This window comes from Homalodisca vitripennis, unplaced genomic scaffold (genome assembly GCF_021130785.1).
Source record: "Homalodisca vitripennis isolate AUS2020 unplaced genomic scaffold, UT_GWSS_2.1 ScUCBcl_3377;HRSCAF=8879, whole genome shotgun sequence".
Lineage (NCBI taxonomy): Eukaryota > Metazoa > Arthropoda > Insecta > Hemiptera > Cicadellidae > Homalodisca > Homalodisca vitripennis.
Window position 1 is genome coordinate 1 of NW_025779482.1, and position 56,649 is coordinate 56,649.

The 56,649-nt window shown below is 33.4% G+C and overlaps 1 protein-coding gene across 1 annotated transcript; it reads left to right on the forward strand.

The window, feature by feature from the left end:
• The first annotated feature begins 25,786 nt into the window (after window positions 1-25,786).
• LOC124372495 (protein tramtrack, beta isoform-like) lies at window positions 25,787-48,686 on the forward strand. Its single transcript, XM_046830895.1, has 7 exons — window positions 25,787-25,937; window positions 34,817-35,002; window positions 36,946-37,128; window positions 37,901-38,155; window positions 42,334-42,535; window positions 47,208-47,282; window positions 48,436-48,686. Exons 2-7 carry the CDS (start codon window positions 34,820-34,822, stop codon window positions 48,684-48,686), a joined length of 1,149 nt encoding a protein of 382 aa, XP_046686851.1. The 5' UTR covers window positions 25,787-25,937; window positions 34,817-34,819.
• Window positions 48,687-56,649: the final 7,963 nt, after the last annotated feature.

A 56,649-nucleotide genomic window follows, 5' to 3' on the forward strand; every position in this document is an offset into this window, starting at 1 on the left:
TTTTCGTGTTCATGAAACAATTACAAGAACACTTGTGATTCCACACTTTATGTAACGTTGATTGGTAGTTTTGTAACCCCCTAAAGTAAATTAGGCGGATGAAACATTGTTGAGAGTTTTCTTGAAATCAGTTATTAAATACACGTTTTAGAAAATGTTTATAAAAATCGGACAACTTTTATAAAGGGAGGTCACGGCATCCCCTCGAACGGGGCCTTTTGGACGTACCCAATATCTCCCCCTTACTTACATATGTGTTATGGTTTCTTTTTGACGTGACAACGTCTTTAAATTAGTAGGTTGCGGCTCGGAGTCACTCATGAAAAAGTGTAACGCCCGGGTAACGTTACGAACCCCGTCCAGTGGGTCCGCCGCACGGGATCCGCACGGGATAAAGCAGATAACTGTGGGTCCGCCCGCACGGGATTAAAGCAGATAACTATGTTTATTCGTGAAAATGTGGAGTGCTTTAGATTCGTCATTTACAACAACTACAACAATAAAGGTAAATAATTGTACACTGATATTTCATTATCGTAAACTATGATTGATTGATTAATTGTTAGATTGACACAAAAGTTGAGAAAACTGAGTTTTATAGGTTATGTCATACTTATTGACAAATGTTGATAGTGTTAAGTAAATTATTAGTTTAAATCACTCTGCAATCAATCGTAATTCAGTCGATTGAGAAGAAAACAGCGCGTATTGCTAGTCAAACATTTAAAATAACAAATTATAACCTCTAACCTGTCATAACAGTGCGACCAAACAAACGAACTAAAACCGACCAATCACCACGCGCGGAGTTAGAATTAACTGTGCTTAGCAAGAATTTTCAAATTCCAATTTTAGTAAATGTTTTATTCAACTTTACCATTTACAATAACAAATTTTAATTAATTTCAAAATGTATGTACAATGTGTTTTAGTAAACAAAATATATTTCTATAGTTAAAATTTGAGCAATTCTTATTTTCATTCAATTCCTTGTTCCTATTGTGCAATTTTAATAATATTCATATCAATAAATATTCTACCGAGAAAAAGACGTTGTCACGTAAAATCTTCGCCCCGTAAAACCGACTTTACAGGCAACCATAATTTTTTTTTACTAGTTCAAGTACTCGTATCCCCACAACCCTTTTCATGTCTTTTCATGAGGTTTTCAAGCCCTCGCCGCTCTTAAGTTGTAGGGTTAAAAAGTGTTTCGGTTCGGTTGCGCTTACAGAAAATAGTCGTTAAAACAGATATTTTTTGAAACAATTTGTTAAAATTGGATAACTTTTTATAAAAGTGGGTCATGCTAACCCCCTCAAGGAGTATTTACTATACGAGTATTTACTATTTTACATAAGAAAAATCCTGCGAAATTTCAAAAAACAAATTGGATCATGAGGAATGAGGTAAACCCCTAGAACCTGAGAGTCAACATTAGGCTACGGTATTTTCTTTAATAATTTAACCATTATTATAGCCTACTAGTAGTAAATAATTATATGTAACCTTAAGTGTGAAAGAAATAATGAAGTGAGTATTGCAACGAACAGTAACTGTAAATAGTTTGCATTACAATTAGGTTTGCAAGATTATAGCTGGGAATTTTGGATTGAGTTATGATAACAGAGATATTAACCTGTACGCAACGATTGGGCGCAGGTTTAACTGCCAGTGCCAACATTCTCGCAGACACTTTCCCTCAAATCTTGCACCGTGGCCTAGTGCGCTGTGTAGTGTAGTACGCAACTCTCCGTACTGTGTACTGCTACTCGGCTACAAAGTATGATCCATGGTGTCTTATATTCAAAATACATAAGGGTTGTTTAAATTTATAATATTTTTTTATATATTAATTATTTCTGTTTGAATGTTTAGCCGTAACGTTTTTAACAGTGTCAACTATATTGACTTAATTGTCGCATACTGCTACTTAATTATGTGTCTAGTTATTTGTTATTTAATTAGGCCTACTATCGTTGAAATTTATTTTTATTAATTATTCATCTTAATATATTTAGCCTATATCTTAGATTTCTGTGGTAGTATTACGAGGTTTAAGTTTAGGTTCAATTAGCTTTAGTTGTTTTGTTTAAACTCAAATGCCTCTTATTAGATTCTAGAGGGTTTTTTAAACGGTTTATTTGTTTATTGCCCAAAATTATTATTGACTTAGAAGCCAAATTGGTACAGTGAATTGGTGTATAATTTGTATAAAAGTTGGTTCTACAGAGGTACTGGATACGTAAAAATGCCTTCGAGCTGAGCTGAGGCGTATGGAGACCAAGGCAAGGGAGGAGAGGAACGACTCGAAACCTGTGCCAGAACTGTTCGCTGCTAGCGACACCACATCCTCGGCCCCGTCACCTACTTGATAGCCTTCTGTTAGTTCCTGCACCTACAACTGGTGATTATGGTTTCACATCCACCTCCTACACTTAGGATTTCAAAATACGTACTTCTGATTGGCAACTCGCCCTCAGATACTCAAGTACGTGGTAACGAGTGTTGCTCAGGAGGAGAATATGGTGATATACGGACTTAAAAAACCGACTTTTCCAGTAATAATAAGTACATTATTTTGTATACAGCACTTAATTATATCTTATGAGCCTGATTTAAAAAATGGCCTGTTTAAAAAATACTAAGTTTCATTTCCTTGTTTATGACTATTTAACACGTAGCCTACAGTTTGTAATTTTATATCTCTGATCTGATATAAAATAGTACTAAATGTTACTAAAACAAAACTATAATTCTATATTATAAAACAAAAACTTTCCGATATGGTTTATTTTTTGGACGAGGCCTTTCAAGAGCCAAAGGTCCATCATCAGGCGGACTCCACAATGCCCGGTAATTTGAGGGGTCGCCTGTATGATTGAAACCTTTAGTTCGAAAGGCTTTGTCCAAAAAATTAAACCATATCGGAAAGTTTTGTTTTATTAACATTTAGTACTATTTAAAAAAATTTCCAATTGCTCCAAGAGTCTTCAATGATCTGATATAGGTTAGATACCTACAGTTTTATTTTGTGTTAAACTAAATAATATGCCACGTCTAAATCTAGAGGGGGCTTAGACAATAAAAATAATTTAGTATTGAAATGAATAATTACGTTTTTAAAATAAAACAAACGGTGGTTGTAGGTTGTAATAACCATGGCCAGCCAGTTTGCTGCATTCGTATGCTCACACAAATTTCTCATTATATATTAAGCAGTTAGTAGTCAGTTACAATTTCAGTTCTAAGAATTTATTTAAAATCCTTACATTTTTAAAACAATAGAATATTTAAATATTAACGACGGACTTAATATTAACAAGATATTGATCGGACAGACTAAGCTTTAGTACGGAGTAGCTCTGGATACTGACCATAGCGATGCCGTTTCAGAATATATACAAAACATTGATACTTACATAATAAAATTACATACAAAACCAACTCTAGAAATTTATGATACCTTAAGGTAGACAACTTTCTGGGAGAAAAAATCCCCTAACCCCTGTTTTGGTGATATTTTATGCCCCCTAAACTCCACCATTATGTCAGCCCTCTACGAAAAATTTCTCCATACAGTGGTGGATAAAGGGGGTGGCGGAGGGTGCTCCTGCCTTTAATTGCGTAACGTTGCGACAGGATGGCCACCCGTCCGGGAATGAATGAGCGGGAATTTAATACAACGAGGAGAAAAACGGGAAAAATAAAGGCGGGAACCTCGTTAAAGATATCAGGAAATTCTAAGTAGGTAGCGTTTTTTTTGTCTCAGATTTTATGAAAACAAATCTTTATAAATAAAAAATTTATAAACAAAATTAAGAATCAAAAATTAAAAAAACTAAGTTAAATAGAAAAGCATGTTATTTGTAAAGACATAATGGAGTATGTTACACAATTTTGTATTATTTAAGACAAATTCTTTTTGTCAATATGGTTATAATGTTTTTAAGAACACAAAAAATAAACTAAAAATCAATGAATTGAATTATAACAAATATATCTAAATGTAGAAGTATCAAAATGCATTGAGGATCCCTATAATGCAATTAAGCTTTAAAATTCAGATAAAAGTATCTTTAAAATTTAGAAGTTATTATTAATAATTACAAAACTGATTTATACGATGATCCAGCTGAAAAAGCTATCAAGAAAATCGACAAAGAAAAGAAAAGCATGAAAATATTAATTAGATTTTTAAAACCATCCCTTTTATTATAATTATTTGATTTCAAATGTCTTTGTAAAAAAATTTTAAAAATTGAGTATCTCCTTCTACATTTACAACAAACTGCTTTATAAAACATCTTTCTTGTACAATCTTTACAATATATGTGCTTTTTATCTTTACCAATTGTAACAATCTGAAATGTCCTTTACTTTTCTTTACAAGTATGATATTCTTTCTCTTCTAGAGTCGATTTTTCAATTTTTATCGTACAATTCTATTTTTATGTTTTTCCTTCACAATCCTCTTAAAACTATATCGTGATCCACTTTTTGATCTTTTGTTTTATATATTTCTGATAAATCTTAAGTTTTTAGACATTAAACATTTCCTTTAAGCAGGCCCGTAGCTAGGCCCTTGGAGGCCCCGGGGCAGAAAGTCCATTCGGGGCCCCCCCTTTGTTATATATTTCGCACTTTTTTTAATTAATAGATATAAGCATAACAGTAAATTTGGATCTTTAGGCTAGAATTTATGTGCATTTTTTTATATTATTATCCTAATTATTATTATTATTATTACCTTTTTTTTCTTATTAAATCTATAATACTTAATTGTTTTTTGCTTAAACTATGTTTACTATTAATTTTCTACGGTAAGTCATAAACTGGTAATGATTTTATATGCAAATTTGTATGACTCTCCTGGCCCCTGGTGCCATTAGTTGGTGGTTTTTAGAGCCATTATTTTTATTTTTTCAGCTTACCATTGTGATTGGTATTCTATTTATAGTTGCTGCTGAAATGGGAAAAATGGAAAAACATAATTATTTTTTTCAAATTTTTATTCACAATAGATAATAAATAAATAAAGACATAAGTGCTGATGTCTTAAAACTTTTTAGTCTCTTCTTAGGCCTACATCCAAGCAATGTAGTTTAGTAGATAAACATACAAGTAATATCATTAATTATGTAATACCTTTGAATACACAATAAAATTGTATATTTATTTATGGTGTTTTATGGTAATACTGGTAATACCATTAATTATATATGATCAATGGTGGTAATACCCACTCATTCTCAAGTTTAAAATTGCCCAACTAGTTTGATAGTGAGAATGCAACTGAACTTACTAAAAAGACTTTCTTCTTGACTTGACACTAGCAAAAACATCAATAATTCGGTCAAAATCTATTTTTCGGGCTCTGTCATTTTCAATAGACAAAAGAGCCAAATCAGTGAGACGTTGTTGGGACATGGAGCTTCGCAGGTAGTTTTTGATGAGTTTTAATTTTGAGAATGATCTCTCTGCTTTGGCTACTGTCACAGGGACTGTGAGGTACATAAAGCATGCTGTTAGTACATCCGGGTAGGTTGATGCTAGGGAACTGTTTTCAATGAGTAGGAGATTTGCAACTTCTTTTACTTCTTTGAAATCCTTTAATTTGGATTGAAAAGCATTCCTTACTGATAAAATCTGAGCTTTGAACAATGGCGTTACATCATCTGAAAATCTGCTTACAAAATTATCAGCTTCACAACGCAGTTCTTCATCTGAACATGAGGCCAGGAAAGAAGGGGTCGAACAATTTTATAGGCATCAATCACTTGCTTCATGCCTTTAAAACGGTTGTCAATTTGTGACACTATAGTATCAACCATTGGGAAGAATATTGTCACTCTGAAATTGCTTTTAGGATCTGTCAGTCTTTGGTCTTCACAAAGTTCATCAAAGTGCTTTTTTACCTTTCTTGCACGTTGGCCAATAAATTCATGGGTAATCCCATCGTAATCCCCCATTTTGAACATACTTCTTCTGCTTCACTACAGACTTCTTCAAAGGACCAACGAAGTTCGGTTACTTTCAATAAAGCATTGCCTAGGAGATCGTACGCTGTCATTAAATCAATAGATTCCGTTTGCAAGGATTTTGAGGCAATGTTTATTTCCCCTAATATTTTGCACTGGAACAGTCAAGAGCAAAACAAAACTAAAAGATTCTAACCTTTTTTTGAGCCCCTCAGCTTCATTCCTTTCCTTTGGCTTTTTTTGCTTGTCAAAATTATTTTATTTAAGGCTTTCATTAACATCACCGAACCTTTCCTTTAAAGCGTTACACAGCTTCATATCTCCCTGCCCAACGTGTTAGGGTTTTAAAGTCTTTAATGTTACCTTGTCTTTAGGAACAGGAGCCTTCGGATTCTCTGTACAACCAGAAACGACTTTTAGTTCTTGCCACCGAACAATGCTGTGGCCAAAAAAACTGTAAATATTTTGCAACCGTCTCAAAAAATTGTGCTAGGGTAAACTATACAGTCATTGGCACTTTAAGATGCTATTCCTTACGTCTGTTCAATATTTTGTTCTCAGACACATGAAAACATATATTTTGTTAATATTGATTGGTTTTTGGCTTTATACTTTTCTTTTTAACATTCACAAATAAATTTAAAAAGTAAATATTTATGTTATGTGGAAGTGGAAATATTTATTTTGTTATTATGTTACATAATTATAGTGATTGGCACCTAATTCACAGTTATTGGCATTCTGTTTGACAGTCATTGGCACACTTTCATATTTTGCTAAAATAAGAGTGAGGCAATGAAATCATGCACACAACTTACTCTAAAATGTATAATGTGTATATACAACTATTGAATACAATAATTATGATTGCATAAGTAGAAAGTTTAAAAAAAATATTACTTCTATAGCCTATATTGTGACGTTTAAAATTCAAATAAAACTAGACAATATTAGTTTGCCCTTCTACAAACATCTTAATAAAACCATTAAATGTTTAATTCGTTTGGCAATTTCATTTCCAAAGTCCAAACAGATGTTGCATACAAACACAGGATCATGTTGATAAAGGTCCTCTCTGTTTTGTTATACATTTTATATGATACAGTCTATCACACATGTCACATTCAACAGGTTGGGAGACTTCTTCGTCTTTGAAGTTAGTCCCACAACTGTAGCACAATCCATTTTTTGTTACAGGAAACAACTTTTTCCCCACAGACCTTAGGCTTATGTGATACAGACGGTCCGTTTATCAACATCAATTGACTTTTCAACTTTGACTTTCCCACATAATTGATCTTCATAATTTTTCTTCTTAACAGAAATCTTACTATGTTGTTTTAGTAGAGTTTCCTTTCTGGGCTTTACTTAACTTCTTTTCTTCTCGTAGTCTTTTCCTTTCTGCCTTGGCTCTTTCTTCTTTTGCCTTTTTTTCTTCCTTTTCTTCATAAATTATTTTCCATTGCTTCGAAGAAACAACGTAAGGTACTCTTTCTGTTTTTCTTTTGCCTTTTCTGGTTGGAGTTTCGGGCCACACGAGAACATCAGCCAAAGCTGGACCACTGCTTCCAGATGCTTGGGCAATGCCTTGTGAAGCATGTAGCGCAACACGTGAACCTTCACTTAACTTTTTCTCGGGTGTTGTATAGTTTTAATGGTCAAGTTTTACATTTACATTGTTGTACATTGTTTCACATTTTGATTGTTGAAGATATGTGGTGTCATTTTTTAATGCATTGGCACTGACATCTGGTGCAGGTAAATTAATTTCAGGATCATAGTTTTTTGTTGTTTTTGTAACATCAGTTGTGTGGCATCTTTGACAATAGGCCTATCTGGCACACATACATCAGTGACAGTTTTTGGAGAGTGTGGATTTAGTTCCATGACAGCATGTGTGCGAACGCAAATTTTTGAGGTTGCTTATTTCTGGAAAACTCCTCCCACACTCGATATAGTGTGAAAAACAGTGGAGGTTCATTATTATTTTCCGACACAACTTTCTCTATATTGCGGAATTTTTCTATCATTTCGTCTCCTACAATCCCTTCGAATTGATCCAAGGTAATTGTACATCTTTACCGCTTAATGGTACAATTTTCATTTGGGTTTTACCAAGACACTTTGTATAGTCAATTGAGTTGCAGTTCCAAGGAAACAAGCCACAGGCTCTAAATCCGTTAGTAAGTGTTTGAGGCTTGACCTCGTCCACTACATGTTTCAGGATTGGTGCAACATTCTCCTTAGTTAAAGCGTCTGTCGGGTGGTTACTTACGCCAATTAAACACTCTGCCTTTTTCCCAGCCTGACTTGATTGGTCTAAATGCAGCAAACATCTGCTGGCTGCATTATTCTGGTAGCGTTTGGGTATAGGGCTATCAGTATTATTTGCAACTCAGAACACAGTTGGCTTAGCTGATAGGAAAGATGGCTCTTATGCCCATCTACAAAAAGGATAACTGGCCGTGTGATATTGTTTTTTTCAAGGTGTGCATTAAAAACATTACCGATGTACTCATAAAAGACTTCGGATTTCATCCATCCAGTGTTTCGAATGACCAATACCCCAAGAGTCTGGTACAGAATTTACAATTGTTGATGGTAATCTATGGTACGGATACATTAACATCGGTGGAACAATTCGCCCACAAGCAGAAAAAGAAAACATCACAGTAATGGCGGCTTTTGAATTTCCCTTGTCAATTTCATAAACATTTTTTGATCCTGTGGGAGCTAAAAACTTTAGAACCCTTTGGACACAGTAGGAAATTTGTCTCATCGCCATTAAAAACACGAGTCGGGTCTTTCAAAACGTCCACCGCATTTTCTTCTTTCAAAATGTCTTCTATAGTTTTTAAACCAATTTTTAATATCGTTTTCGCTGACGCATGAGCTTGCAGAAGTTACTCCTTCGGGAGTCCTTAAGGATAGGTTAGGGTGCCTTTTTAAAAATGCTTGATACCAACCGAGGCCTGGAAGATTGTTTTTAAAAGGATTAGGTCTTTCATTTTGTATTAAGAATTCTTGAACGCTCAGTTGCAAATCTTCTTTCCGTCGTGGGAAACCTTTCCGACAGCAGTCATTGATCCATTTTTCAAGTGTATCCTCTTCTTCCTTCGTCAGTACAGGTGGAGGACCAAGTTGTGTTTTTGAAAACTTGTCACTAAGCCGAAAACTGAATAGTTGACCGAGGAAACACCATGCTTTTTTGCTGCAGCCTTTTTGGTCATTCCATTTCTAACATCTTGTAAAGCTGCCTCAAGAGAATCGGCTTTGTAAGAGAATTTAGGCATAATTTGAACTCCGTTGGTGATCTGAAAAGAAAAAAGTTATTTATTGGCATGCCAAATATCTATACATTGACATAGTGCCAATCACTGCTAGGTTACAGTGATTGGCATGCCAACGAGAAATATATATGTGTGCCAATGACTGTTTCAAATTGAGTTGTTAAACAATAACAATATTCATAAAAAGCCCATTGTTTTTTATACTTCGAAAGATGTTATTTTGGCTTAAAATAAACAATCTCTTAAATACATAGTCATTGGCACTCCCTGCCGATGACTATATTTCATAATTTTTAAACATACAGTCATTGGCACCCCCTTTGCAGGTTTGATTTTGAGGTTATTTAACTTAAAACCTATCAAAAATGGTTTCAACTCCTTCTACATTACAGCTATCATTGTCTTAGTTGCAAAGATTTATCTTATCAAAGGGAAAAATAACAGAGTACAGAGAAGCAACTCTAAAGGAATTCACAAGAAGATCAACAGAAAAAGCTTACCTATACTAAAAATAATTTTTCCAGACACCACGTGCAGTCTATCTGCAAACATCACAATACCATTTGGGGAGAACTGTTAAGAGTATCTAATGAACTATGTTGGCATTCAATGCTGCCAACCTAAATCTTGTAATGAACAAAATAATTACAAAGTGCCAATGACTGTACTAGTGCCAATGACTGTATGGTTTACCCTATTTCTCGATTGCATTCAACGGCATCTTTTAAGAACCAGATTCAAATTATGGCTGGCACAGTGAATGAAATAGGCATGGGGTGCAAGTTCTTGGATTCTCTTTTGTACTCCATTATACACACCACTCATGACCGATGCACCATCGTATCCTTGTCCTCTGCATTTTGTTATGTCAAGGCCTTTTTCTGAAATTGATTTTATGATGACGTCTTCTAGCCCCGAAGCGGTTTGGTCAGTAACTGCTGTGAAAGATGTAAACGTTTCACAAATTCTCAACTCACAAGGTTTTCCGAGTTGGTCATGGTCAATCTTTACATAGCGAAAAACTTCGCTTAGCTGATCTACTTTACTTACATCTTGTGTTGTGTCGTAAATTATGGAGAAAAAAGGCGCACTCAAAAGCTCTTCTTTAATTCCACTAAGCACTTCACTAGCCATCAGAGAAATAATTTCATTCTGAATTGTTGGACTGAGATAATTAACAGTACCACTTGGCCTTGTAATTAGATCTTCTAGGATAGTGTCATATTTTGACAGCAATTCAATCAATGATAGAAAATTACCTTTATTTCTATCAGTGATATGCCAACTGTCTCCACGAAAAGGAAGGTTTGCATGTTGCCAACATAAGGGAGACATCTAAGACCCTCTTCAAAACTTTCCTCCAAAAAATTCTGCTCCTCCTTCAAACCTTTTTCTAGTGCATCGTCTATTGAGCCATGACGTCGCCATTGCTCATAAACCAAGCAGGAATCAGCATGGTGCTGTGAATTCTCATGTGTCTTTATGCGATCAGACAAATGTTTCCAGTCCCTTAATCCTGAATCCCATCCTCCTACAGGTCCTTTCTGGGGAAACAACCAGCAAGGTTGGCAATAAACACAATCCAATTTGGACGAATAGCACAACCAAGTTCTTTTCAGTTTGAACCCAGACTTTGACTTCAGGGTAAAATAATTGTCTGAAAAGGACCTACCTTGTTTTCCATCATATGGAAATGGGCCAACTGGTTGATAGGGTCCTAGTCCTAATTCAATAATTCGTTTTTTCACCTCTGGATCGATGATCTGGTCTGGAAAAATGGGGTTCTCCGGTGTTTAAAACAAGTTTCATTAATTTTATTCGTCCGGCTACATTCCACCTGTAAGTAGATTGCAATGCATTAGTATTTTTTTCTTACAAACATGATCATAACAATAGGGACTTACTGTAATTCCATGTTTACATGGAAGTAATACTGTTTTACTTCCATGTAACCATGGAATATTTTTATCGTAGGGATTCCATGTTTAGGGCGATAAAACAGCATATGTTGTTATGTTGAAAAATATAATATAAGTATTCTGTACTTGGCATGTCTACTTACTTGATCATTTACGCCGATCAGTTCACTGCTTGACGTAGGACTTGTTGGAGGTTTGGCACAATTTTCTTGTTGATGCCCTAGCCCTAGGCATGTTACTTCTTCATCAATACTTTCTTCAGCGTTATCTTGAGCTGTAACTTCCCTCTTCAATCTCATTTCCTGGGACTGAGGCTGCAATAAAAAATAGCAAGTCAAAATAACATTAAGTTACATATAACATATAATTTAAAGCCAATTTTAATAACATTGTAAAGATATAATAAAATATATAAAAATATATAAAAAAATATAAAAAGAGTAGATACATGGCCTCATAAATAATGAATGTGCAAGCGAGTGTGGTGCATTTTTTACATCATATTATCACAAAAAGATATAAAATTACTATGATAGATATTCATGCTGTGCTGCTGTGCATGTATAAACAAATAAAATACCTACACAGAAAGAAGTAGAAACCAAAGGAATCATAAAAATCACATAAAAAATTAAATGACCACTACACAATAGTAGGTAATATGTAGCCTATATATGACTAGTGATAAATTCACAAAACAAACATTGCTTATTAGATTAGAATAGATTGCAGTCTGAGTCAGACACAGTGGTCTAAACTCAATCAAACATCCAAACTCTAGTTAAATTTTAACACAGTTAATTTTAACATAGTTAAATTTTAAGATATTAATTATATAGTTATTGGCCAAGCTAATTAATTAGGCCTAAATACCGTATCTAAATTCAAACCACTCACCAATTATTGGTCTAGTTTCAGTACTAGATGTAGATGTGACATTAGTACTTTTAGTTGTAGTAGTACTAGTAGTAGGACATAACCAAGCAGATAGGGTGGAAGAACACTTTGAAGCATCCTCTTCTCTTTTCTTCTTGTCTTGCCTTTTCTTTGCCCCACTTTGATAGCTTCTTTTCATTTTAACAAATACAAGAATAAGAATACAAATTGTATAACACTTTAACACCGTAACAAACGAGTAACGGACGAACGCCAAAACGTCAGTTTTTGGTGTTAGTTTACCATCAACATAACATAACCTTATCCGGGCTGTCTGTCACTAGCTCACTAGTCGTAGTCACTCTCACTGTCGTCTGTCAGCTGTGGCAGAGGCAGTCGGCAGACGGAGCCGTCTACGTCACGTCGACGCGTCGCGACGTCAGGACGAGTTTATTACTGTTGGGGATGGGGGAGTAAAGGTGAAACTAAAAGTGCAAACTGCATTTCTTTAATTGCGTAACAACTGACAGGCTGATTGATAGTCTGTCTATTTTTGTTACGAAATCTCTGTGAGAACAATATCTGTCCATTATTTTATATTGAAAAGCTATTTAAAATATTTTTTTATAAAGACATTTTGATGATTCGATGAAATATCCCTACGACCCTACAGTAATCAATAAATTTCACATAAACTTTAATTTCATTTTCAATTTTTCCACCTTCATTTGGGGGCCCCCCTGGCCGGGGGCCCCGGGGCAATGCCCCGGTTGCCCCAGCCTAGCTACGGGCCTGCCTTTAAGTCTCTATTTGTATAGAAAAAATTTATAGTTCTGACATTTTCAACTCATATTCAAAAAACGTACCAGTTATTTTCTTCATTAATTAAATTTTTTATACTACAAGTTACAGGATTTGTATTAATAATTTTATAAAATAAAATGATTTCTCAAGATGAATTGTTTTTAATATTTATTGAACATGTTTTGATAACGATTTCAAAATTCCATAATAATCTTAAATTTAGTTTTCTTATGAATTTCTGGTGGAATATACTTGAAAAGTATATATAATAATTCTTTTTCTGTACCTTTAACTACATATTAGGTCTCATTTTGACTGTGCTGGGAACAGTATTATAATCTTTTTTTAAATGTTTGAAAAATATCTTTCTATTGTAAGTGTTTATTAATCCCATAATAAACTTTGATTCTCTCATTTTGAGTACTATTACAATCCAATATATACTAACTCATTTTCAAATTTGATAAATTGTTTTGCATTTTCTCAAAGCTTCACTAAACTCATTGTTTTTAACTCTAAACCATTATATGTATGTAAAAGATTAAGAGCTTTGTATTTGATTTGTATTGCATCTTTTACTACAGACTAACCCCAAATGCTTTTAAACATCTTTCTGGTTTTTTCTTTTAATTGCTCTTGACCAAACATACTTAGAAAAAGTGTCTATTACATTTAACATATACTTAAATCCTATATTGTAATCAGAATAATTTGATATTATTACTGAATATGCTGCCCACAAATCATTGATTCAAAAATATATAATTTTTCTTATCTTTAAATTTATTTCTTAGATATGTCTGAATTTCTATAGCTTTGATAATAATGTCTTCTTTATTTTTCAATTCTTTTTTAACTACTTGTTATTCATTATGATTCTTTTTTAAATTTACTTTAATTTTGTTTCACATATTTTAAATTTTTGATGGAATTATACGAGTATATCATTCGTTTTGAGTGTAAACAATTTGAGAACCTATATTATTAGTTTTCTTTTTACATTAATGACAATGTTTTAAATACATTTATAATTTAATATTCTATATTAAATAATATATAAATATACAAATTAAAAAACAACCAATTTTATTTAAATGGAATGTAAGTTTTAAAAACTACCAATTTTATTTTTAACATTCTAAAAATATCAGATTTTAATTCAATTTTATATCCATATGGAACTGTTCCAGCTTTTATTTTCTAATACAATATCCTTTTATCCTCTTTAGAACACAATGCCAATTTATAATAGTTATTGTATATAATTGATGATTATAGCTTCTAATGCAAGTTATCTCACAATTTTTTTATCTTCAAATAACCATTCTTAAAATTATTCTTATTTATTGTTTTTATTTCCAACACTTTTCTTAATTCCTTTACATCTAGTAATATTCAAATTTGTATACCTGTATGACTACATTTTAGGTCTTAATCTACAAAATTCTTCTAAGTATCTCCATTTGATTCATTTTTAAATTTTCCTATAACTTTCTCATTTTTTACTCTAAAGCAATAATAATTTTTTGAATTATGAGTGCAATCATTACTGGCAATGAAAATTGTATGAAAAACATTTGCTTTAGTAATGAATGTACATTTTATATTAACGGTTTTGTTAATAAACACAGTTGCCGATTTTAGTCAGACCAAAACCCTCATGTATTTGTTGAAGGATCAACCCAATGGCATGAAAACATTAATGTTTGGACAGGAATATTTGGCAACACTAATGTTGGAACCTGTATTTGTTGAAGGAAACTTAAATGGAGAATCATACTTAGATTTGCTAAAAAACACTATTGACCCTCTTATTGTGGAAACACTTGAAAACCAGGTAAACGAAGTAGACAGTTAAATTTAGATACAAATATGTTTTATTTTCAACAAGATGGAGCTCCTCCACATTATGCTCTTCCTGTGCGACAATTGATAGATGCACACTATCCGGATCACTGGATTGGTAGAAGAGGATCAATTGAGTAGCCGGCAAGGACTCCAGACTTAAACGTTTGTTGTGGGGTTACTTGAAATCAGTCGTTCCTAAAACACATCCCACTGGTGTCCAAGACTTGAAAAAACAGGATCACTGCTGAGTGCAGACACTTAAAAAGAGAAACTTTTAGAAAGGTTAGGCAAGAATTTGAAAATAGGTTATTTTTTGCTTGAACAACAATGGCTACCAATTTCAAATTGGATTGGAAACCAAATACATCTTAAACTAGTTGTAGTAATACATCTTAGTTATTTATTTTTATAAGGATTTACAACAGTATTCAGTGAGTAATTTTGTTGTTATTAGCAGTATTACAGTAGTTTGTAGACTAATAATTGTTGTACAAGAAATTACATTATTGGCTGCTGATACCAAACAGCTTGGTCGATATCAAGTTTTTCACTAAAATACAGCATTTTTTATGACCTTCAATTTTGAGGTATCACAAGGTATTAGTTTCCATTTCAAATTTTTGGCCTTGGGTACGGGGGGGGGGGGCATGAGGGAGAGCACCCCCACATTGAAAATAATTCTTCTTTGTTCCCCTAATTAGTATTATACACTCCCATTTACAGAATTTTGATCTTGGGCTATAAGTCTTCAATACGAATTTGAAGTATTCAAATGATCACCCTGTATATCATAAGGAATTTTCTGTTTTTGTTTGATCAAAATCTTTTCAATATTTATTATTTGCTTTAACATATATTTTAATGGATTAAGAAATTCTACCTGTAATTCCTTTTCAATCATGAAATACATATTGTAATCATGAATTAATTTTAATTCTATTTTAGCTCATTTGAACGGTGCCTCCCATGCAAGAACAGTTTGATAATGAGCTGGATACAAATTTATAAAAATTGAAGCAAATTATTCTAAATTTTTAAATACATGTACAAGGAAAAGAACACTCTGAATATGATATAATTTTGAATAATTTCCTAGATTTTTTCTTTAAATTTGTTTCATAGACTCAAATAACCTTGACAATAATTTTCTAATATGCTTTCGTCAGTTAAAATTTAATAGAAATGTTAAATTTAAAACTCTTTAGTATGGTCAAGTTTTTCAATATTGTCAATAAAGTCGTTTTGAGATAGTCCTTTAGCAGAAAGAATTTTAGAGATTTCGTCATTATCATTTGGTGGTGTTTCTAATATTTAATTCAAAATTTTACCATTTTTTATAAAATTATTATGTAGCCTATGTTTAAAATTATTGCGTCAATTTTTCTTTAGATGAAGCCATGAAGATAATGATATCTACAAAAGAGAATTTAATTAAATTTTCAATTTAAATGAACTCTAATTTTTTAAAGGTGTCATCTACCCAATCATCGGCCATAAAATCTAAAATAATTCCTGTATCTTGATATGACAAAGATTTGAATTTTTAAATAAAATTTCTACTTTTTAGTTCAATTTCATAGGCTTTTTGCTTTTAGAATGTAATTTTTTCTCTTTATATTTTGACAACTTATTCAAATGAATTTGCAGGAACATTCTGTAAATTTTGCTCTATAGCATATAGATTCCTACATAGGAATTGTTACGTTTAAAACTATATATAATGCAACATCGTAAGGAATATATTTTGAAATTTTGTCATTGATGACTTTTAAGTATTGTTATTGCATGTAAAGATTTTCTATACAATACGTTCAAAATCCATATAAGTCAAACAGGGATGTGGAAATTTCTTATGTTAGTTTGAACCATTTTTACTGTCTCACCTGGACTTGAAATTATTTGCTTACAGACCTCTTTACGAGTCTCTAAATGGTCTGCTAAATTGCTGTATTTATAAAAGTTATATAAAACATTACGTATATAAAAATGTTGTATGTTGATGTTTAGATAATTGAGACAATACAAACTTATTTAAGTCTGTTATCAATAAGTAATGAGATTTTTCTTCTTATTTAATTTACAATTAATTTACAAATATCAATATTTAATTTAACATTATAAATTTCTGAAATTTGCAATGGTAAGATATTAAACTTTTCATCATAAATATAGCTATTGATGGACATTTTTGGATAGTTATATGTTAAATAAAAAACTTCTTTTTTCAAACAATTTTACATCTTTATATGATATTGGACAAATCCAGAAAACATTTCATCATTTACAAATTTTACATTACATAATTCTAGAATTTATTCTGCATTCTTTTCTGGTTCTTCAATTGCACAACAAACAGTATAAATAAAGCAATAATCATCTTTATTTTATTATTAATGCAAGCTTTTTACCTTCCCAGGTAATTCAATAAATGATCCAGCATTTAAAGGCTCATGTTTATTTAATCTTAAAATCGTTTGAATACAACATTAAATTCTAGGTCCATCAACATCCTGCATTTGGTTAATTGCTTTGTTCATGAATTTTAATTTTTTCAAAGTGAATACAAATGAAATTGACAGTAAAAATGTTGTCACCTTTCACTTGAAAATTATTTTAGTAGTTTGATGTTTGTTATATACTACTTTTCAATTATATTCCATGTTCTATTATTATTTTACTTTTAATATTTTTGTTTTCTTTCAACATGTTTCCGATTAATCTTTTCATTTCAGCTCTTTGAGGTTCTAAATATGGAAAGAAATGAGAAATGTCAACAATATTGCTTTGCTTGAGTTAGAAAGAAGAAGTTTCAGTTTTAACAGATTTTAAATACATTTTTTATAAATTTTACATTTATTTGTACCAAATGTTATACTAACATTTTTCAAGTAGGTTGAAACAGTAAGATATTTTCTGTATGTTTTTCTTAGATTTATCCATATTTATTCATGATGTTTATACACAGATTTAACATTGATTTTCTTGTTGTCTCTAGTATGTTGTAAATAATTCTTATTTTCTATTTATTTCTTCTATTAAGACAACAAAAGAGATTTTCTGTTTGTTTTTCATACATTTATGGAAATGAAGGTACAGCAATTTCTGTTCATTTTTGGACTGTCCCAAAAGTGAACCAGGAGCATCATATTAGTATCTACTGACAAAGATAACAATGCATAATAATAAATAATAATTAATACTGACAATACTACTTTCCCAGGGGTGTAGTTCCAGTCCATATATCATCTATCTTATTCTACTATTTCAATCATTAAAGCTGTGCTTGTTTTTAAATATTCATCCAAGGAATAAAATGTACGGCTTTCAAGGTAGGTACTGTTTAACTTTACAAGAAATAAGTTCAAACAAGTCAAACATACTTCATAACATTTTTAAAATTAGAAAAATACTTTTCTTATGTTCTCCAATGATACATAAATTGACCAGATCCCAAGCATAAAGCAAAATGAATTCAATATTTTTCCAAGTATTCGATCTGGGAAGAAAAAGCTCGTTTGAGTCAACAAAAAGTCCAAGAAATTTGAAGGAAGACTCCACTGAAACATTATTCCCCACAATAGGTAGATTAGCTGAAATTGGCTAATACAATTTTACTCTTTGGAATTTTGACAATAGACAATATTCTTTATGTACAAATTTATGGAGAATTGTAACAGCATCATTAAACTATCAGTAAAAATTGATATTTATTTACAAAGTTCATACTGGGCATCAGTTTTCATTATATCATACAAAATCTCTTCCAAGATACTCTTCAATAGTGTAAAAGGTATTATGTAGCAGTCACTCTTGAAACTATTTGCTTTAACACTTCTTGAATAAATGATGAGAGTTCCTCAAATAGAGGTAGTCAGTGCACAGAAAGTTCAAGTTTGCTGCACCTCGAGTCTTTAAAGATGACTGCTGGAACCTCTGGATAATCCACTCTCATGAGCAATTGTTACCACCTCCAGAATATAGAGAGTTACAACTGTTAGTATTGATAAGATGATAAAGGATGGGGAACAGATCTTTCTCGATTGCAAGCTAGCAAGTGCCCCTGGATTACTAAGATGCGAGGTAAGTTTCCTGTTGAAGATTTTCCCCACACTAAGAGACCATAGCAGAGACAAGTTTCAAACAGTCAATGGTATGCTGTTTTAGCAGTGACTGTGTCATGTTATTCTTATTATAATACAGATCCCAGTATTCAGTCTTCTATGTAGACTGTCAATATGCAGTGTCCAGCTTTGGTCTTTATCTATTATCACTCCCAAGTACGTTGCCTCTGTTGCCACCTTAACACTAGGTAAATGAGCTTGTTTGTTCCTTTTTGCTGCCCATTATGATTTGCTGTCTTAGCTTCATTAAATGCCATGTGTTATATTGGTATACTGTCATGTTCATCTCAATGTATGACTGGATCTCTAGTTGTTCTGTAGAGTTTTCAGACAGAAGAAGTTAGACTGAATCATCGCATACATAAAGGTTGTGACAAATTCTTCCAGATACTTAGGGAGATTGTTAGAAAAAAGTGTGAAACAACAGGCTCCAGTTAGTTATTTAGCTAATAATTTATGTTAAAAATATAGTTGTTTTAAAGCTTGTACTACTGTAAAGCATTTGAAAAGGCTCACTTATGTTGCCCAATAGTCTGTGCAGTTTATTTAATCAAAATTATGTTATTTTATAAATATTGTTTGAAATTATAAATAGTAATAGTATGTTTTAGTAAATATTTGAGAATTATTATATATATATATATATATATATATATATATATATACAAGGTGTTTGAAAAGTCTTATAACACAATAAATAAAACACAATAAATACCGATGTGATTAAATTAAATAAAACTAAAAAACCATCGGTATTGTGTTTTTATTTAATGTGTTATAAATTTTTTACATAATTTGCTAATTAAAAAAAGTCAGTGACAACACATCGGTTAATAGAGTAAAACGCCGCCTACCGCATCAGAATACGATGATCCAGTCAAAAAATGGGCAGCGCATAATGTACTTCCCAACGTGTACCTAAAACAACCCGCCATTTCTGATTGGATAAACCTTTTGAGATGCGGTTTGCAGCATTCAACTCTACTAAGTGAGCTCTTTCAAATGAGGTATCACTCGACCCATGCTTTCATTTAAGATTTTCATGTTTTCCTTTGTGGGCCATCCCCCATGGTTGACATGTCATGGTAATAGCAAGGAAAAATAGTTTACATAGCCATATGACACTGTGCAAAGTTTATAGATGTTATCTGCTATGGTTTTGTAAAATATATTAAGCCGTACCCAGACTTTTCAAACACCTTGTATATACACACACACACACACACACACACACACACACACACACATTGTATGCTCAATATTTGGATTTTGTGATTGATTTTTTTCACCTAAAAAAAGTATTAAAAACTTGTTAAATGCTTAATTTTCAAAACATTTCCGGGAGGTCACTCTCGTACCCACTCCCCCACACAGCTAAAATTTCCTTTTTTCCACACTACCATACGGCAACCCTAGAAATGATGGATGATCCGTGTTTCGTCTATGGTATGATAGGGTACGATACTCCTTCTTCATTTTATCGAACAGGAAAACTTTAAGCTCATCAGAAGTCTAAAGAACTGTGCAATCAAGTTTTAACTTTCTATGGCTGTGGGAGTGAAATATAAATATCAAACAAGCAGAGGAGATTTTTGAACTTAGATGAAAGTTAATTCTATGGGATATACTACCTTATATCTGCTGCAAAAATGTCAATGAAATCTAAGTTCAGAATAACAGCTCTTCCCCTCCCTCACCCCCCAAAAAATCTGGTTTGACTGAGGTTATCCAGGGTGTTTTACTCAATTCAAAATTACCTTGGAAATAATAATTTTAAAGCAATCAAATAGAATTGGAATCTTGTAAGCAGTACAGTACACCTCATTCGCCATACCATCAGCACCTGAGAGGTTATTTAATTGGTAGAATGTAATTGTTGTGTAAAGATAATTGCTTCTGTTTCAAGGCTAAAAATACTATTAGCCTATACAGAACATGTGGAGAGTGCAGAGGAACTGCTTCAAAATCACTGTAGTGAAAGATGAGGACGTTACTTTAAGGTCGACTCAATGAACACATCAATAATCTCATGTTTCAAATAATCTTCTTTACTGGCTAATATTTTACAACATTACTCTAAACTTAAATTAATTATCAAGATTATATCTAAAAAGTTACAAATTAATTAAACTACTGGATTAACTTAATGTATTTATTTTTGTCTTTTTATGCAAATAAGTATGCCTACTTGATAATTAGTTATACAAAATCAAGAAGCTCTAAGTTCATTGGTTTTATACTATATTTTGTACTATATAAAGTAGTCATTGATTTATCCTATTAGGTGCTGTCTGTTTAAGAACTACTTACTTCCTACCAAGTCAGAAATCGTGATGTCGTGAGGTGGTAATGAAATTTAAAAGTTTATTTTAAATTTCACTATATATATATATTATAGTAGTTTTCTCCTTGCACATGAAAAATGCTAAACTTTAAAAATTAAGTGAGAACAAATAAAATATACGAGCATTTTCTTCAATTATGTGTGCACTCTACAATGATAAAATTACAATGTCGCTGTAACCTTTATAAAAAGGTATGTATAGCCTATATAGTTGATTTAACTAAACTGACATTTAATGGATCAGCATTTTGAATAAATGCTTTTTAAAGTAAAATTTATGATAGAAATAAAGCATTTCTTGTTATAATCAAAAAATAAAAGTTTAACAGTTTGATAGGTGCAACGTTATCGTTATGTTCTACAATAATTCATATTATTAAATTTCATCAGTCATTAAAATGTTAAATGGTAGATAATACACTACAAAAAATAGTACGTTGTGGGCGGCATGGGATTTCCCAAACCCTATCACAAGAGCTAACAATCAGAGAAAAAAAACAGTACAAAATATTATCTAAACACTACATTAAACTATAGAAATGTTTATATATGTGGAAAGCTCGTATAATGTCCTATAACTTTTATTTGTTGTGTTTTATGGAATTCTAAAAAATTTAGAAAGCTACTATGAAATGAACTTCAAATCACAAACTTTGCTATGGTTTAGTGATTATCTATTGAGTAATCAACTTTATTAATACAAGTAACATTACATTATTTGTTGGAAACTTGATGAGAAAATTAAAAAATGAAAAGAACACACTTGTGCAACCAATATGTAACAAAAGATATGGGAAGTAAACTAAAAACCTGCTATCGTAACCTTTAATGGTGGAGAAGGTTTGGTGGGCAAATAACATTTTTTTTTTTTAATCCACACATTTACTGGACAAAGTTCTCGAAAGACGAAATAACTAAAGAGTAGTGAGGGACGAGGAAACGCTGGAAAAGTGACAAGCAAACAAGATACACACATTTTAGAACCCGAGGTTTTATTGTTGCCGGGAGTCACTCTTTAAGGAATAGTATCATTATCCTCAGTATTTTTATGTGACTCCAGAATGTCTTGTATTGGAAAAATATTGTCCTGTAAAACATGTTAGATGTAATATATACAGTAACCGACCACGACGACCATGTAGAGAGTTCTAAGTACAACGAAGGTTATGTAAACGCTCTCCAATCCTGTAGTCTTGCAAATTCTATGCAGTCTCTTTTTTAATGGCCATGATTTCAAATCATGTCGAAACCATCGAGGGAAATAATATTTTCTTAATCTATAGAAGAGGAACATTTCTTTTGATCAGACTGCTCATCTTTGTGATATACTGTTAAAAGTCTTTGTTTGCCGTATTTAGACTGTTCCTTTGCCTAGTTCTAATCATTGAAATCAACTTTCAGTCCAGCAATGTTACATTTGTTGTACTTGGTGGGGAAATAAACTAAGGTGTGACAACAGATGATGGAAGCCTAAATACGATGTTCGAGGCAAGATGGTACATATTATCTTCACAAATAAGACAGATCTCGTGACAGTGGAACATCACAAGGCAAACCAATGAAAATTGAATCCAGTTTTTATTGACATTTTCACTTCTCTGATGCAAACCTATGCATGAGCAGTGTTATACAATATAACAGAATACACTCCCGTACTACTTGCATTTTAAAGTTAAAGCTACCAAACAAAGCTATAATCTGCTAATTAAGACAAAGCTGTTCTAAAACATGACAGATTTAAAAAAAAATACTTATTGGCTGATTTGGGGTGAAAGTAAATTGCCCACAACAGAAGAAGACTATGACTAAATTTCAAAAACAGCGGTAGTAGTTTCCTCAATTTCATTACAAAAGAAAACTTCATGGAAGTAGTATAGAGGTTTTTCATGGACCGCCAAGAGTTCCCACCACTCAACTTGATACTGTCTTGGGACAAGCTAAGTGATACGAGTTTTCAGGGGGGAGATATTTGATTTCCATCTCTCCTCTCCCCACATTAGATCAATGTAAGTAATTTACTTCTCCAATTCAGCGATAAAAATAAACCATACCAATTTATTAAAAACTGAAATGATTAAAAATGTATGAAAACACTCTCACAATCAAATCAAGTTATCTATGCAGTTTGTGAAATATTGTATTTCATATTGTATATTCATATAATTATAGATTTACTAATTCAGTAATTTCTACTTATATATATATATATATATATATATATATATATATATATATATATACTAAATATATCCTTACTGGTGGATATATTTACATTAGGTTACAGCTTCATGGAAAATGTCAAGTCCATAGCTCATTTAATTCCTGACATGATCTGACAACAGACAAACAGTCAATAAACAGAACAGCAATATTTACATCCTCTTGGCAGCCAAAGAACAATAAAATTGTGCCAGCCTAGAGAGTATTAGGCTTCAATGACGATCAGTCAAATTCCATGGATGTGCATGTACCACCATAAAACTCATTCTTGTCTATGTAATTGTTTTTGTTATCTTAGGACAAGAAGCTTAGAAATTGCGCCTAGTGCTATAAGGACTTTTGCGATGCTTCCGAAGTGACAGGATGTTCTGGATGGGTAAGAGAGTGGGTAGTGGCCGCATCCTATCGATATCCACGTGGAAAAATTTAGGACACTAATCTCAAGTCATGTCCCCTTGAAAGAAAAGAGGCCAGCTCTGAACGAGCCCTCCAGTCAAAGCAGGCATGGGGTGGAAAATTCGTATGTTGAAGCAAGAAAGAATCTTTGATACTTAGTCAACTAACCCTACCAACACCAACAGTCATCTTCCGCAGTAGACTAAACTTATCCAATTACGCTTGTACCCCAGAATATCGATAATTGAGGCCAGTGATGTGCCACTCCTGGACATTATAAATTAAGTTTCATACACAATTAAAGTCTACTGTTTAAATCTCTCTCTAGTGATGGGTATAGCACAGCACAAGAGTGAGCTAAAATGCGGTCACAAACTTTTAACATTACTTTCCACTCTATTATTTATTGTTTTACGCTACGAATAAAATTGTCCCATGTTAAAATCTCATGATTGTACTCAGTTTGTTTAAAGGTTTATTTATTATATTATTTTCCCGTTATTATTATGGTTACCCATAAGAACAATGTAAGAATATTCGCTAACGTTCAGCCAAATTTCATCAAGTGACATGCACCATCATCGAATTAATTGTTTCTTATAAAGAAATTAAACCGTGCAAAATTTCAAGTCTATAGGTTGGTTATTTTTCGAGATGTCATGCGTACAGACAGACAAACAAAAATAAAAATTTCCAGCTCCAGAGTGGCTTTGCAAACGTCCATCAAATAATTACGCATCCTCTATATTTTCATTATATAAACGATAGTTAACCTCTTTTATCATTAACAGGACTAATACATAAGTAATATAAATACTAAAGTAAGTTTTATGATCTCAGTTCTTTGTATTAATTTTGTAAGATTTATTTAATGCTAAATGTGTATTATTTATAGTACTTGATCTGAGCAGCTCCGTTATGTTCGATTTATATAATAGTGAAGCTAAATAACTCACCTGTCTCAATTACCTCTTACATTGTATTTTTATGAGATATAATTTTCTAAAGCTTCTTTCTCCAGAAGCAACTGAAACAAGAAGGTTAGGAATACCGTTGGTGTGGTTCTGGATAGTTATTCTTGTCTTGGTTTAAGTTTTGAAAGTTAAACTTAGTAAATTAATACTGCAATTAAGAAATAGTTTTTAAGGTAGTAGACATTCACTGAGAATGGTCTACAAGGAGTTTTACTGTAAGCTTAGCTCAAGATGTACATTATTATAAAGAAGTTGTTTAGCAGAGATGAATGTTAAAGGGAAACAACCTGGTATCAGTTATTATAATACAAAATCTTTATTTTTAGGTTTGGCTTTGGACTTCACTTGATGTACATAGTACATTACACTTTAAAACAATATTGAGCTAAACTTACGTTAAATTCTTTTGCCGAACTCCTTGTAGACCATCCTCCATTGGATGTGAAGAGTCACTAATTACTGTAAAAACTGTTTCATAAGTCCAGTATTCATTTAGTAAGTTTAACTTTCGCAACTTGAGCCAAGACAATTAATATTAAACCATATAGAACAGGACCTAAATTGTAAATGTTTAAAAAGTTTAAACCAGCATAATGTTTTAAAGATTGGACCCTTTGAGATCGGATTTTGTGGCATTACTAATAAAGACCTTTGATGGAATACTCGAACTATGCTCTCATTTAAGATTTCCTTCTGACTCCTTACGGGCCATCCCCCTGACATGACAAAAATATGGCAATTACTTCAAAAAGTATATTTATAGATACAGTAATGATGTACCAAGTTTTACTGTTTTACATGTAATCGTTCTGGAACTATCAAGCCTGTGCGAGACTTTACATGCTGTATATAGTTCACTCCGTAGTAGAAGAGGGGATATTTAGTTTTTATTGGACATACTGCCAGCTTGGACTGATTATTTTAAAATCAAAGTTTATATTACGCCATTTTTGTACTTTGTTGGTGGTCTTTTGTCATATTTTAGTTTATGTAGGGCGTCATTTTGGGTATTTACAATTTATATGATGGTTATTAAATGTTTATGTCTTGACGAAACTGTTATGTAGTCGACTTTACAATCTTGTGATAAATTATTGCGATTACGAAACTTGTTAGCAACTGAATTAGGTCACTACAGGTTAGATTGGATATTGAATAAAATTTTAGGTAAGTATAACAAAATTCACATAATATAATAATGTTTCTTTAGGCCTGGTTATTTTTTTATGTCGTAGTCCTTTATAGACATTTGAAAAGGGAATAATTCTATTGCAACCCATATCTAGTGATAAACCAGTGAGATGTCCATAATATTCAGAAACATAGGCATAGAAACATAGCTCTTCCAATTAATTGTCACTAATGTACCATAGTGCCAGTCATGGTAGGTTGTCAGTGATACTACTTTTTTTTTAATTTCCCCAGTGCCAGGAGTGAAAATGTAGGGTGAAAAAATAATGAAGTGATCATCTTTTATATTGATATTTACAGATAGTATTTTTAACCCCAGAAGTGGGACACCAAATAACCTGTGTGTAGCATAGATATTAGGCCATAAGTTCTAGTATGGCTAGTGCTAGTCGACATTTTTTCTGGCTGATGACATTTCTGCAAAGTGTTAGGCCTATTCAACAGTTTTATATCAAACAAAACACCTTCCAATAACTTATGTTACTATACTCTATCCAGTGTTGGATTTACATATGCGTTATGTAGGGGGAAGGGTTATATCCCAGAGAAGACATATTTTGTAGGCAGCAAATTGTGGAGGAGTAAATTCACAAATTAATATTCTTACTAAAAATAAAGTTTAAAAAATATATATAGGCCTAGTGATAAAGAGTATTTAAAAAAAGCCTTTTGAGACAGCGAATTATAGATCCGAAAAGGCAGGCTCTACTAGTATTTTTACTAGAATTAATTGGCTCTGGCAGTGGTTCAGTAATCTTATTCGATTGCTATTATCGAACAATTCAATTTGCTATCCCACTTCGATATGTAAAAATCCAATACAATGAGAGGTTATAAAATAACCGTAACAAGAAGAATCTTGTACATTACAATTTTAAATACACAAATTTTACGATAACATTACAAAAACAACAAAACCAACTATGGTCTAGACTTAGATATCTAAGAAACCTTACAATATTTATAACTTGCCCAGCTTGATATTAATAAGTAACCCCTTGGTGAAATGGAAGAAAGAATTCTCCCCATGAGTTACCAGGATTCAAACCCACATGTTGAAGCCACTTAAACAAATCTCGTCACTTGTGAGAAATATCTTAAATATTTTCCTCATGTTCATCGCCATTTTCAAAGTCTCAAAATATTAGTTGCTTCTTGTTGTTTATTGTTTACGTTGAAATAGGTAATATGCTAAAATTATATGATAAGTTAAATAAAATTGTAATATTGAATTATACTTCAGATAAAAATAATCGAACCATTTGATAATAGGCCTAGCAATCGAATAACAAGTGTAGACCGCTTATTAAAATCTACCCATCTTCCTTTTGCTGGCTACTGTATATTATAGGCCTAGTACTTTATATTAGATCACGCTGTTGATGAATGAAAATTGACTCAATTGATTATAGGTCTTGTGCAGATTTGATGAAAATATATAGTAAGAATGACATTTATATTTTACATATGAGCATCAAAATATAACTGTACTACCTTAACAATCCCTTCCTTGGGTAGGGTACGATAAGTGGACCCGGTTTTTTATATCGAAAAATGTAATCATCGATACCTAATATTCGCATCCTCAAATCCTAGACAATCAATCGATATAAAAGTATCTATAGTCCTCAATCCTTAATTTAAAACAATCACATGTTTTAAATTAAAATATGAATTTAATATTTACAGTGATCAAACAAATGATTATAACCAAAATTAGGAAAACTGAAGATAACCATATTTGCTCCTCTCACAGTTATAGTTGTTTTTTCCTCACAAATTTCACATACGTTTTTTGGTACGATTATGTGTATTATCTGAAAGTGTTTACAGCTGTTGATATAGATTTAGTTAATTGTTCAAAATAATTAATCAGTAACGATTGGTTATATCGATGGTTATGATTCAGTAACATCGTTTGCCAATTTCGATATTAAAAAAACCGGGTCCGCTTATCGTACCCTACCCCCTTCTTTGCACACTATGTTATCACCGTGCACGTTTCAGAATTAGTTGAATCTGTGCAACAAACTATATATTATGGCACAAGTGTTTGCAGTTCTGTTGGACTGTTGCGGATATCAGTCCTGCTGGCCGTCACACGCCTCTGCTGCTACAATTATCTTACTTATGAAAAAAATACTGATCATATTATGTAACAATTAACCTTTGTATCCTTAATAATCTTTAAACTTTGTACTAGCTAACATAGAACTTAAAGCAGTAAAGTTCACAAAATGCTTTAAGTACTAAAAGCGGAATACTATCTATATATTTTTTTAATTATGTGTTTTCCATAATTCATATAGGCTAATACAAACATAGCTTTGTTTTTTGGACCGGGTTTATTAAGTATTATTTCATATTAATTTACAGGAACTAGTAAATTCTAATAAATTTTTTATCGTAAGCATTTAGTTTTTTGTTATTATTTAACCCTCCGGTACACGCGCGGCTGTGAGTAACGCGGGCACATGCACGCGGACTGCCAGTCCGCAGTATTGGTTTTTTATTTATAAACAGTTTTTCACAGGAATCCGTTAAATATTCATTGTATTTATATAATTGTAATATGTGAAAAATGTACACAGTGTTACAAAAAATATTCTAATTTATTTTTTTTACAAGGAATTGAATTAAAAGTCTGGTCGTTAGCAAAACTGATTTTTATTTCAAATTAACTAAACAAACAAATATGCAGAATATTTCATATTGAAATGTGGACATACTAAAGATGTTAACTATTACAAGTTTACGACTATGAAAGATTTTGTTTACAACTAAATATAAAATATTACTGAGAATATAGAACACAAAATGGCATACATGATTACAACGAGATCACAAATATATAACATACAATTACTTAAAATAAAATCATAATAACCTACCATCAGGCACATTATTACAGGAATATATAGATAATTAAGGAGGTAACGAAACAATAGTTTAAATTTGTTTGTAGCAATTCACTCTGAATCAGAACTATGTCCATGTTCAATGAATTGAGCTTGCATAATGCATTCACTACACACATATGAGGCCACATGCTCCAAACATACATACTTCTTGCAATTAGTGCACATATATTTGGTTGGCCTGTTCTTTTTCCTGTCACAGAAAAGGCACCTCCCTCGAGCTCCTTCTACCACGGATCTAGGTTGTGCTGGCCGTTCTCTTACAACTCCTAAAATCACAGACAGGCGCATCCTTATTGGTGTTGGGAAGATTTTTTTGGAACACTCTTGCTCGTAAGAAATCTTCTAATAGTCCCTTGGCTATTACTTTCAAAAATTCGTTTCTCTTCAAGTGTACATTCATGTTCCCTTTATACACAACATAAGCATTTACTCCTCCAATGTTCAGTAATGCAAAAAATCTACTAATGTCCATCTTCTTGTAATTCTGGCTACTGAATATGCTGCCTTCATCTCATCTACTTTATCAACACCTGACTTTGTTGTGTTGTAAAAGAGTATGATTTCGGGCTTATACACATCATTATCAGGAATCTCTGGAACTTCACAGTCTTCAGGATGGAGTGTAGAGAGAGCTAGCACAGTTTTGTTTTTTTTAGGTTTGAATGAAAGCAGAGTCAAATTGTCTTTATAGGCAAATATAGTAGAACCCACAGGACGGTCTTTAGACTGCTTCATAAATTCAGGAATCCCTTTTCTGTTGCTTCTCATTGTTCCAACTAGGGTTACTATTTCATTGTGCATTAGGTCCTGTGCCAAAGGTGTATGGACGTAAACCAGTTGTCACATGTGACATTTCGTCCACTATTTGATATGGGCTTCACTAATTTCTTGACAATACTAAATGCATCACTGTCTTGTGCATAAGGTCCATCACGTTGTTTTCCACAATATATTTCAATGTTATTTGTGTAAAACATTTTTGCGTCACATATTGCAAAGATTTTCAACCCATACTTTGCGGGCTTACTTGGTATGTACTGGCGAAAACCGCACCTTCCCCTGAATGCCTCAAGCATTTAATCAATAGTCACCTGATCAGATAGACTATAATACTTTTTACAACTGTTATTGAAATGGTCAACCAAATATCTGACAGCAGCCAATTTGTCAGTTGCTTTCCTTTCATTTCTGGTTCTAAAGTTATCAAATTTCAAATTTCTAAGTATAAATCTGAATCTATTTATTCCCATTGTTAACCTGAAAAACTCTATTCCCATTCCATCTGTTTTCCACAAGTCTTGCAGGTCAGTGTAAGACATTTTCAAAACACCTCCAAGAAAGAGCAAGCCTAGACATGCCTTTAGTTCCACTAGTGTAATATCAGCTGCATCCCTTTCCCTAGAATAATTATCCCTTTTAGTTTCAATATAAATATTTGTAAACTGAACTATCTCTTCTAAAATTTCATCAGGGAAAAAACAATTTCAATGCTTTCAGAGGTGAATCAGCATTTTTTGCCTCATTTTTGACACCAGGGAGATGATGACGAAGGAAATCACAGCGTCGAGCTCGAGTTTGACCACGACTTTTTGGAGTATGCCTCCACACAGTTCCATTTTTAGCTATATACAGTTCATTACTATTGACATAGGCTAACTCACGTGGTTGTTGTTGGCTTATTCCTTGTTGAGGAGGTTCTTCTGCGTTAGTATCCACATCTTGAGGCGAATCAGGTAATATTCGAAAGGCTAGAGAAAAATAATGTAGGTCGTTTTCTAGTTCATGTTGGGACGTTTCAACAGTATCTTTCTCAATGTCCATCTCTTGTGCAGGGGGAAAATCGGGTAATATTCTAATACCCGGAGGAACAGGATCATACTCCATTACGTTTTCATTATCAGACAGCTCACTATCCGTATTGTGTTCACTTTCCTCCACTTTGTCCACATCACTGTCATCATATGCTCCGAGTAGGGAAGGTAGGCGACCACAGGGTGGGCTGGGACGCGACTAACTAAACATATTTATAAATACTGGTTTTTTGCGGACTGTGAGTCCGCGGCGTGTGTAACGGAGGGTTAACCAGATAAGATACAACAATTTGTGTAATGTTTACATTAGCTATAACAATCTAAAACCAATTTTATAAATTTCTTAAAATAGTATGTTATCATTTCAAGAAAGAATTTTAGGCGGTTGTGATCCATATATTGTATAGTAATTGATAATATGTTTGAAATTTAGCTTTTATCCCAAATGGTCCATCAATTTAGGGAACCGAGGGGAATCACGGTTTATGGGTGGGGGGGATAAGAAGGTAAGGAGAGTTGGGCATTGATTGAGGAAATAATCGGGATATCAATATTCATGTCAAAAAGTACAAGAAATTTTAGTGGTTAGAGTAGGGCTGTCAACTGCATAAGAGGATAATTTAAAAGTTTTTTGGTACTCACTTTTTTCATCAATTTTGCAATAGTTTCTACCTCTAAGGTGAAGTTTTTTGTTTATTTCATCTGTACTCTCGGACTTGCTAGTCAATCCGCATTTGATTTGTGAATACCGTTAAATTATTTTTTCCAATTTCGTGTACATTAGAAAATAAAGATGTTATTTTTAGTGGATTTTCTTCGCCACTATCTATTTTATATAATATTTATTGTATTATCCGGAAGCCACTATTTTTAGAAGAGTTTTTCTTATCAGATGCCTAAAAAAACTGCATGAGAAAGAACAGACTTTATTTGACTTAAAGTGAAAATTACATGTCATTATGACGTATAATTGTTTTCTGCCTCCAAAAAGTAAGCAATGTCAGCGAGAAAGAGGCTACTCTGTCTCTTATCTACTATTTGTTAATAGGCTGTATATAACTGAATATTTACGTATGTATTATAAAAATGAAAATTAATGAGAGCTCATGTGATGTAAGCTTGAATTGTAGGTACTATCCCAAGGGACGTTTTCTTGTTCTTGTCAGAAGTAGAGGGTGACAGGCAACACCGAAAATCACTCTGATGGCCCGGGGCCATTTCTGATTGTTACTTTCACTTCTTCAGATAACGTCCCAGATCGGGCTTCCAGTGGCCTTTGGTGCCACTCTGCACTTCTGACAAAAAAAAAAGAAAAGAAAAACATCCCTCGAGATAGTGTTTAAATTCAAGTTCAGATCACATGAGCACTCGTAAAGGTTATCTTTAACCTTGGTACTACTAGTAAACATATTTATGATGACCTAATCTAAACCTACCTATATAGCTTAACACGTTCGCTGCTAAAAATCCCTATATATACATAGGGATTGCCGTGGTTGTGTTGTGTTCCCTATATGCAGAAATTTTGTAAGTATACTTTTACTTACTTTTGGATGAAATATGATAAAAATATATGAAAATTATTCATAAATTACAAAACTGTGGTTACCGCTAGCTCCTGAGGACAGTTTTCCTTGCTAGCTGGAACTCTAGTTACTGCTCGCACTAGGGAACGCCCTTTTATGGCAGTAGGAATATTCCAAATAAATACATTGTAGCTAAATAAATTATATTTTATTCGTTTTAGACACATATAAACAATATTTATACGTAAATGTGATTGTTAAAGTTTATAAAAATGTGAAAAAAATTATATAAATCTCCGCTATCTCACTTAAATTCGAATTCAGTTATTTACAAAAATGTGGTGAGTAATTATAACAAAATATATTTAAATATTTACTTGGAATGATACAAAAAATATTGTAGTATATAAGTTTATAAAAATGTATTCCAATCCATTTGTGAGCACTCCATTGGTTGTACAACAATTGGTCCTGGGGGAAGATGCATTGTGTTGTACAACCACTTACTACTATAAAAACTTTTAAAATCATTAAAAATAATGAAAAAGTCTAATGTGAAAACAACGTGCTTAAAAATGCAGGAAAAATACCTCCTGAGGAGCGAGAAATACATCGTTGTGGTAGCTCGAGTGCTGGCCGCACACTGACCTCATTTCAGAACAAAGGCTCTGTGGTCACCACAGTTACCGCCCGCCCGCTCCTACCGCAGCGTAATGGAGTGCAGCGAACGTGTTAATAACAACTTGTAAGTTAGATAGGGACACAGTGGCCTCCTTCTTGCCAACATTACTTCCTTTCTGGAGGCAGTAAACAGGAACCAATCATCATAATGATATTAAATTTTACTGTAAGTAAAATAAGGTCTGTTCTTTCTAATAATCTAATTTTTGTATGTACCCGGTAAAAAAACCTTTTCAAACAATTTTGGCTTCCAAATAATACCAAAGTACCAAGTTGTGTTGTGTTTGTTTGCTAATAACCTTGGCTGGTTTTACATCTACAAGTGAAGGAAATGTTTTACTTATGGACTATAGCAGTGGGTGCCCTATAAAGTTTTTTGGTTATTTTAGAATGACTAGTTCTGGTATTATGTTGTTTTTAGTTCAACATGGAAATTTATATTCCTTTTCTTTGTGTAACAAATGTGGTGGCTAATGTCTCCCAGCTTAGGATACACTGTTTTTTTAGATGGGGTTAATACATTTAGGTAAGTTTGTAGTATTTAGTGAACATAATTAATCAGCCTTTTGGAATTTTATATTTTACTTATCAGTACTATCTCAAGGGTTGTTTTTGTCTACCTACACAGCCGTGGGGTGTAGCTGGTGCTGATGGCCGGAGGCATTACTGTACTGTTGGCCTGTTCAACTACCAATAGCTTTTACAAGATTAAAAGTAATAATAAGATATTTGAACACCCATCAGGGATCACTTCTGGCTGGTTTATACCTACCAGTTGAACCCACCACTGGGCACAGCAAAAACCGATGTGCCACTTCAATCTGGGCAACCTTATGGATGTCCAGTAGCGGCACATCCCTTACCTCAGAGGCTCTTGTTAACCTCAACAAGGGTGTGCCACCCCCTGCCTACTTTGACAGGAGAGGCTGGTTCACAGCTGGCCTCCCTTCATCCGGGATGACTTTGAGATGTAGTGCCCTAATTCTTCCTCATGGATCTCGATAGGAGGCGGCCCCTACTCCCTAACCTTACCCATCCTGAATATCCTATCACTCCGGAAGCAGCGCAAAGGTCCTTACAGGACTAAGTGCAATTTATATAAGCTTCTTGTCCTAAGAGAACAAAAAAATAATAATTTGAAGGATAGGGAACAAAATATAAGTAGATCAGAAGAGTAGTTGATACTTACTAGAATATATAAGAAATTAATGAGACATTGCATTACAAATCATATCCATCATTTAATGTTATATTTTCTGTTTAAAAAGTTAACCCCCATTGACAATCAACTAGAATCTAGTCGAATGCAGTGTTTCAACACCGGCCACTTCAGCTGTGATGTTTCTTGATTAGGATCTAGTCGAAGTGTCGTATATATATTACCATGTATTAAACGATTAATTCTGATATCAACCTCAATAAATTCATTATGTGTATGTTCTAATTAATTGTGCTCTCGATAATAATATTTATAATTCAAAGATAAAACTAACACATAGATTTTATAAACCACCATGTTGAGATTGAGCTCTTAATGTAAGCAAAGTTTCAACCACCATCACGGAGGGAATTTTGTAATGCCTTGCATGAATGCATCAAATCTCACAACAGTTATGATATCATGAAGATAGAGCTGAAAAGATGGTTACTGCACTATCCTTTTTATGTAATTGATGTATTCTTCAATTGGAAATGTCAATGAAATCTTGATACTCATTATACCTAAATTATACCATTGTTTTGATGCAATTTTAATTCTCGAGGAATGTACAAATAAAGTGTATTGTCTAGTGAGTTGTTTATGGTAGAAAAATAACCAGAGCTAAATGCTCAGTGAGGAGAATTGTACTTTTTTTAGAAGGTCAGAATTACGAGCATACAGTTTTTTTTACATTTGAGTGTTTTTTGTTGTTTAGGAAATGGCAGCAGATCACTTTTGTTTACGGTGGAACAACTACCAGAGCAATATGGTCAGTGAACTTGACATCTTGCGCAGTGAGGAACATTTAGTTGATGTTACTCTTTCATGTGAAGGACAGAAATTTAGAGCGCACAAAGTAATTTTATCTGCATGTAGTGCTTACTTCAGAAATGTTTTTAAGGTAAGATGATTTTTTTCAGATTATCATAAATACTTTTTGTTAACATCTAGTTTGTAATCTGTACAGTTGTATGTAAGCACACTTCACTAGTACGTAATCTGTTAAGTTGTCATTCTCAAATAGCCAAAGACTTAAATAAGGGTGGTATATTTAATATAAAACACAAAACAGAATTTTTTCCAGTTTGTATTCAGATTTTTTTTCTACAAAGCCTTGTTTATTTAGGCACTTTATCAACATGCTCTTACCTTACTGCCCCTCAGGCTAGGATCGGTTCCGCTAGGCGTGCTCATGCCCAAATTTCTTCAGTATTATCACTCATTATTAATGTCTCCGTCATTAAATAAAATATGCTGTCTATAAATGTTCAAGATAAAGTACTGTGCAATGATTGATTCTTGTGTAAAGAGGACCTTCCTCTGGCAGTCCTTCTATCATATTCTACAGTAAAAAAATGGGTGAAAATGTTCAGGCTAGGGAGAGAAAGTCTGAATGATGACATACGCTCTGGTAGCCTTGTGGTCGCAATCACATCTCAAACTAGTGGAATCCGAAAAATTGACTGACCTGCGTTTGAAGACCCAAAAAATAGCTGCGAGGTGGAAACTTCCAAAAATAAATGTTTTGAGGATCACCAAAGAACATTTTCTTATCAGTAAAGTGAGAGCAAGATGGGTGCCAAAAATTCTTTCATTTGCACAATTAGAGGAGTTTGTTCTCTGGTCTAATAAGTTTTTAAGTTAATAGAATGCTGACACACAGAATGTATTAAATGTCTTAAATCAATTGTGATTGTGGATGAAAGAATGTTCCTCTACTATAATCCTCTCAGTAAAAGGGAGTCAATGGAATGGAGACTAGGAGAAGCACCCCTAGCAAAAATCACAAAGTTAAAAACAAAGTGATGGCAACAACCTTTTGAGATTATATAGGGTACCACTGAGTGATTTCAAAGAAAGAAACACAGTAAATTTAGAGTACTACGCAGCTCTATTTTACTGTTTGTGCTGCAATCATAAAGAAACCGAGGAAAGGTCGAGTAAAGGTGTCTGGCTCCTTCATAAATGCTTCTGTCCATACAGCGTTGATTGCTAAGGGTGCTGTGAGGGATTGTGGTTTCTAAGAAATCGCTCATCCACCTTACATTGCAGACCTTGCACACAGCGACTTCTATACATTTTCTAAATTGAAATCTGACTTGGTAGGAGATTCATCACAGATGTAGGTATAAAAGCAGCTGTGGAAGAACACTGCAGGCAAGGATGAAAACTACATAAGCGTTGCATGAAATGTGCAGAACTCAGAGAAAAATATTTTGAAAAACTATGGACTTAATTCTTTTAAAACCTTTTAGTGCTGGAGCAGAATAAAAAAGTTTGTCCCAAAAATGCCACAGATTTCTCTTAAGCTACTGCTTAAAAATGCCAAGCCTATTTCAGTGGTTTTGTAACGTTTTAATAAAACGTCCATAGAACCAAAACACATTTTTTAGATAGGCTCTTAATTTTTTTATTTTCTTTATAGGTAAATTGTTAAATTAAAACACCTAAATGTGGATATACTGCTAGTTGATCATATTTGAAAAACACAAATGATACTTCCAAAAATATGTTTGAACACTTTTCCAGTTTTCTTTTACAAAATAGCACTTGAAAAAATATTTCCTCAAAACAACTGATACTACTGTGTACAACTAAAATTGTACACATACACAAAAAATTATTTTATTATTCACAAAACTGTAAAGATAACTACTTTTTTACTAAATATATGTTTTCTTTATTTCTCGTAGGCCTAATTTAAATTTGTGAGATTCCTAAACACAGTTTATAAAATACTGCATGCTATGACTTGAGTTTCGAAATTTAGTAAACTTCTTTGTACTTAATATTACTTGGTGCATTTTACTTATTTTTATCTTATAAAATGCTCCTTTATTTCAGGAAAATCCTTGTGAGCATCCAGTTGTCATCCTGAAAGACGTCAACCATGAAGATGTAGAAGCCCTCTTGAGTTTTGTATATCAAGGTGTTGTTTATGTATCAGAAAAAAAACTTTCCTCATTTTTGCAAACGGCCGAGTTATTACAAATTAAGGGCCTTACTGGAGCAGCATCTACATTGAAGGTAAAAAGTTACACTTAACTTTGTCTCATATTGGTTGATTTATAAAGATCTTGATATCTGACAGATATCAGTGAAACATTTTTATTATTTTTTGCATTCAATTTCACTGTCAAGAACTCCACATATCACAGCACACAAAAAGGCCTCCCGGCCACCAAAACAAGACCTCAAGTCATTAAAGACCCTAGAATACTACAAAATCAATCTAACTGGATGTGGCTCGTAAAAATTACTGGCTCATTGTGGTAATCTGACAAATTGTCACAGCTAGTGTGAGGGGGGGTCCTCAGGAACATGTAGCTGGTGTTAAAGTTGAGTTACTGAACTCTAATTTTCTAGCCAATATTGTGTATGATGAACAGATGAGGCCCTCTAAGGAGGCACTCATCAGCAAAATCTTTGAGCTGCTGCAGAGGGAAGGCTTCAAGCTCTTTAACATCTTCTGTTCCTTCAAACAAAGATTTTTTGTCCTTTCCTGTGGCAACAAGACCACCACAATGGACTCTTGTGTCTGTGGGTTTAACCCTCAAACTGTGGGAAATACCCAAGCTTTATTTATTCATCTCTCTGATTTGTATTAACTTTTAGCTACCAGTTATACACTATATACATAATATAAACTTGAATCCCAAGTACTCATAAAGAAACTTAATTATCTAATGTAATGTATTTTGAAGTAAGTCTTTTTTATCGTTGTTCCAGAAAGCTAATAGCTATCCATATTCTTTCTGGAGGTAGGTTGCATCTTTTGATCCCGTTTTGATTGTTTTAGGATGAAAACCTTAGTGATAAATCTAGCACGGCTGTGCCCAATAAGCCTGTGGTGCCAGCTCGGAAAGTACTTCCATCAGTATCGCCGCCCTCCACTCCGCCTGTTAAACGAAGAAAAGGAGCACCTGTACGGATATGTAAACCACATGAGGAAGCAGATGACTCGGACAACAATAGCCAAAGAGATGAAGATGATCAAGAACAAACAGCAAATTATGTCAAACAAGAAAATACTGAAGAAACAGAAAGCAAACAGGTTGGAGTATTGTCATACAATGTCTTATTACTTAACACATTTGTGAATTTTTCAATGAATGTTACAAAATAATACAAGGGCTATCCAGAAAATAAATAACGTTTTGATATAAAAAAAGTACAAGAAAAAAATTACTATATACATTTGAAACTGACATTAAAATACTATTTTTCAATATAATCACCATACAAATGTAGGCACTTATCATAGTGGTGAACTAGTTTTTAAATTCCAACATAAAATTCTGCTGCCTGAGACTTCGACCAGAGAACCACTCCCTCCTGCAGTTCCACATCATCATCAAAGTGCTGCGTTACAAACCAGGTCTTCGTTGCTGGAAACAGGTGATGGTAGCTGGGTGCAAGTAAGGCGAATGTGCAAAATACCTCCCACTTAAAAGCATTCAGGACTTTTGAGATCAATTTGCCGCGTGTGGTCGGGTATTGTCCTGCAAAAACAAAATTTTCGAACTTCACTTTCCTCTCCGGTGGTTTTGTATTGCTCTTAACTTTTGCAAGGTTTCACAATACCTCACAGAGATTATGGTTCTGTTACTGTGAATCGGCGGTCTTCTTTAATCTTCTCATTGGCTTTAGAACAATTTTATCAGTCACAGTGCTTGACCATCCATTTTGTTCGTCATCATTTACATTAGTTTGGCCATTTTTAAACATAATGCACAGTGGTGCATTGCCAGTGGACACGCTCCGTCTTCAGTAATCACATCGTTCTCATAAACTTCACAGAGTTGGCAACAAATCTCAATTGGTTTATTCTGCTTAGCCAGCAAAAACCATATTACTGACTGCACTTCACAGTGTGATTTTCAATTGCGTCATACACTTTAAACTGCTGTTTTAAAACAACAAGGAATGACATTAACCTCTCACTAGCAAGGCGGGATAGCCACTGAACGGAGAAACACCCTGGCATCAAATGGCAGCGATAGTCCCATTGTAACGGCTACAGACCGAAATGTAATCTACTTTCTAGAATAGCCCTCGTAAAAAAAATTTAATACTGAAATTTAGAGAATATTTTATCAATACAGGAATACTAGAGGCACTGGTATGGTATTTTCTTTGTTTAAAAACAAGTTACAGCATATTTTATTATTTTGGTTGTAAAAACTTCTCCTTTCTCTTTTCTATCTGTGATTTGTTCCACTGATATGTAAGAAAATTTGTTAAAATCAATTTTTAATAAAGATTCAGGAAATTGTTTTAAAAATTCCAACATTTCTTCTCAAAGAAATAAATATCAATTATCAGATAAAAACCAAAAAAGATTACATAATCATGTACTGTACTATGTTTCAGTGTATCTTTTTTAAAACAAATACAAATAAAAACCTTAAGTAACTTTTAATAAAAGTAAATATTTCACTGTAAAATACATTTTTATAAAAGATTTATCTACTAAAACAATTAAATATTAACCTGAAATATAACCTATAAAACAAACTAAAGATAAAATAAATAAAGTATCATCTTGTAATAAAAAGGGTTAACATTTTTACTTTATCACACTTAAAATAAATTAAAAAGAAATTAATAAATTTTTGAAGCAATTCTTCTGACCTTGAAATCTCACACTTCAACAAGACATTCATACTCACTCCCGTTATCATAACATTATCATCACATGTATGTTCATCATCGATCTAGGCAAGATAGGATTCATTGCCCTATTCAATTCAATTCAAACTCATTATTCAACAGTATGTATAGAGGGTGTTCATTTGAAAACTTCAAACTCGTATTAAAAGACTTATAGCCCAAGTATCAAAATTCTGTAAACGGGAGTGTATAGTACTAATTGGGGGAACAAACAAAATTATTTTCAAAATGGAGATGCTCATTCCCATGCCCCCAGTACCCAAAGCCAAAATTTTGAAATGGCAATTAATACCTTGTGACACCTCAAATTGAAGCTCATAAAAAATGCTCACACAACAATTTATTAGTCTACAAACTACTGTACTACTGCTAATAACAACAAAATTACTCACTGAATACTGTAGTAAATCCTTTGTAAACTTCAAATCAAGTGTTTAAATTGGTAGTCATTGTTGTTCAAGCAAAAAAATTACGTATTTTCAAATTTTTATACGCTTAGACACATTGTTTAATCAGGTGCATAATTGTTAAGGTTGCGGATTGAAAGTTTTAGAAGTATACAAGTAAATTGAATCCTTTTACTAATTTAGGTACTAGCCACATGTAAAATCTACCTTCCTTCCTTCAAAGCCAGAAGTGATATAGTTACACAAAATAATATAAAATGGTTATATCTCAATTTTACTTTGTAAAGTGGTAAAAACTATATTTAGCAACATTTTTCTATCTAAAATTTTGCATAAACTTTTTTAATTTTCCTACAGGCAAAACTTGAAGTTTTTGTTTTAAATTGTCACAGCTGTAACTTTCAAACTCATAAAATTAATATATAACAAGACATACGAGGTGTGTTCAAAAAGTATCGCGAATTTTGTGTATTTTCAAAAATTATTTATTTATTCGTGAATATCTATTTTGTCCCCTTCAAAGTAATCCCCCTGGGATATTATTCACTTGTGCCAACGTTTTTTCCAATCTTTGAAGCACTTCAAAAAATCATTTTTTTGTATCTTGTTCAGCTCCTCCTTCGATGCCGTCTCTATCTCGTCAATCGTGGCGTAGCATCGTCCTTTCATGGGCCTCTTCAGTTTCGGGAACAAGAAAGAGTCACAGGGGGCCAGATCTGGGGAATACGGTGGCTGCGGTATCATTAGTGTGTTGTTTTTGACCAAGAAGTCACGTACAAGCAGCGATGTGTGAGCAGGGGCGTTATCGTGGTGCAAAAGCCAATTTTTGTTTTTCTACAAATTCGAGCGTTTCTGGCGGATTGTTTTGCGCAAATTGCGCAAAACTTGCAGGTAATATTCCTTATTCACCGTTCTACCTTGTGGCAAGAACTCATGATGCACCACACCTTTGCAATCGAAGAAAACTGTAAGCAAAACTTTCATATTCGACCGAACTTGGCATGCTTTTTTTCGGGCTTGGTTCGTGCGGCAGCTTCCATTGAGATGATTGAGCTTTGGTTTCCACCCACGATTCGTCATCAGTTATGACCCTCTGGAGCAAATTCGGGTCATCGCGGATAGATTCCAACATCTCACTAGCAATGTTCATGCGATGCTGTTTTTGATCGAAATTGAGCAAGTTTGGTACGAATTTTGCGGCGACCCGTCTCATGCCCAAATTATCGATTAGAATCGAATGAAACGAGCCAATTGATATGCCTAAGGTCCTCAGCAATTTCTCTAACAGTGATTCGACGATTGGCCAATACCATTTTCTTCACTTCATCAATGTTTTCGTCTGTTTTTGAAGTGCTCTGGCATCCGGCACGCTCTTCGTCGTTCACATCTTCTCGGCCTTCTGAAAACATTTTGTACCACCGATAAACGTTGCTTTTGTCTAAAGTAGCTTCTCCGTATGCCGCAGTCAACATTCAGAATGCATCCGCGCACTTAATTTCGTTTTTCACACAAAATTTAATACAGGTTCTTTGTTCCATTTTTTTGAATAGGTAAAAAATCGAAGACGAACCAAAACACGTGCGAGCAAAGCAGCTGTCAACAATTAACTGAACATTCAAAATGGCCGAAATTGTGAACATAAGTGAGAGACATTGTACCAACATAACGCCACAAAAAAATCGAAATTCGAATATACGTAACCCGCGAAAATTCAAAATTAGCGATACTTTTTTGAACACACCTCGTATTTCAAATATATTTATTGGTATATAAATAAACTTCAGAATCTTAAGAAGACAACAATATCAAATTCTAGATGGATTGAGTATAACAAATATGTAGTCAAAATTTCTGAAAGAATGTGTGCAAAACATAAATAAGTGTTTTACCATTAAAGAAATTTCTAATTGCCAGATCTAAGGTTGAGGAGGATTCAGAGAGATATGGAGAGCATTCAGTGTTTTATTTATAAAGCATGAAATTCATCAAGATGAAAAATGTATGGCATATTTTATTTTTACTTCCACATACTAAGGTTTGAACACAAACTACTCTTCCTTTTCCAATTTCTTGTGGACATTATAATACTTTGTTTGTTATTTTAAGTTAAAAAATATATGCCATGTAATGTCACGTTTTTATATTTGTTCAGATATCAGAAGGCCAACCTGTAGAGGAAGAAACATCAATGGAAGCCGAAGGAGAATTAGACTCTAATGAAAGTGTGCCAAGTGCTTATCCTCCAGGAGAGGCTCCTGAAATGAGTGAGGATGGTGAAGTCAAAAGGGAAGAAGCGACACTACTGGAACGTTCATTAGTAGCAGCTAGTATGTCAAGGCCCTTTGAATCTCCAGGTAAGATGAAGTAAAACAGTTTGAACATTTCATTGTATTCACGTAGTGTTCAAAATATAAAATGCACAATTTGTTTTTTGATTAATAAACATGTTTTAAATTAACAGAGATAAATGCAATTTATTGTTTTGAAGTCAACTAGAAGAGTGTGATTGTATCACTGAACTATGGCAAATGTCCGGAAAAATCCAGTTTCCTTCATAGTCTATACTAGCATACCAACCATTGTTCTCAGTATATCCAGAAGATATTCGGTCTTGATAAGCTGAGTTATGTCAATGACAATACTGCTCCAATGATTTTTTTTGCCTCAGGTCATGGTGGCTCTGAACTTTTGTATATGGTATAACACCACACAGAAATCCACTAGCATTATGTCAAGTGAACAATATAGCCGCCACCCCTTTCTTCTTCTAAGGAGTGGAGTGAAATTCAAGCTCTGCTGGTGGAAGAGGTTTCCTTCCCTTAGAACAAGCCTCCCTAGAAGGGTTTGAACGAAAAATTTTTGAGCCATATGATCAGAAATCTTATGCAAGACATCATCTCCCTCAATCAACATTTTAATTTTATAATATCCACTAGCAGTTACCCACGGCTTCGCACACAATTTCACATGTTTTGCACGTGTATGAGCATTTCTGGTTTGAGTAAATTATATTTCTGACGCCAATGTTGAGTTTGCCTTCTTCCTACAATCAAGACAATATGTTAAAAAGTGTATAATTATAGTCATTTAAATTTACTCTAGTCATATTATTTTTTGTTCCAAAGCTGATTTTACCTTCCTCCCAATCAAGAAAATATAAATACATACAGAGCTCTGAGAAGCGTACATTTGTCAAAAGACAACTTAGATAGATTTCATAACAGTATTTAAATATATAGTAAAAGTTAGACTACATTGTTCCTTATATCTGCACTGCTAGCAGTTACACATTCCTTTGTACGCAACTTAGTAGGTGTTGCATGTTTATGACTACTGCTGGTTCGAGTAGATTATATTTCCGATGTCAATTTTGAGTTTGTATTGTTGCCACAATCAAGAAGATATGTCAAAAAGTATATAATTATGGTCATTGTTATTTGCTTCATTCTTAAGATGTTTTGTTTCCAGATCAGTACAATTTATAACAATTATTCAGGAAAGCCAACTTCTATCAAAAGAGAACAAAGATTGGTTTTATATCAGTCTTTAAATTTACAGTAAAAGTTTTAGAATATTTTAAACGAGTAGAACTGGAATTTGTACATTAGTTCAAAAGAACAGTCGAGGGAGATTTTATCTAGAATAGTTCTTGGTAACTACTTTAAAGGGAGTCTTCGGAGTCAAATGCTGACTTTTTTATTTTTTAGGCCATTTTCTAAGGTAGATTAGTATTTACCTAATTGATAAAATCTAAAAGGGCACTAAAAATTATGGTTACTTATTAAAAAAAAATTTGCCACCATTTAATATTCCGAGTCCTAGTCCAGATAATTATAAAGCCAATGCAGAAGGCGTTGGGTTAAGTTTTCAAGATCGGCACATCACACGTCTGCAATGTATCAAGGACTATTTCCTCCTTGCAATGTTTCTTTGCAGACGTAGTTCCCAATTTATGTCTCTGTCAAGATCAGTACGCAAATATTAAACTTTAGATAACTCAATTGCAGAGCCACTCAGCAAAAGGAACCAATGCTGTCCTTCCCCTCCAACTGATGTCTTCTTGTAAAGGCTACATCAACAGCCCTGGCTGTGTTAACACTAAGACCAATCCTGTCGCACCACTTTCCTTGGTCTGCATTAGCCCATTCGTGACTGTCATGTTAAACTTACCAGTCTTCAGAATTACAATGTCATCTGTCTTTTTGTTGAGAACTCTACCAGATGTCACCAAACCTACTGTGTTTTTCAGAATGTGGTTCTTGCTGCACATGTCTTATTTTGCTTACAGTTATTTATCGTGTGCAGCATGAGTCACCCAAAATTCAAACATGTGCAGATCATAGCTACTGTCATTGCCCCACTTCATCATTACATCTAGGTTTCAAACTACAGGGTATATCTTTACATTTAGAGATAGAGAGACTTGCATCATTTCCTTATGTGAAGATATCAGAGAAAATTAAAAGACTGCAGCTAAACCACACAATTCAAATCATTTTATTGCCACATTTATAACAATCCAGTTTTATATGCATGTCACAATATAATGAATCGTCACTATAAAAAACAGTAGTAATAATGATTACCTTAATTTCTAATCTAACCTAATTCTTGACAAATATTTAAACAATGATGTGGCAGCTTCGTCAAGGCTGTAAAATGTTGTCCCGGTCCCGGTCAGATGATGACGCATTAGACACGCCATGAAAACATTAGAGGGTAATGAAATCATCTATTCTCCAGCTTAGATTTAAAAAAAGCATTGTTTATGACAGTAAGAAATAAGAGAGGATCCAATATTGAACCTTATGGGAAATCCTGTTTTTGCATCAAAAAATCAGACTGATAATACTTGCCCCTGTGACTCAGTTGAACATATTGAACTCGTCATACCAGAGAGGATTGAAACCAGTATAGAATAATTCTGCAGATACCAAATCGTTCCAAGTTTACATAGAAGAGTTTGATAGTCCATAACATTGAGTGCTCGACTCAGATCACAAAATATTATACCTTCACTCAAACGAAGATAAAATACAATTGTTGACCAAAGCCGTTGAGTCATTGGTCCTTAGGCTTGCCTGAACCCAAACTGGCAAGCAGATAGAAGTATTTTTGTGTACAGTCTATTGAACACAATCTTTTCAACATTTTGGATATCACTGGTGTATTTGTTGGTATTGGTCTATATCAGAATACCAGCTGCATTTTTAAAGATGTTAGACAAATCTCACAACACTATTAGAGATAAATGTCGTAAAAACAAAACCTTAAGTACACATACGATTTTTAAAACTTTGTTGGTGTTACACAATATAGTTAGAACGGGGATTTTATAGGTAAAAACAAGAAGACCTTTTAAATGTTAGAATAAAATAAAGAAAAATACAAGACAAGGATTCAAAAAAATAAAAATATTCCGCACTGTCCCAACTTTGCCCCTAATAAAGCCAAGTTTCATTTCATCATTGTTCGTCTAAAGATCATCATATGGATTGGAATGATGTCATCATAATCCACTGGAAAACTATTTCTGAAAAAGAAAATGAATCAAGGTGTTCTACATTTATTTAGCAGACCAGCCATTTGGACAACCATCAGTTGAAATAAGGATGATTTGCCTGCCAACGCTGATAAAAAGAATCAAGTGGAGTGGAGAGTTTAAATAGATCAATGTGTAGTTGTAATACACAATAATACAACACAAACTGTTAGTAAGTGTGGTGTGGTTTCAAGAATATCTTCTAGAATGAATTCTGTACTTGAGAGTATATTGTAGGTGTCTCACACCACTGAGATTCAGAATCGTGAATCTCAAATCCACCTCTGAAATCCTCTTGGACCGTCCATTTTCAAACAATGCAAGTGCAGATGTCAGTTGAGTTGTTGTACTATTTTTCATTTTCAGTGCCTCCTATATCTTGAATAAAGATCTACATAGTGTTTTCACTTAACACAAATAGATGCCCAAAGTACCAAATAACTCAAATACCAAACAACAATAGTTTCGAAAAGGCAAAAAAAGCAGTGTCGTCTGGTCAATCAATTGTTGACATGTGAGTGTTGTGCAGAATATCCGTGGTCAACCTACATAGTCTACGGCTGACCTCAAAAAGTTAAAGCTATTTAGTGATGTTATGATTGGAAAGTACTATTTTAAATAACTACAATGTGACTACTAAGAAGGAAAGGTACTTCAAGAGTATCATCAAAGACTGATAGGAAACTGAAGCAGGCGTGTTTGGGATACTAACTAATTACATTGAATCACAAGGAGAATCAATGATTGTTGTTCAAGCAAATGTGAGAGGTAAAGTAAAATGTTGACCACCTAATCTCGAGGAACTGCAGAAAATGAGACATTGCCATTCTATTTGTCAAGCAGCAATCGGAGCACTAAGTTCTCCTATCATTAGCTTGGATATGGTGTGGAACTATGAGACCCTCAATAAACCAACTTCCTCGTGTGTGTCAGAAATCACAGGAAATAAAAAAGCTGACCAATTATCCAAGAAATGGGCTTTCAATTAAATATAGTCTGAACCAGGCTTTCACCTAAATACAGTCTGAACCAGGATACTGAATGGTTACCACATTCTTTAGGGGGAATGGAGATGATAACCAAAGAAGAAACCTTTGGGACAGAAATCTAGACATGCCAAAGATTTACCCAGGAACTTTAAGTGGAGCTGAAGAGCTTGTCAGACTTAACAAATCCAAGCTAAAAGCATTGACAGACTTCCTTATAGGGAACTGCAAAATCAATGAATACCTGAGGAAGCTTGGATTGATAAAAATGAAACTTCGGGTTCTATCAGATCAGGCAGAAAAATCACATCTGTTAGTAGAATACAGTGCATTAGTAGGAAGAGCTAATCAGTGTCAACTCCCTGAAAGTGTTCTAATTCATAGTAGAGCAAGATAAGAATAGGAAAATAAAATAGACCTATAAGGAAAACCACACTTTGTCATCTCCTGACACAATTCAATACAAACATTTTGTTATTTTCTTTCAATGTGTTACAGGTTCATTTCCTCCTTTTCCTGTGACGGGAATCGTGCCAGGAAACGCTCCACTTCCTGAACAAGTCACGCCCACGGGTGAGTCAATACTTCTTTGTTTAATATTAAAGACGTTTCCCATAATTATTGTAAACAAATGTATGGTGTAGTGGTTTTTTTCCGTCTGGGTTTAGAAGTGATTTTATGAATGTACAGTGGAAGTCACAAGACCAAAACAAAACTATTGCAATATAGTGAATTACTTTGTAGAGTTTATAGCTGCCAAATCCTTTACATGCCTTTTGATCCTAAATTGTGTTTTGCAAAATTTACAGTAAAGAATCACATACTCACGAGATGATGTTAAACATACTTTTTAATTAATGTCATATAGAATTGTAATAACTAGTTTTACATACTTCTCTTACACACAATTCTTTCTGACTTTTGTTTTGTTCGCTGTGTTATCTTTGTGTTGTTGGTCTTCATTCTATATATTGTATCAGTTCAGTGTTGTATCACACTGCATTATGGACTCACTACAATCGATGGTACACTCAGCACTTTGTGCCTGTGCATCATTTTGTATGCAGTTTGTAATTAAAATCAACTGTGTATGAACAGTGTATACTATATATATATATTGCAATATCTGCATTAAAAGGTATATTTTGACTCAAAGCTCCAGTTTTTTCTTATCTAGGTGAACTCTGAATATTGTTGATTACCAAATTGGTCAAAATAAGTGCTGTTTTTTCTATAAAGACTAAGTGTAAACAGCATATATTTCAGCCCTGAACATTTAAATATAAGTGTGGCGGAACCTGCAGTAATTTTGACACTAATAGGATTACATGTCATTCAGTTAAACTGAATAAAAAAATTTGAACACAATTGTTTCTGTGGATTTTTTACCATGAGAACAAACATCCACACATTCAGAAATTATCACTTATAAGTTTATAAGGATTAGTTTATCAGTGTTGTATTACGAACTTGTGTAATTAAATTATGCACAAATAAAACATAAGTAATAAGAAACGTAATAGTCAGCTAGAAAACTGATATTTTCTTATAACTTCAAAGTTCTATGAAAATGAAAACACTTGATTAGTTTAAAATCCAACTATATCCAAAAAAAGAAACTGTAGCAGACAGTGTGTAGTAGTGTGTAGTGGTGGGGATGTAGTGGTGGGCACAGGAGTGCCTGCTGAGGTTGCGCAATGACTCAGAGGCGCTCTTGTGTCCACAGGTAGGGGGGAGTGGAAGTGCATGCAGCCTCAACGCTGCTACCTCTGCCACAAGGTGTTCAGCAATTCAGGAAACTTGCGCCAACATATCAGCAACATGCACATGCCTCAGCAGTACGTACCGTGTCAGATCTGCCATCGGGTGTTCAAGAACAAGGAGTATCTGAGGAAACATCATGTACAGACACATAATGCTCCCTTGCGACGGCCTCGGCCTGGCTCCGCCGATCGTATCTTCCGCTACCAATGCTGACAACGAGTGAGTACACTGCTGTAACACCCACACACACGGTCTCATGTACAAGTACAAAATAATATTTATATGTACAACTTGTGTTGAGTCATTTCTGAACACATAAGGTTGTATAATTTGTAGTCAACATACTGTAACAGGCATCTCAGTTAAGCAAATCAACAGTTAGATTATGTTTATAGATCTACCACCTCATTACTTCCTCATGTGGATAACTATCCTAACACATAGACTACAAACCAGCTAAAATAAACTAACGAATCCTCAATCTGAAATCTACAGAATCTTCAACAAAGATTTGAATTCCATAATCAATATATATGGGATTTGACATTCTAATCTGTGGAGATTTGCCATGTCATTAATTATCGGCTGATTGAAATTACAAAAATTACTGATCACTAAAACGTGTTTCTGATGTACTTATTATTTTCAAAACTATAAATACATTATGTAAACTATCAAATTATTGTGCTTTCATAATTCGCAGAGAACAGCACTAAACAAATTACTGAATGATAAACCTCCTGGCAGTCCTCGATTCTCTAGTAGCACAACAGCAGCAATAAATAGCGATCTTTAATGTTAGACTATGTATTAAGCATTGTCTACCACCGCAATCAATAGTATCTCCACAATCCACAAACTCCATACAAGATCACAATCTAAGGGCAAAAAATATGTCAGACCTTCCGTTTACATAACAAAATATTATACAGGAAGATTGAGCGCTCAACAGTAAAGAGCAACAATAGGTTGTGTTAGTAAGTTCTATTTTAAATTTTTGGTCTGGAGAGTCAACATGTACTGGTTTGCATGTTCTTGCGAGGGGCAGTACATGTCCAGGTTATATAAGGGATATTTCCACGTTGAATGTGAAGTAGGCCTAATACACATGTACGAAAATCATAATTAATAAAGCCGTAGTCTTGAGCTTTAAAAAATATATTTTTTTGTAGTAATTAAGCTCAGGTGGTTGTAATGTAATAGTGGCTTGCAAGTTCAAATCGCCTTCGACTGTATCTTAATGTGATCGGAATGTTACAGTGTTTTGTGGTGTGGGTAGGGGGGAGTAGGTAGTCCAGAAACCATGTCCCCTTGAGTGAAATGCGATTCTTATTGAACCATAAATCTGATCTTTATTATAAATATCCCTTCTGCCTTAGTCAGAGGTAGGTAGTTTTCAAATGTGGGTACCATCTCAATTTGTCAAACTATAGATACTTTATTAGTCTATAACGTATTAGTGTATAGGCTTTTAATTTGCACAAGACTCAAGATACAAAATTATGGACTTGGTTTAATACAATCCATCTTTAAAATTGTATCTGTAATATATTCACTTATAATGAATCATTGTTATTGTATATACCTGTAATACCTTTGAACAGCTGCCACCTTCAAACTGCAGGATATCGTAACATTTTAAGAAAACATTGCTTGGAATTGCTTTGCAATTATATATAAAGTTTAAAATTTTATTTATGTTGTGACATACTTCAAATAAAGATTTTGGCAAATGTGAATGGCCGCTATCTTTTGTTGGTTGAGACTGCCTCCGAACTTATTTAAGCAATGCATAAGTAGCTTAGTACCAAGTTCAGTTTGAATCAGTGAGTAATTATGGCATTATTTCTGCAATGTTATTATATGGCATATTTAAAACTTGTACGGCCACAGTCTGTAAACCATCAGAGATATCAAAAATCATGTAAGAACCAAAAACAAACATTATTGTAAATGATTAGGAAATTTGAAAACACTTTTGTTTAGATCTAAATGCTAGGCGCAAATATTGTCTCTGTAAAAAGTTTAGAGTATGGATATAATATTAAGGCAGTGTGTTCACAATGTGAGCTGTATTGCATAAACCCTTTTTACATAAATATTTATAAACATAGGATTTGCTTCTTTAATTCGAATCTGGTGTTAAGGACCACTTTGTTCGGTTCTAAGTAAGTTGATTACATTTAAATACATAAACCAATATTTAAAACTTATTTTTATGAGGCCTTGCTATCAAAAAAGTTTATAAAAGTTTTGTGATGTGTCTGATGAAGATAGCCTTGCTAATGAAAGACCTCACAAAAATAAAAGTTTTAAATATTATTTTATGTGTTTAAACGTAATTCAGTTAACAGTAGACAATACAAGCTGCATCTTCAAAATTTCTAAGTAAATTGTTTTATTAATAATAGTGTTTTTAACTTATTCAGTTGTAATTGTGTGTAATATTTCAATTTATTTGTTGAACGTTAGTGAAGCCAATAAATAGGGGAATGTCGATATTTCTCTTGTTTCTATCTATCCGGTGAACATCTAGTGAGCGAAAATTAAAAAGTTAATGTAATATTTTTGACACTTGAACTGTAATAGTATTTCCAATAGAGAGACAGTCATGATATTATTAAAATTTTAACTACCAAATTGTGGACTAATTTATAACATAATATACAAACTGAAATTGAAATAGTTAAGTGCTGTAAAATTAAACAATTGTGTCAGATATAATCTCCAAAGCTGTTTGGTGTCACAAGTAAAATAATGTAAGACAAATAATGTTTTATTTGAACAAAACTATCAACCTGTTAAATAAGCATATACAATGTCAGTACGAACAAAAAAGTAGACATAAAAATCCCTTAATTTTATTTATTGTCTGTTGACTAGATAATTTTTATGATTAACAATATTTTGGTTTATACATTCGCTACTGAGGGGACCAGAGGTAGAGGATGATGACACTCGTATTATCAGAAGCCAAACTAATATTGTATGCTACAGCTAGAGTTGTGCTGGCATATAAGTTCGTGTAACTGTCATCTGTTAGAATGGTTTCAAAGTTAGCGTACAATATTTCAATTACCATAGCTAAAAATAAATAATGTAATTGCAATAATGCGATAGTTTTCCCAGTTCTTGGACAGGTGTGCAATGGAAGTTATTAACAGTCTATAGCATTTGAGATTATCTAAGAGATGAATACCAGAAATATTGAAAATCAAGGGTAAAACAGAAAAATTATTTGATTAGCACATTCACACGACGACGTGCGCCACGTGTGGTACACGGCGATCTTCTCACGAGCGCGTCGTGTACCACGTGTGGCGCACGGCCCACATTACAGCAGCGCGTCATGTACCACCCGTGGTACACGAACAATGCATTTTCAAATGGCTCTCTGAAACTAACGTTTGCCTAGAAGGTTCTACATTTCTGTCTACGCCATCTATAAAACTCTTATAATATTTTTCATTCAATGCAAACTCGTTTTTCCCAAAATTGGTGTAAAAAAATTGCATAGTATCTGAATAGTTGTTTGCCGTGTTTGTGATAGCTAATAAGCCTATCAGCAAAGATAAACCTGTAAACCTTTATGTTCTTAAACTTAATATATGTTCATACATTTAGAGTAGTTATTACGGGTAGATTAAAAAAGTTGCTCACGTTATAAGTTATGAGTTTAATCTGCAGAAAGTGACAAGTCTAACCTAACAAATACTTCGTAAATTGAAATAAAGTAATGAAAATAACTTAAGTATTAAAAAAAACTCTAAATCTACATGACATTTTTCGTCTAATGTTTGTTATTGAAACAGTCCAAACACATCGCTGGATTATCTGTGCAGTCTTTGCAGAAAGTTGTAACTCTCTTGCAACGTTTTCTGGCTTCTGTTGTTCCATGACAGGCAACTAGAGACTCATAGCAAAGGTAAACATCGTTTTCTTGATTGCTTAGCAAGGCCATCTCTCTTAACTAATTCGTGTTTTTGAGTAGGTAATCGTCTTGCTGAAAACAGCACATTAAATGTTGAAAATATGGTTTAAAGTCAAATGTTCAAGAAGCTTATAATTAAAATTGTTTGTACAGACTTTGAGGCCTAATTTACGTGTAAACTATTTGATCTGTTTCCTAAAAACAATACGGATTCAGATTATATAATTTAAATGAAATACACTAGTTATAAATAAGATTACCTGAAATCGGAGGTGTTGAGAGTTGGTTAGAAGCAGGATTACAGTTACTGTTTTCCTCTACAAGCTTTCTTGCCAAAACAGATCGGAAATTTTAGCATATCCCATTTAGCTTTCTTTTCCCTAACACTGTTGAATACCACAAAGGCGTTCACAACACATGTACCCAGCAATAACTCTAGTGCAACCTTCTTGTACCATTTAGATGTTTTTCTCAATGGGCTATAATACGAACTCATTTGGTCTGATACGTCTACGCCCTTTTTGGCATCATTGTAAGCTAAAACACAGCTAGGTTTCATGATTGGTTCGTTATTTCTATTGGTTTTTTTACTGGGCAATAAGTTGTCCCCATCCTCAGGTCGAGTACTTATCAAGTTTACTCGCCTCTTGTCGACCCAGCTGATTACTTTTACACCTTGTTTGTTCTCCTGCGCATACACTTCACCCTTTTTCAATTTCTTGCTTATAACAGTCTTCGGATTGGACTTCAAATCCTTTCTCAAGGTACCACAAAGGTAAGGTAAGTTTTTTCTTTTAAGCAAGGCCTCAGCTAACTCGACGCTGTTGTAATAATTATCAGCGTACAGCAAACGGCCGTGGCCTAAGAAATCATGAATAAGATGCAGCATTATTTTTTGTTTGTGGCCTTTTCCAGATGTAATGTCACCTTTACCTACGTATATTTGAACTTGCAGGTATAGCCATCAGGAGAACAAAGCTTGTATATTTTCACACCATATTTGTGTGATTTGTCCGGCAAGTACTGCCGGAAATTAAGCCTGCCTCTCCACGGGACCATGGTCTCATCTATAACTACAGTTTCACCTGGAATCCTGACAGCTTTGAATCTATCATTTAACATGACCTGCAGATTTTGGAGCTTTTTCATCCTGGGGTTCTTCATCTACTGCTTCTTCATTATTATGAAAATGAAGACATCGAAGAAGCATTTTCAAACCGCTCTCTCTTCATAGCCTGTTTTATGAAGTCATTTTTAAACATGGTGTCATTTGACCAGTAAAACCTTATTTGAGGCAAAGGGCACATCCCCATCACAATCAAAATCCCTAGAAATTGTTTTTTATTTCTCCACTAGTACAGTCAATCCACTGCCTCATAAAAGACCTCTGTTTGGGGATATTGTTTGAAATATCTTGCCGGGCATATCGGTTTGTTTCTTCTACGATGAGGTTAATAATATCGTCTGTTAAAAACTGCTCTAATACTGTTACAGGATTTGATATGTCAAAATCATATACCAACCCTTCATTGTCAGTATAGGGAAATTGTTTCTAACAGTACTCTCTTTATGTCATCCCACCACTCATTACCATCGTCATCATTACCGGTACTTGTTTCAGTTTCACCATTTGGCCCATCATCAGTTTCGGGCACATTGCCATTGGCGGTTTCATTATTTTCCTGATAAGGTTCTTCTAATTCTGATCTTGTATTATTTTCATAAATATTTAAACCTAATTCATCACTTAAGCTTATATTTTGTGAGAAATAAAGAAACTGCATTCTGTGAAGGCTTACGTCATCTGAAGTAACAATTACATTTTCTTCGATATTTAATGCATGACTTACTTCATTTGCATCAAGTTCCTCATCATTACCGTCTGCATTTGAAATCCTCACTATCTGCTTCAGATGGTAAGTATTCGCTCCCCGACACAGAAAAATCAGTAAGTTCACTATCACTGTGGCCTTCAAGAGCATCATCGATCTCTTGTTCGTCCATTTTATTACAATTTCACTACGAAACACCACAAAATAACTTTCAATTCAACACACACCCAGTCACTAGCAGTGGTAACCTACAAATTAACGAAGCAGACAGACGGACAGAAGAAAGACAAAAGCGCGCCAAACGATGCTCGCTTAAATGTCTAGCTAGACGCAGGTTAGAAGCAACACATGTACCCACGTGTGGTACACGACGCGCGGTAGAGATTAATGTCTTATTAGTTCAGCGCGTCGTGTACCACACGTGGTACACGCACATATATGTATAAAAGTTCATCAAAAAATGGTTTAATTTACGTTTTGATAGTTTTGCACATATTTTATAAACTGCTGTCGAGTGATTTAAGCAAAAAAACAAAAATACGCCATTTCTGACAGATTTTACCGATATCAACACGCCACTTAATTACGAAGGTAGTTATCACCTACGTCGTGAATGTGTTAATTTTGTTGCTGCTTCGTGGTGTCTCAGTTCAGAACTAATCCTGACACGTTGAGCTTTAACAATTATTCTTCATATAACCCCAATAACTGTGTCACCTGTAATTTATCTGTGGAAGGAGGATAACACTATCTCAATGTTTTGGTATGATTCCTTCATATCACCTAGATGATAGCTTTGTGTTATGTTTAGTTTATCCACTTGAGGAAAAGATCAGATAGCAGGTCTTGAAATGTAGAGTTATGTATTTTTTCTATAACTTAACATTTGCAAATGTAAAAACATCTCCTTTTACCTTCATGAACAAAACTATTCGTTGTTAAAAACAAATTTTAAACAAAGCCATCCTTATAAGGATTGGAAACAGTAAAACTTTATAAAGATATGGATTTGATTAGTAATAAATGCTCAAGTGTTACCGAGTTTATCATCATGAACTGTGTGGTGTGTGTGTTACAGTCTGTACTACTTATGTGGCTGTGACAGTTCTTCTTCCCTTACTGTTACACAACTACAATGAGGAGAGAGGAGAAATATTTATTTTAGTTTTAGAATGTTCAGAGATACCACGAATAAGTGTATCCAAAAATATGGGTTATGAAAGTTAACAAGTGAATGTAAAATCACCAAGCAAGACTACATGTAAAATATATCTCAGAAAAATTATAGAATGTTACTAATCTTTTTAGACAAAATCATATATATATATATATAAAACCATCTCAGTTCTCCCAGATGCCGTAAAATAATTTTTATATACTACCTAAAACTTAATATTTTGCTTAAATTTTAGTGTCTTGTTTATTTTGTAATAATAAGTGAAATTAGAAATTCCTAAATGTTTTACAGTTCAAAGTGAGCAAAAAGCAGTTGACTTATGCCAAGAAAGGTTTATTAGAAAAAAGTTTGCATTGTAATCTATGTAAATTTTTCCAATACACAGAAAGTGTAGAATATGGTATAGTTTGAGTCAAACTTAATTATTTGTCAGTTTCTTTAAAAGAATTGGTTTTATGTTAAGGAGTTTGTTTGTGTCTAAGCATATTTAACTTGAGATAAAATTTTAAATAGGTTTTTGAAAAGTATTACTTATTTTATTAAATTAAACTATTTAATATTTATTTACATTCAAACTAAACTATAATTACTTAGCTAAATTCAAACAAGTTTGGTTTTCTGTTACAATTTAATAAATAACAGTTTATTTTCTTACAGTTTACAAGAGTGTAAGAAATGTAAAGATTTAAATTAGCCTACAATGTAACACTATCAGAAATGGGGGTCAAAAGTTATTTAAAGTGATGGTCAAATTCTATGTATTTAAAAAGTGCCATGAATTGTAGTAGGGTATGGTTTGATCGTGCTGACAACAAAGTTCTCATAATAATTTACATTACAAATGTATCAAGGATGAACCTGGTGTCTTGACCACGTCCAAAGCTTCACATGCCAACTGGACGAGATATCAAGTTTCTGTACAAGTAAATATTCGTAAAGTAAAATAATTTAAAACATATAAAATTATATGTATTGAAGCGATTAAAACATTACTCTTCTTTACTCCAAATTTTCCTCAGATAGATTGTAAGGGCTATGATTATCAAGTGACTGAAGATTCTAAACACAAGGTCAAAAGTAATAGGCAAAATTATATAACTATTTTAAAAAAATGTAATTTTTATTTTCCCCAAACTTTTTCATAGGCTACCTACAAAAATATTATACATGTTCTAAACAAATGTGAAAAAATATTGAATACCGATTATCAGCATGTTTGGGCTGCCAAAAAAAGAA

Excerpts from the sequence above, each read along its gene's own strand:
- LOC124372495 (XM_046830895.1), top strand. The coding sequence starts at position 34,820 with ATGGCAGCAGATCACTTTTGTTTACGGTGGAACAACTACCAGAGCAAT. Across the intron at positions 35,003-36,945 it reads ACTTCAGAAATGTTTTTAAG|GAAAATCCTTGTGAGCATCC; the intron begins GTAAGATGATTT and ends CCTTTATTTCAG. Across the intron at positions 42,536-47,207 it reads AAGGCCCTTTGAATCTCCAG|GTTCATTTCCTCCTTTTCCT; the intron begins GTAAGATGAAGT and ends AATGTGTTACAG.